The sequence below is a fragment of the Chionomys nivalis genome, chromosome 5, assembly GCF_950005125.1.
Source record: "Chionomys nivalis chromosome 5, mChiNiv1.1, whole genome shotgun sequence".
In the NCBI taxonomy this organism is placed as follows: Eukaryota; Metazoa; Chordata; class Mammalia; order Rodentia; family Cricetidae; genus Chionomys; species Chionomys nivalis.
Genome location: NC_080090.1, coordinates 22,597,644 through 22,669,732, shown reverse-complemented (window position 1 = coordinate 22,669,732; position 72,089 = coordinate 22,597,644). Strand labels below are relative to the sequence as shown.

Genomic DNA, 72,089 nt, shown 5'->3' with positions numbered 1-72,089 from the left:
TGTTGGGTTATAAGAAAACTCATAACCATGAGTCCGCAGGAGACGGTACCTGGAACTCAGGGTCAGCAGCTGATAGGTTCCTTATTGTTTCAGGACCGTCAGTAAATAAGAGAAGAATTTGAGGATGAGTCAATACGATGCCCAATCAGAGTTTATCTATTATTAATATTGGTTTTAATTTGTGCATGTGTGTTTATGTGAATGTGTGTGCGGATGTTCTTAGAGCCCAGAGGGTCCCTTGGAGCTGGAGTAACAGGGCTCCATGAGCTGCCTGGGTAAGTGGGCGCTGGGAACTGAACTCCAGGCCTCTGCAAGAGCAGCAAGTGTCCTTAACCACTGAGCAACTTCAAAGTATTCAGTGCTAAGTAACATTTGTGCCCTGTTTTAGAGTTTACAAACAGTTCCTTAAATTGAGCCTCAGCATAGTCGCTGGTGAGGCGGTTACCACCCTCACTTCACGATGCAGGATACAAAGCTTCCCCAAGAACAGTAAAGGGCTTGCTTTCCCAACCCACCTCCCTGTTACTGTCTCAGGCTGTTTCTTGTTCCTTGGGCTTATTCTGAGTATGGATTTGCCTGCATTGCTGCTTAGATGCTTGCATTGGATCTGAGACTTAATTTGTTTATTACCCGAAGGGTGGGTGGGTCCTTAGTAAGGGCCAGGCCTTAACATGCTCTACTCTGCTCTCTGGACAGAAGAGATTTTAAGGATCTTTGGCCGAGAAAACTTAGTATAAAAATGGAAAACAAATCTATCTGATGCATTGAGATTTTCTTCAGGAAGAGTGACAAGCATTTCTGGGATGCTTAAGGACTCTTCCTGTCCAATTCTTGGGTTCCCTGGTGTATCCTTGTAGGTGAGCCTGGCATTTTCCTGAGGTGCTCTTCACTCTGCTTACCCTTACAGAACAGTTATTCCTGGGAGGTAGGGTAACAATTCAGCCCATACACTTAGCCAGAAGTGGATGTGATTGTCTTCCCAAACCAACCAGGCAGCAAGGGAAATAGAATCGGGAGGTGAATGAATTCTCACGGCAATTTTTGTTTTGGAGCAAAGAAATGTGCTTTATTTCCTCAATTTTCTGGGCATTTTTAATAATTTAGAACAATTAAGATTCCCCAGTTTTTGTCACAGACAACAAAGCAACCAACCATAGTGAGGTGGTATTGATATTAATAATTAAACATAGTTAATAATAAATGTGCTTAACAGAGACACGCACGATGTAACCCTTTTTTTTTGGCTTATTATACAGTCCTTATTCCTTTAGGTTTTATTTATTTATTTATTTTTGGTTTTTCGAGACAGGGTTTCTCTGTGGTTTTGGAGCCTGTCCTGGAACTAGTTCTTGTAGACCAGGCTGGTCTCGAACTCACAGAGATCCGCCTGCTTCTGCCTCCCGAGTGCTGGGATTAAAGGCGTGCGCCACTACCGCCCGGCCTCCTTTAGGTTTTAAAAGTATTTTATATGGTAGAACAACCACATCGTTTTATAAAGTTCTATAAAGGAGAACGATCTAAAAACAGATGACAGTACTTCATGAGAAAGCATTGAACATTCATATTCATCAGACCAGCTGGTGATCCCCCTAATAAGACACTGTGGTACATGTCTGGTGGTGTCCTTGTCAGCTTGTCATACGAAGCAGTCTGCAAAGAGAAACCATTGAAAAAACTCCTGTATAAGATTGGCCTTTAGGCACGTCAGTTTCTTGATTGACGACCAATGTGGGGGGGTACTCCCCTGCAGGTGGTCCTGGGAAGAGAGCTTCGAGCAGACCACGGGCGTTTCTGGCTTTTGAGGTCCCCGCCCCAGAATTTCCTTTATTTCCTTTTTTTTAAAAATATTTATTTATTTATTATGTATACAATATTCTGTCTGTGTGTATGCCTGCAGGCCAGAAGAGGGCACCAGACATCATTACAGATGGTTGTGAGCCACCATGTGGTTTCTGGGAATTGAACTCAGGACCTTTGGAAGAGCAGGCAATGCTCTTAACCACTGAGCCATCTCTCTAGAATTTTCTATCACTTTTATGTTACCGGTGGTTTTTATGACTGGAGTATTTTCGCTTTGAGGAAACTGAGGTACTCAAAGGGACAGTGCCCTTGCTTAAGGAAAGGACTTGAGTGGTAGGGTATGTTCTATTGATGGTAATTTTACTCTTTTGGGTGTGTGTGTCTCTCGGGATCCTCCCACTACAGCTCCAAGGAAAACCTGTCTTCCCTGCACCTGGCACCACCAACTTTAACAACCCTGAAACAGTCTGATCTTGAACAGTATTGTTAGCCTTGCTAGTGCAAGGCCTCAAAAAATTAGTCTAAGACTCAGAGTTGTTCCTCTCCACGGAAATCTTTAGTAAAAGGCGAAAGATTTATACGATCTGAAGAGAAACCAGAGTATGTCCTAACTGCTTAGGTGTACAGTCCTCGGCCGACTGTACCTCCTAGTTCACCAATGGTAACTATTCTCCTCTAAAGACGGTGACTGTTTCATTCGTTTAGGGTAAAATTTTGAGATATCCATCAAATTAAGAAACTAGGATGAATAAAAATGAAAACAACAAAAAAGTACATTGTTCTTTTAAATGATGTAATTACCCGTGTACAGTGCATTGTGGGTATGCAAATATCGCCGACGGGCCGCGTGGCCTCCCTCGGTTTCCGGAAGTGCCTTGGATTTGTCCCCGTTGCCGCTAGGCGCTGGGCCGCCACCAGGGGTCAGAGCGAAAGCCAGATTTACAAGCGTCCAGACGTGTGACTGGCTTTGCTTGTGCGCTTTAACCAGCGCTGGTACGTAGAGGCAGAGGAAGGGGGAATCATTGAATTTGAGGCCTGTCTGGTCTACATAGCGAGTGCCAGGGTTACATGTGGGATAAAAACTAACATCAAAGTATGATTTTTCTGGGCAGAGCCCATTGTAGCGCGCGTGTCTAGGATGCAGGAGGGAATGGGTTCCATTCTCAGCCCGTCACATAAATACAAACAAAAAAAAGTTGAGAGCACCATCTTGTCTTTAAAGGCCGGGGTACAGCTCGGTGGGAGAGTGCCTGCCTGCCGTGCAGCAAGGAGGTGGTTTAATTCCATTGTAAAATCTTTCCAGCCTGGCGGGGGTGGCATATGCCCGACCTCTCAGCATTGGGAGGCCTGGGTTTTAGTAAGGTAAGATTTACCTAAAATAAAATCAAGTATCTTTTTTTTATTAATTTTTTTTTTTTGTTTTTTTTTTTTTTTTTGTTTGTTTTTCGAGACAGGGTTTCTCTGTGGTTTTGGAGTCTGTCCTGGAACTAGCTCTTGTAGACCAGGCTGGTCTCGAACTCACAGAGATCCGCCTGCCTCTGCCTCCCGAGTGCTGGGATTAAAGGCGTGCGCCACCACCGCCCGGCTCTTTTTTTTATTAATTAATTTATTTAATCATTAAAGATTTCTGCCTCTTCCCCGCCACCACCTTCCATCCCCCCCTCCCCCAATCAAGTCTTCCTCCCTCCTCAGCCCAAAGAGCAAGCAGGTTTCCCTGCCCTGTGGGAGGTCCAAGGACCACCCACCTCCATCCAGGTCTATTAAGGTAAGCATCCAAACTACCTGGGCTCCCACAAAGCCATTACATGCAATAGGATCAAGAACCCATTGCCGCCGGGCGGTGGTGGCGCACGCCTTTAATCCCAGCACTCGGGAGGCAGCGGCAGGCGGATCTCTGTGAGTTCGAGACCAGCCTGGTCTACAGAACTAGTTCCAGGATAGGCTCCAAAAAACTACAGAGAAACCCTGTCTCGAAAAACCAAAAAAAAAAAAAAAAAAAAAAAAAAAAGAACCCATTGCCATCGTTCTTCAGTTCTCAGTAGTCCTCATTGTCCGTTATGTTCAGCGAGACCGGTTTTGTCCCATGCTTTTTCAGACCCCGGCCAGCTGGCCTTGGTGAGTTCCCGATAGAACATCCCCATTGCCTCAGTGTGTGGGTGCACCCCTCGCGGTCCTGAGTTCCTTGCTCGTGCTCTCTCTCCTTCTGCTCCTTATAGTGCTTAAAGTTCTAGCAATAGCAATAAGACAACATAAGGGGATCAATGGGATCCATATTGGAAAGGAAGAAGTTAAGCTTTCATTATTTGCAGATGATATGATAGTATACATAAGCGACCCCAAAAACTCTACCAAAGAACTCCTACAGCTGATAAACACCTTTGGTAATGTGGCAGGTTACAAAATCAACTCCAAAAAATCAGTTGCCTTCCTATACACTAAGGATAAGGAAGCAGAGAGGGAAATCAGAGAAGCATCACCTTTCACGATAGCCACAAATAGCATAAAATATCTTGGGGTAACTCTGACCAAGGAAGTGAAAGATCTATTTGGCAAGAACTTTAAGTCTTTGAAGAAAGAAATTGAAGAGGACACCAGAAAATGGAAGGACCTCCCTTGCTCTTGGATTGATTGGGAGGATCAACATAGTAAAAATGGCAATTCTACCAAAAGCAATCTATAGATTCAATGCAATCCCCATCAAAATCCCATCAAAATTCTTCACAGATCTGGAGAAGACAATAATCAACTTTATATGGAAAAACAAAAAACCCAGGATAGCCAAAACAATCTTATACAATAAAGGATTGTCTGGAGGCATTACCATCCCTGACTTCAAACTCTATTACAGAGCTACCGTATTGAAAACAGCTTGGGGCCGGGCGGTGGTGGCGCACGCCTTTAATCCCAGCACTTGGGAGGCAGAGGCAGGCGGATCTCTGTGAGTTCGAGACCAGCCTGGTCTACAGAGCTAGTTCCAGGAAAGGCTCTGAAGCTACAGAGAAACCCTGTCTCGAAAAACCAAAAAAAAAAAAAAAAGAAAACAGCTTGGTACTGGCATAAAAACAGAGAAGTCGACCAATGGAATCGAATAGAAGACCCTGACTTTAGCCCACCTATGAACACCTGATTTTCGATAAAGGAGCTAAAAGTATACAATGGAAAAAAGAGAGCATCAAGTATCATTTTTAAGGATTATTTAATAACACGGAAAAGTGTTCCACTGTTTTGTGAAAGTAAACAAGCAACCTAGGACTTAATAAATCCGTGTTTATTTCCGGTATTGGGCTTGAACGTTGGCAATGACACCCTCTACCCCCCAGCTATACCTCACCTCTACTATGACTGGAGAATAGTAAAACGTTCTTAGTTTATGAGACGGATCGGGAAATCACTAGGTCCGAGAGGGTATGGAACTCAGGGTGAGCCTCCTGCCTTGGCCTCTTTCCAATGCTGGAATTACAGGTGTGAGCCACTCTTCTCGCTTCTTACAGCCTGGTGATCGAGGATCACCTAAACTCTGTCGGTGCTGGGAATAGAGTCCCGCGCCACAGTGCTCAGCCCCACTGATTCTCTGAAGACAAAACAAAGCAAGTTCTTCTGCAGTAAAAATTCAGGGAAGAGTAGGAAGGAAACATAAAGAGATTTTACATAATAAAAAATTAATATGCATATGTAAATGTGGTGTCAATGCTTGAATTGGTCCTAAAGAGGAATGCGTTCAGACTAACAGTGTTGACACATGCCTGACTCTAGGATGCTGAGGCAGGAGGGCCGCTGTGAGTTCACTGTCATTCTGAATTACACAGGAAGGTTGAGGGCAGACTGAGCTAGAGGCTGAAACCTTGTCTCAAATAGCAAAGATAGAGCTGGATAGGTGGTTCAGAGGCCAAGGGCACAGACTGCTCTTGCAGACGGCTGCAGTTAGGTGCCCAGAATTAATATCGGGTAGCCCACAACTGCCTGGAACTCCTTTACCTGGGTTCACCGCTGGGAATATTTTGCTGTATTAGTTTTTCCCCCCCTCTCCATTCACTGACACACACACACTTTTTAAAATCAATGGAGGGACGTTAATCCTGGCCCTTCACCTTAAATAATTGTGTTTTCTAAGGATAGGATCGCCCGCACACATTGATCGCTACAGAACAACCTCACATCATGAACGTCAACGTAATTGGTACTTTCCTAGGGTGGCTCACCAGCCTGGGGATCAGGCAGGGTTGGCATCGGTTGAAATCCCTCTGGCTTTCATTCTCTCCTATTGTAAGGAGGCTTCTGGCCCCCTTTGAAGTCCCCAGTCCCCAGGGGATATCTAGTGTGGGTGACAAACAGGGACTCTGTTCTTCTCGTGTGCCAGCTGCGATGAGTGATCTTTATTGACACTTGAGAGGATTGAAAGTCATCCAGGAGGCACTTTTATCACTCACCCCCTTTTATCAGTCGCTCGCCACTTTGTAGCACGAACAATGAAAACCCTGAAAACCCAGAGACAGATACTGGGGTTGAAGCGGAAGATCAGAAAAGCAAAGCAGCCAGCCACTAGCTCCTACCTCTACCTTCCTCGGGGTGGTCCTGCCTCCACGGATCCTCAGACGGAGACTGAAAGTGAGACCTGCTCCTCCCGTTTTATATTCCTCTCTAGTGCTGGGTTTAAAGGCATGTGCCACCACTGCCCGGCCTCTATGGCTAACTAGTGTGGCTGCTGGGATTAAAGGTGTAAGCCACCACTCCCTGGCCTATAGTGGCTTAGCTTTGCACTCTGATCTCCAGGCAAGCTTTATTTATTAAAACACAAATAAAATTTCACTCTACCCTTTGCCTTACAGCACGCATTCCAGCCTTGTAAAAGACTGGCCTGCAGTTCCCATTGGTCTGGGTTATGCTCTCCTATCTTCATGTCATCTTGGGTGTTTTCTCCTTTTCTGGAGTCTTCTATCTTATCTTCCTCCTGACTTGTAGACAGCTACTTATTGTCCACTCAGTGCCAACTTTCTCCAGCAGCTGCTCTTCTCTGTACCTACGATGGGCCTGTCCCCACTCGCCCTCAGGTAGTGTCCTTTCTAGTCTGTGATCTCTTGAAGGAATGTGTCAAATCGTCTCTGTATGCCCAAGGTCTAGGTAGTTCATATTAAGGATATAAAGTTACTTGACTGGGAGATTTCAAGTGCTCAGCCTGTTTTTTTTATAGTTGTTGATTTTTTTTTTTTTTTTTTTTTTTTGGTCACGATCGCACTCTGTAGACCACGCTGGCCTTGGGCTCGCAGCAGGCCTCTTACCTCAGCAAGTGTGGCAGCTGCCACAGGCATGAGCCACCACACCAGCACATCCTGCTTTGTTCGATTTTATTGTGAGCCTCAGATGGTCCTCTCATCTGCACCTCAGGGTTTGATGGGAAGGTGTGGTTAAAGCCAAGTAGCATGACTAACTTCTTTTGTCCAGAGCACCCATTTCCCCCTACGCAAAGGGATACTTGTGATCAATATTGTGTTATCTGAGCCTAATCTGTCTTAATTTTATGGTGGACTTCAAAGAACCTGCCTTTCTTTTTAATATTTATTTTTATTTTATGTGCATTGATGTTTTACCTGCTTGTATGTCTATGTGAAATTGTTGGATTCCCTAGAACCGGAGTTACAGACAGTTGTGAGCCGCCATGTCACTGCTGGGAATTGAACCCAGGTTCTCTGGAAGAACAGTCAAATATCTCATCATGATGAAACTTCGGCTCTCTACTAGGCCTGTGCTTAATAATTCAAATTCTTACCCTCAATTCTTGGAGCAATCAATTTTATTACCACAATTATTAACATAAAACCACCTGCTAAAGTGTTCTTAATTGCTGAGCCATCTGTCTAGCCCCCAGTTGCCTTTCTTTCTTACCGACTTTATTTACATTATACATTTGGGAAATGAGGCATTATGGGCTATTCTGGAAGATTTTAGGGTCGGTTGTGTTTCTTTTCCACCACCTCCATGTTCCCTGTTGTTTCCCTGTGTTTTAGTTACTCTTTACGTCACTGGAACAATATAAGGGAGAGGATCTTTTGATATCACCAACAGGTGGCCTGGGACAAGCTACAGACTGAGTGCATCATGTGTAAAATGAGGGCAATAGGTACCGTGTCAGTCACCGGGACTCCTGAATACATAGGGCTTGATGTAGACAGGCAATGCCATGTTGCAACATGACTCATTTTGGTTTTGTTCGAGACAAATTCTCATTATGTAGCCCTGACTCTTCTCAAACTCACAGAAATCCTCCTACCTCTGAGTGCTGGGATTAAAAGCCTGTGCCACTATGTCCTACCCCCAATTATCTGTCTGTCTATCTATCTATCTGTCTATCTATCTATCTATCTATCTATCTATCTATCTATCTATCTATCTACCTACCTACCTACCTACCTACCTATCCATCTATCTTGAGACAGGGCATTGCTATGTGGCCCAGCTCAGTGGTCAAGACCACTGGCTGCTCTTCCAGAACACCAGGATTCAACTCTCAGCACTTACATGGTATTTCACAACTGTCTGTAACTCCAGTTCCAGGAGTTTTGTTGCCTTCTTCTGGCCCCCTTGAGCATCTACCACACATGTCGTAGACACACATTCATGTAGGTAAAATATTTATACAAATAACAAAACAGCAGCAAATCTCATGGTAAGATCTAGTAACTTTCCTTTAAATTCTATCAGTTCTTTTAATGCTGTTTTACTTTACTTTTGTTGTATGTGTATAGTGTGTTTATTCATGACTGTGTGTGCACAGGAGGTGTGTGTGTGTCTGTGTGTGTGTGGGGGGCTGGAGGTCGTTCTGAGTGTCTTCCTCTTTTGTTCTTCATATTGTATTTTGAGATGGAGTCACTAATTGACGATGGCCCTAACAGATCGACTAGAGTGACTGGCCAGCATGTTTTGGGAATTTGCCAGTCTCTACCTCCTCCCTCCTCCATTGCTAGGGTTACAGATGCTCAACCATGCTGGGCAGGGATCTCAACGCTGGTCCTTATGCTGTGTATCCACCAAACCATCCTCCATTTGTAATTCTTTTAAAACACCAGGCATCTGTACACTATGGAGCTGTTGCTATTTCTTGTTATTTCTCTTATTTTTGTCACATTGCTTTTTTCTACTAACGCCCTAGAGCACTGGTGACTAAATGCTTACCTTAGTCCATTTAGGCGCTTTCTCTTTATTTTTATAATTTCTTTAGTTGGTTATTTGGGAATCTCACATTGTTCATTTCAGTCTGCTCCTCCTCACCTTGACCTTCCTCCCCTCACAAAAGAATGGAAAAAGAAAAAAAAATAGAGAAAACAAAGCAAAAAATGTCCTCTCTGTGTTGATCATATACTATTTGGAGTATGGTCAAAGTCTTAGTGGCCATCCCTCCAAGGAAAGGTGTATCTTTGTCTGTAGCTCCCATCAGAAGCCTTCTACTGTGGAAAGCCATGTGGGGCTGTTGAGGGGTGGGGCTCACTCTTCTGCGCTCAGGCCACCACCTGGTGAGGGGACCATTTATACTTTTTTTGTTTTTAAAGACATGCGCCACCACTGCCTGGCTTTATTTATTATGTATATAATATTCTGTCTGTGTATATGCCTGCAGGCCAGAAGAGGGCACCGGACCTTGTTACAGACGGTTGTGAGCCACCATGTAGTTGCTGGGAATTGAACTCAGGACCTTTGGAATAGCAGGCAATGCTCTTAACCACTGAGTCATCTCTCCAGCCCCCATTTATACTTTTTTAACAAATTATGTCTCACTGTCCTGGAGACTGAGACATCCAAGATGAAAGCACTGCAGATTTGGATTCTGATGGTCTTTCTTATCCACAACTCTTGTCTCAACGTTGCTTCATATGCCTCATGAAGTATCTCTTTGGGACCTCTTTTAAAAGTGCATAGATCAAGCAGCGGGTGGTGGTGGTGGGAGATGGGGATTGGGGGTGGGGAGGCTGGTGGTGGTGGTTCAAGGCCAGCCTGGTATACAAGAGCTAGTTCCAGGACAATTAGGACTGTTATACAGAGAAACCCTGTCTCGAAAAACAAAAAAACAAACAAAAAACCCAAAACAAACAAACAAACAAACAAACAAGTGCATGGATCCCATTTAGGGGGCCTTCCTATTATGACTTGTCTGTAGAGAGTTACTCCCTGAAAATGCTCTCACATGGTGCTGGGTTTCAACATATGGGTTTTGTGGGGGGACAGAAACAGTCAGAACACAGCAGACCTGGACATTGGACATGAATGTGTGACTTCCAGGGAAGATTTGAACAAATGTCTATTCATCCCAGGTAGGACATTGGTGATGAGTCAAAGATGATTCCATCCAAGTCCAGTTCAGTGAGTAAATGAGTTTATTGGAGTCTTTTCCAGGAGTATGGGTGAAGAATTACTTATAGGAGTGGAGATAACTCAGAAATGCACCTGTATCTCACCAAAGCTGCATGCCTCCATGGTTGACAGCTCATAAACTTGCCTCTCAGGGGATTCCTGCATGACTAGGAAGCAGATTAGCTCGCCAGAAAGTATCTCTTCCTAGAAAAGTTGTTGGTTTTTTTTTTTTTTTTTTTTTGATAGGGTCTGTCTGCATAGCTCTGACTGTCCTGGAGCTCACTGCTGTTCTCTGCCTCTCGAGTTCTGGGATTAGAGCCAAGTGCCACCACTACCTAGCTGCCAGAAATTCTTTTACAACTTTTATAAGCTTGGAGATAGACTTTTCTTTTTGATTTTTATTGAGCTCTACATTTTTCTCTGCTCCCCTCCCCGCCTCTCCCCTCCCCTTCAATGCTCTCTCAAGGTCCCCATGCTCCCAATTTACTCAGGAGGTCTTGTCTTTTTCTGCTTCCCATGTGGAGATAGACGTTTTGAATGTGTAATTTTCAGGACCTTTCTGAATCTTGTAAGTTGTGCCTCCTTCTTTGTCCTTCTGTTTCTTTTACTTCCAGAGTCTTAAGAGCCACCCTCATCTTTCCAGGAAGGAATATTTCAGTTTAGAGTAAATAGCTCCAGCTTGTGAGTAGATAAATAAATATACATAAGGAAATATACAGACACAATTTAAGACATAAGGGCTACAGAGGTGGCTCAGTAGTTAAGAGCAGTAGTGCTCTTGCAGAGGACCTAAGTATGGTTCCCAACACCCACGTTGGGCAACTCACAACTGCTTGTTGCTCTAGATCCAGGGACTTCAATTCCCTCTTCTGGATTCCACGGACACTTGCACTCACCTGCACACATTCCCATACCCACCACATACATATACTTTAGAGAGGCATAAGACGGTGATTGTTATTGTGGGCTGAATTATGGTCTCTAAGAAGATACGTTGTAGTCCTCATCAAAAGAATGCAATGGTGCTCTTTTATTTAAAAACAAAATAAATTTGAAGGTGTAATTTTTTTTTTTTAAAAAAGTTATTCTAGATTAGGGTGAGTTTTGATTCCAACATGATTCATATCATTTGAAGAAAAGCAGAAGAAACGCAGAGACCCACGGCAGGAGGATGGTCACATGGCTGGTCCAGGGAACGAATCTCATCAGGTTGGTCATCAGACTCCCCAGGCCACTGTTCTCCCTGCTGCCATTGCTGCACCAGCTCCCTGACTTTGTAAATTAGCTATTTTTGTGTAACTGTGACCCGAATTGTTGTGGAATATTCCTTTACACTGTGCAAAGGTATGTCATTGTGATTAATTTAGTAAAAATTTAAACACCCAATAGGTAGGCAGGATTGCAGGGAGGCAGAAAGAATGCTGGGAAAAAGACAGAGTCATGGGGAGACACCAGGAATTGCAGAACACAGGATGGGTAACACAGAGATGAGGCAATAAAGCCATGAGGCAGAAAGTAAATGACTAGAAACGGGTTAGTAGTTATAAGAGCTAGTTAGAAACAAGCCTAAGCTATTGACTGAGCTTTCATAATTAATAATAAGTCTCTGTATCATTATCGGGGAACTGAAGGTTGCCAAGAAGTCTGACAACAGCAAATACTTTCCGGAACAATTAAGAGAGGAAGGATTGTTTGGTTCGTGGCCCTGGAAGGGTAGTCAGTGTTTTCTTGGCTGTGTGTGCTTGAGCGGATCTTCCCATTCAGGAACACTTGGTAGTTTCCAACTCATGAGGTGTAGGGAGCAGAGACTGAGACGGGAACCTGGGACAAGGTGTAACCTTCAAAGGCATGCCTTCAGAACCTATTTTCTTTAACTAGACCCCACTTCCCAAAAATTTCAGAACCACCCCAAATAGTGTCACCATCTTGGGACCAAGCACTCAACACATTAAACTGTATTGGACCTTTCATATTCAAACTGTAAATTTGCCTCTCTAGATCAAGGGTCAGAATTCTGGTCTACAACATCCAATTGGTAAACTTAGGCCATTTGTATGTATTATGGGCTGCTGGATGGGTATGAGGAAGAACTTGGCTCCTCCAGCTTCAGCAGACCTAACGCTCTCTTCTGGCCTCCTCGGTCATCTGAACGTGTGAGGCACATATGCACACACACAAAATAACAAAAGCAAGTCTTGAAAAAAATGAAAATCTTCTGGGCGGTGATGGCGCACACCTTTAATCCCAGCACTTGGGAGGCAGAGGCAGGCGGATCTCTGAGTTCCAGGCCAGCCTGGTCTACATGAGCAAGTTCCAAGACAGGCTCCAAAGTTACAGAGAAACCCTATCTTAAAAAAACCAAAAGGGGGGGGGGGGCTGGAGAGATGGCTCAGTGGTTAAGAGCATTGCCTGCTCTTCCAAAGGTCCTGAGTTCAATTCCCAGCAACCACATGGTGGCTCACAACCATCTGTAATGAGGTCTGGTGCCCTCTTCTGGCCTGCAGGCATACATGTAGACAGAATATTGTATACATAATAAATAAATAAATAAATAAATAAATATTAAAAAAAAAAAACCCAAAAGAGGCAGTTCTCGCCGGAGCTTGGGGAAGGAAGTGTCCGTGTCGGCCTCGGAGGGACGCGCTCGCGCCAGGCAGGTAGACGCCGCGCCACCGTCAGCGATGGGCAAGGGAGACGCCAACAAGCCGCGGGGCAAGATGTCCTCGTACGCCTCCTTCATGCAGATGTGCCGCGAGGAGCACAAGAAGAAGCACCCCGACTTGTCGGTCAGCTTCGCCGAGTTCTCCAAGGAGTTCTCCAAGAAGTGCTCCGAGAGACGGAAGACCATGTCTGCAAAGGAAAAATCGAAGTTCGAAGATTTGGCCAAGAGCGACAAAGCTCGCTATGACAGGGAGATGAAGAATTACGTTCCTCCTAAAGGTGATAAGAAAGGAAAGAAAAAGGATCCTAATGCTCCAAAAAGACCACTGTCTGCCTTCTTCCTGTTTTGCTCTGAACATCGCCCAAAGATCAAAAGTGAACACCCAGGCCTGTCTATTGGAGATACTGCAAAAAAATTGGGCGAGATATGGTCTGAACAGTCTGCCAAAGATAAACAACCCTATGAGCAGAAGGCAGCTAAACTAAAGGAGAAATATGGAAAGGACATTGCCGCATACCGTGCCAAGGGCAAAAGCGAAGTAGGAAAGAAGGGTCCTGGTAGGCCAACAGGCTCAAAGAAGAAGAATGAACCAGAAGATGAGAAGAGGAGGAGGAAGAAGAAGATGAAGATGATGAGGAAGAAGATGAGGATGAAGAATAAATAGCTGTCCTAAAATGTGTGGAGTGTATGTGCTCAGGCAACTTATTTGCTAAGAATGTGAAATTCAAGTGCAGCTCAACATTAGCTTCAGTATAAAAACTGTACAGATTTTTGTATAGCTGATGAGATTCTTTGTAGAGAAAATACTTTTTAAAAAAGGGAGTTTGTAGCTTTTTGGGGGGCTACAACATACAGTTAGATTTAAAGCTTTTGATTTTGAATGTTCCTAAATATTTAATGGTTTCTTTAATTTCTTATGGTAGCACAGCAAACATACATAGGAATTTGTATTACCAGTAAATTTTTTTAGGATGTTGCATTTTCTCTTGTTATTTTTTAAAAAAATTTGTAATAAAATAATGTATATTAAAAAAAAAACCAAAAGAGAGAAAAAAAAGAAAGAAAAATAAAATAAAACATGCCGATCAATGATCAGAATGAACATAGGAGGAATATTGTTTTGTGGCAGTAAAGTCAACATGGAAATCAGTTATATCTAATTAGTACCAGACCCTGGATTTGAGCTCTATATTCAGGCTTGAAGGAAAATCTTTTTTTTTTAAATTTATTTATTTATTATATATATAGTATTCTGCCTGCATGTATCCCTGTGGGCCAGAAGACGGCACCAGACCTCATTATAGATGGTTGTGAGCCACCATGTGGTTGCTGGGAATTGAACTCAGGACCTCTGGAAGAGCAGCCAGTGCTCTTATCCTCTGAGCCATCTCTCCAGCCCCAGAAAATCTTTTTTCCCCCATTATAGCAGCTCTCTGCTGATGTCAGAATTACCAGACTCGAAGTCTAAGGCTTCATTGTGAACTGCACCGTTGCTTTATGTCCTGTGCAGGACGAGCTGCAAACTGATACACTGCTGAATGCACACGAGTCATCACTAGAGACAGTCAAGTGCTAAGTCTGGGGTTACAGGAAGTGTACATTTTATTTGAACACTGGTCTTAGACCCAGAGGTAGTTTTCTTTTGTTAGTTTATGCAGCTGTGAAATTTTACAAAGAAAATATTGGCTTAACAAGTACTGTTTCATACAAGTTTCCTAGGAATTGCCAAAGGAGCCGCTGGGTGGTGGTGGCACACGCCTTTAATCCCAGCACTTGGGAGGCAGAGGCAGGTGGATCTGTGAGTTTGAGGCCAGCCTAGTCTACAAGAGCTGGTTCCAGGACAGGCTCTGAAACTACATCGAAACCCTGTCTCAAAAAAACAAAACAAAACAAAACAAAAAAAACAAAAAAAAAAAAGAAAGAAAAAAAAGAAAAAAAAAAGAAAAAAAAAAAAGAAAAGATAACCATGTACACAATAATGAAGCAACACCTGGGAGGAGGAAAATGGTGGAATGGCACTGGAGGAGGAGTGATGGAGCAGGTAACAGAGCACCAGAGGATGTGTGTATTGTGATTGGACATGCCGTCTGGGGACCAGCACCACTTGAGGATGAGGTCTTCTGAGGTGATACTTCCCTTCCGAAGTTGCTGCCCGTCTATCCTAGCGCTCCACTGAGCTTGGGGGTCCTTTTCTGCTAGGAGAAAAACAAACAAACGTTATTTTTAATTGTTTGTCTCCTCTGCAGTGGGGAAGAAGGTGAGGGGCAGGAGTTGTGCACCAACACCCAGAACTCTGGGGTGTCTCCAGCTGGGGTTTCAGGGTATAGAGGCAGGGGTGTCTTTTAGCTTTAGCGGCAAGAGAGCGTCAGGGATCAGGCCCCGATGTGGCACCAGAGAAGCACCTCTGAGCATGTGCGCCTGAGTGAGGCAGAGCTCAGAGGAAAGCCATAGACAGGTGCTGATAGGATGGAGGGGAGAGCGGCGGTGGAAATGGTTATTCTGCAGGCTGAGTGCTATGTTCTTCTTGGGCAAACACTGCTTATGAAGGGTGCCGTGGCACTTAGACCCTGAGTTTTCCCTGAGGTGGACTGCAGGTTACTCGGGTCTTCACCCGGGGGTTCATGCTCCAGGGGCTGCTGCAGGATCGTTAGAATTCTGGGTCTTGCAGATAGAAAGTAGGCTGCTTATTGTCTCAGGGCAAAGTGGTAGTAAATGCAGTGTGAGAACAGAGATAATATTGTTATTTGATATATCCGGAAGGGTGATATATCACTCACTCAAAAATGGACTCATGGAGGCTGGAGAGACGCCTCATTTGATAAAGGGCTTGCTGCTCATGTATTGAGTTTGGATTCTCAGCACCCATACAAAAAGCTGGGCACAGTGGCATGCTCCTGTCATCCCAGGCATAGGAGGCAGAGATAGGCAGACTCCTGGGGCTTGCCAGATTGGCTCTAGTCTAGCCACATTGGTTCAATGAGAGATTCTGTCTCAAAAAATATGTGGAAAATGATTGAAGAAGATACCTAATGTCACTTAGCCTTTGATCACTTAATGCACACATACATATGCACACATGAATAAGAAGATACAACACATATACAATCCATTAACAAAGAGTTTGAACTTTTGTTCATTAAAAACCTAACATAATATGGGAACTTTCAAAACCCAATGCATTTATAAAAAAATATTCAACATGGCCTAGAGAGATGACTCAGTGGTTAAAAATGGCTACTGCTCTTCCAGAAGACTGGAATTCAGTTCCCAGAACCCCCGGGTGGTGGCCCACAACTGCCTGTATCTCTATATCCAAGGGATGTGACACCCTCTTCTGGAATCTGAGGGTGTTCACTTCCTCTTCTGCTAGTCAATGTAACACTGGAGGTGATACCTTGTAGAACACAAGAAAAAGAAAAAGGCATAGGGATTGGTAAGGAAAGAACAATAGTTAATGTTTTCAGATGACATAATTGTTACGTAGGAAATCTGAAATAATTCACAGATCAATGAATAAGAGATATAAAGTCTACATGAAAACCAGCATGATTCTCCATGTGCAATCAAACAATATGAAATTGAAATTTAAAAAGGAAATATCTACAACATAAAAAATGTCAAGTAGCTAACAATCATTCAGGAGACAGAGGCATCCTTTACCATCCTTTGCCATCACACAAGAAAGAATTTCAGTGCTGTGCAGCTAAATAGAATGTAGTTATATATATTGAAGATTTATTTCTAAGTATATGTATATGCGTGTCTCTATGTGTGTGCAGGGGCCTAAACCAACAACAAAAAACCCAAACTAAACTACAAACACACACCAACAAAGGCATGTAGTATGGGAACAAGGAACCGATCACTGTTGGTCTGGTGTTTACCCTAGAGGGAGGGCGGGCTTTGTAATGGGGAAGGAATGTATTTGATGCTTCTGAAGTGCAGATAAGATTTTATTTCTTCACCTGGCTAGTAATCCACCAATATTTGCTTTTCTATAATTCATTAATCTCTGTATCCATCTGTACCCTCTCTCTATACATGTGTGTGTATTTGTTGAACAATTAAGTGTATATTTTAAAAACAGTAAAACATAACAAGTCACCTGGGGATACAGATGCTGGGATGGATTGAGGTGGTGTGGGAGGGAAGGGCTTTCTTCACAAGATTCACCCTCAGGGCACACACATGCTTCCAAATCTCCCCGCCACCTAGCACACTTTGAACTGGAGGGACCACTGATGGTAAACTGAAGACCACTCAGAGCAGAGCCCAGCAAAAGCAAGCTTCCTTTTTTTGTTTATATCCCCATTCCCCATCCCCCCCCCTCCCCACAGGATTGGGATCAAATCCAGGACTCTAGTTCTCTCGTATTCTTGCCCTCATGCTCTCACCTGCCCACATTTTCAGCTCGCCCCTCCACACAATGGACTCAGACTCTGTCCAGCTTAGTCTGCAGTATAAGCAGAAGGGTCAGCTGGAGCAACTTCTTCCCCCGGCCTTGCTCTCATCCCCACCTTCCGTCCCATCGTCGCCAACAGTAGATACAACACACTGGTTGGTTCCACAGTTACAGAATTAATGCTTCTGATTCTATTCTGCTGTCGCATAAGGAAATCCACCTATCAGGGAAGTTGATCTAAATGACACGCGAGTCCCAAAGGGAGCAAGAGAAAGACTGGAGAGAGCAGTGTGGCTGTTCTATGACTTATGTACCAGCTAAGGATGAGATGTATAATGACACTAAATATGTCAAATATCACCAAACACATCTAGGAATCAGCTTTTTCTTTCTTTTTTTCTTTTCAAGATAGGGTTTCTCTGTGTAACAGTCCTGACTGTCCTGGAACTTACTTTGTAGACCAGACTGGCCTTGAACTCTCAGAGATTCACCTGCCTCTGCCTCCTGAAGGCTGGGACTAAAGGCGTGTGCCACACTGTCTGGCAGGAATTGATTTTTTTTTTTAATATTTATTTATTTATTGTGTATACAATATTCTGTCTGTGCATATGCCTGCTGGCCAGAAGAGGGCACCAGACCTCATTACAGATGGTTGTGAGCCACCATGTGGTTTCTGGGAATTGAACTCAGGACCTTTGGAAGAGCAGGCAATGCTCTTAACCTCTGAGCCATCTCTCCAGCCCCTTTTTTTGGTTTTTCGAGACAGCGTTTCTCTGTGGTTTTGGAGCCTGTCCTGGAACTAGCTCTTGTAGACCAGGCTGGTCTCGAACTCACAGAGATCCACCTGCCTCTGCCTCCCAAGTGCTGGGATTAAAGGCGTGCGCCACCACCGCCCGGCAGGAATTGATTTTTAAAAATACTAAAGTGTATATTTTCTTTGTGTGTGTATATGCAATTTTTTTGAGTCAAGGTCTCATGTTTCCCAGTCTGGCCTCAAACTATTTTCTTTCTTTCTTTCTTTCTTTCTTTCTTTCTTTCTTTCTTTCTTTCTTTCTTTCTTTCTTTCTTTCTTTCTTTCCCCTTCCTTCCTTCCTTCCTTCCTTCCTTCCTTCCTTCCTTCCTTCCTTCCTTCCTTCCTTCCTTCCTTCCCTCCCTCCCTCCCTCCCTCCCTCCCTCCTCTTTCTTTCTTTCTTTCTTTCTTTCTTTCTTTCTTTCTTTCTTTCTTTCTTTCTTTCTTTCTTTTGAATTTTTCGAGACAGGGTTTCTCCGTAGCTTTTTGGTTCCTGTCCTGGAACTAGCTCTTCTAGACCAGGCTGGCCTCGAACTCACAGAGATCTGCCTGCCTCTGCCTCCCGAGTGCTGGGATTAAAGGTGTGCGCCACCACCGCTCAGCTTCTCTTTGTTTTTTTTTAAGACAGCATTTCTCTGTGTAGCCCTGCTGTCCCAGAATTCTTTCTGTAGACTAGTCTGGCCTATAACCTATAACCTATAACCACCACTTTACTAACTCAGAGATCCACTTCTCTTTGCCTTCCCAGTGCTGGGATCAAAAGTGTGTGCCACCACACTGGCCCTTTTTTTGTATCTTTAAAATTACTTTTTGGAATTTTCATACAGTATATTTTGATATATTTTTCCCCTCTCCCAAACTTTCCCATATCCTCCCCAATTCCTTACTCATTCAACTTCATGCTCTTTCTCTTTCTCACCAAAACACAACACAACACGAAACAAAATCCTCCCAACAGGGGGCTTGAGAGATGGCTCAGAGGTTAAGAGCACTGGCTGCTCTTCCAGAGGTCCTGAGTTCAATTCCCAGCAACCACATGGTGGCTCACAACCATTTGTAACGAGATCTGGTGCCCTCTTCTGGCGTGCAAGCATACATGGGGGCAGAATGTTGTATACATAATAAATAAATCTTTAAAAAAAAAAACAAAAAACAAAAAACAAAATCCTCCCAACAATAAAACAGCAACAAAAGCAGAGCTGGGTATGATCTAAAAACCTCCTCCTTGAGGATTAGCTTTCATGGAACCAGAAGGCACCATGCAAACTTCCAAAGGAGGGAAGCAATCAACAGTTCTACTCACCTATGATGCCTGTGAGCCACAACAATTACTAGTTTGGTTCAATAGCCCTACGGGTGTGATAGTGGCGCATATACCTTGGCAGTAGCCAACAGCTCTCTAATGGAACTAATACCTGCTCAACAAGAGGGAAATCATGCCTGGTACTGGAAACCTAACCAACTATCCAGGGCTAGAGAATTCATGGCTCTTGAAAGAGAACCTACAGCCACCCCTGTACTAAAGCAGCACAAACCCTGACTTCCTTCTAAATATTTGTCCTTATATTCACAGATAAATGTAGTTCTCATTCCTTGTCAAGAACACTTCTCTTTCCAATGGACAGAGATCTCTGCAGAAGACCACAACCAGTCAAAATGCAGGGTTGTAGAGTCCAGTCCCCACTGACACACCACCCACACAACTCCTGCCGCTAAGTAAGGCTCAGTGTTCATTGTGGAAGAGGGAGTGGAAATATTGCAAGAGTCAAAAGAGAGAACTAGAGAAATGGTTCAGTGGTTAAGGGCGTTGACTGCTCTTCCACAGGACTCTGGTTCAATCCCCAGCACCCACATAGCAGCTCACAACCATCTGTAACTCTAGTTCCAGGGGTTATGACATCTTCTGAATTCTGCAGGCACTGCATGTATAAGCCACACAACTATACATGCAGGCGAAACAGTCACACACATGAAAAGAAAAAAGAGTCAAGGGAACAGGGAGATTGCTGTGAGACTGTCTTCTAGAAGCATCAGAAGCTACATCCATGAGGTCTTACCAACATGGCTGCCTAAGCAGGACCCCAACAAGGCGGACACCAATAGACATGCTAATGTAGAGGGAGAAAGCTCAGGAGGCCTCAGCCCTAGACAGAGGACTAGAGGCAACTAAGGACAGCAGAGCTGGAGAAACAGTCTTCTCTAGGGAAGAGAACACCAATTGGCTATGCAACACCAAATGATCAGTCCTGAAAACATGTAGATACAAGAAACGCTATACAGACTGAACCAGCTGTAATTACGTATTTGGGGATACGTGCAAACACACACACACACACACACACACACACACACACACGTAACAGCAACTAAAGAAAAAGAGCTGGGCACTGGCCGTGCACACCTTTAATCCCAGCACTCAGGAGGCAGAGGCAGGTGGCCTTCTATGAGTTTGAGGCCCAGTCTGGTCTACAAAGCAAGTTCCAAGACAGTGTCTCTGTTTAACAGGGAAACCTGTCTTGAAAAAAAAGGAAAAAGAGACCCTGAATTGAGAGAGAGAGAGAGAGAGAGAGAGAGAGAGAGAGAGAGAGAGACTGGGTGGAGTGCACAGGATGGTTCTAAGGGAGGAAAAATAAAACCCAACCCAAACCAAAAATGATGAAGATTAGCAAATTGTGATGAAATAAGTGCACGCAAAACCATGGAGTCGGTTTTGTGCAGGAGGCTGTGCTGAAGTGTGGCTGATGTCAGAGTCATTCCGTCCCGAGGGTACTGATGCCAGCCTCTCCTGATGTGTTTTAATTGCCAATAGCTTCTTGGCTAGCAGTGAGATTTATTTAAACTTGTCCACTTCTGTTTGTCTATGATGAGATTTTCCCCCGCTCAAGACAGAGTTTCTCTGTGTAGCCCTAGCTGTCCTGGAACTCACTGTGTAGATCAGGCTGGCCTTCCACTCCACAGAGATCTGAGATCCACTGAACTCTGCCTCCTGAATGCTGGGATTAAAGGCGTGAGTCACCACTGTGTGGCCAATTAATTTTGTATGTCATTAATCTTATTTAAGCAAAATATTTGTACTTATTCTGAAATTTATTCTTTTACAAGGTTGTTATTTACACCCCCCCCCCCCCCCTTTTTCCTAGCCAGCATTTATAGCACAGACCTAAAATTCCAGCACTTGGCAGGTAGAGGCAGGAGGATCTGGAGTCCAAGGTAATTTTCAGCCGTATGTGAGTCTGAATCAGGTTGGGCTAATGAGACCTTGTCTCAAAAATCACCACCACCGCTGCAACCACTGACTCCGCTGGCAAAAATTTCCCTTTCCTATGAATGATGATTATGGTAGATGTTAGAATTCTTTTAAGAAAAATATTAATTTACAGGAAACATGCGGACTGAAAAACAAACCCAACATCACTTTTTTGAATCTGAGAATGATACTAGCAAACCACATTTAGTATTTGTCCTCGAGAGCCTGCTAATCTCAGAATTACCCTACAATAAGCAGATGCTATATCTACACTGGGCAGCCTGCCAGAAGGTGAGCTTATGCCCCATTGGGCTTTCCCCATAAAAGGACCAGAACCTCACACGTGCAGAAGCCTCAGAAGAGAAAGCTCTGTGTCTTGACTCGGCAACTCTTAGCTCCCACCAGGTAAAGAGGGAAGGTGGTTGCTGTTTCTGGAGCAGCGGGAGAAAGGATTTTGGCTCAGATCGCTGTTAGGGCCAAACGTGTTGAGCTAAATAAAGGGAAGGGGCCTTTGAGTAACTGAAGGACTAGATAGGAGCTGAGACTGGGGTAAGGGGAAAAAGATGGTCTGGATAGAGAGTGACCATCATCTTGCCCTTCTCTAGATGACCATGACCCAACTCGGCTTCCTGCTATTTATGATCATGGCCACCAGAGGGTGCACTGCCGGTGAGTCTTGCTACAGGGAAGGGCGCTTCTGCAGATCTCCTTTACCTTTAAAGGGAATCAGCGCTAGACTAGGTTGCTGCCAGGACCTAGGTCTTTGAGGGCCAGAGATCGTGCTTCTTTTGTTGTTTTTTGTTTTTCGAAACAGGGTCTGTCTGTGTAGCCCTGGCTGTCCTGGAACTTGCTCTGTAGACCAAGCTGGCCTCAAACTGAGAGATCTACCTGCTTCTGCCTCCTAAGTGCTGGGATTAAAGATGTGTGTGACCACAGCTCCATTGTTCATGTCTTTTTTTTTTTTAAATAACATTTTGAAATGAAATATAATTGTATCTTTTTCCCATTTCTTTTTTCCTTCCAACCTTTCCCAATTATCTCCCACCCCCACTCTCTACCAAAGTAAAGGTCTCTTTTCCTTTAGTGGTGGATTCCTGGACATGTCAATACAACCTAGTCCACCCCCCATAGAGATGATGCCTGTGAGATGTAGGCTGGGTGCTGATTGCCTCCTGAAGGAATTGGTGTGTGGCAGTGAGATTGTTGAGACAGGTCCTGGTCCAGATCCTGTACTTGTGTGTAGCTCCAGGGGACTGGACTTCTGCAAGAGCTGAGTCCCACCCTACTCACTCCCTGTACTTAGGATCTTTGCTTTAGAGTTTCAACGCCAAGGGCATGTTCTGGTCTGGTTCGTGACCAGAGAATGTTTTCTTCAGTTCTGCTCTCTGTAAGCACTCAATGGTATTTTAAGTGTATAATTCCTCTCACTGCTTTTTTAGTATCTTTAAGGAAAAGGGCAAGTCCCTACATGCCATCTTACATGATCTCTACATGATAGTCTTTGTCAGACTGATATGAGGCAGTAAGGAACTGTGGCTCAGACACAGTAAATACAATCCAAAAATACTTGACTTGCACCCATGGAGCTACTTACACCTGAGCAGCTCTGAACCTAATATTCTCATTTGTTTCCACTCTTCTAGGTTCTCAGAGGACTTTGCAGAGTTGAGGTCAATTTGCAAGGCTTTTTATTCCATGCTCTCTTGGTCAACCCTCTGCACTGTCGACCTCACGACCCATGCTCCAGGCACATTAGGCTCCCTGCATTTCCTCTACCTGCAAAGCTGGACTTCACTTTATTCTTCCTTTTCAGGACTTTGGACACAAAGTTCTCCAACACCTTCAAATCTCTTGTCTTTCTTCCTAGTTAGAAATGTTGTTGATTCTCAGAGGCAGGCTTTGAGAAGTCATGGAATGAGTTTAGGGTGAATGACATGGGAGACTGGGTGTCTCATGAGTGTGAAACTCTTCATCTTCTCTAGTTAAAGAGAACCTGGACACCAACAGCCAGGCCAATCCTGTGTCTTCCTCTCTGTTCAGAAGCTGCAAGGAAATCAAGCAGAAGGTCACTGGGGCACGAGGTGAGTGATGAACATTTAAAGAGCACACTGTGATCCTAACACTTGGGAGCCTACGGCAGAGGATTGAAATCTCCAAGTCACCTGGGAAGACCCTGTCTCAGAAATGCAAACACACAACCCAGCTAGGAAATCAGGCTGTTGTCCCATGGAATAGCCTTTCTTTTTTGATATAGAAAATGTGATAAAATGTACATGATGGATAAAAAAATCCACTTAACCAATTTTGAGGGTTTTCAGAGTCAAGAATAACTTTCATAATGGAATGAATCACCACTATCCATCTCCAGAAAGTTTTCATTCACTGAACAGAAATTCTGTAGTCACCAAGTAACAAATTCCTGTATTTCCTGTGAGCTGCTGTTTTGTTTCTTACTTCTATGAATCCGACAATTCTTGTTACCTTATCTGAGTAATCTATCTTATTTCATCAGCATGCTTCACGGCTCACATGTGTTGTAGAAGAGTTAATTTATTTTAAAAATATTTAGCATTATTATGATGATGATATAGATGTACACGCCTTTGTGTGGGACTGTGTATATGTATGCTCAGGTACATGCAGATTCCAGAAGGGACCATTTAGTCCTCTGGAGCTGGAGTAATAATCACTTGTACATTGCCAAGTGTGAGTATTGGGCACCTGACTCAAGTCCTCTGCTAGAGCAGTACTTGCTCTTAACCTTGGAGCCATTTCTCCAGCCCACTTTACTCTTTTTGATCTATTGGATATATAGGAATGTACACAATATATAGTCTGCATACTAGACAACACAGTATATTGCTTATTCCTTTTTCTGCAGAGAAACACTTGGCTTGTTTCTGCCTTCCAGTTCTTGTGACCTGAGCTGTCACAAATATGAATGTCCATATCTGAGTCTCTGTTCCCAGTTCTTTGGTTATCTACGAAGTGGAGTTGCTAAGTCCTTTGATAATACTATGGTTAACTTTAGGAGAAAAATCCCTGTCAGTTTGCGTAATTCCGTGTTCTGCCTCAGTCACAGAAGCATGGCGTTCTGAACTCAGGTAGATCTCCAGGGATTAGCCATGTTTGTAGTTCCTAGAGCCATTCTGTTTCCGGAGCAGAGATGGACAATGAGCCTGCACGCAGGACTGTGGACTGCTTCTCTCTACAGATGGCCTCTACTTCCTCCGCACAAAGAATGGTGTCATCTACCAGACCTTCTGTGACATGACCACTGCTGGTGGTGGCTGGACCCTGGTGGCCAGTGTGCACGAGAACAACATGGCTGGGAAGTGCACGGTGGGCGATCGCTGGTCCAGTCAGCAAGGCAGCAGAGCAGACTACCCAGAGGGGGATGGCAACTGGGCCAACTACAACACCTTTGGGACTGCAGAGGGGGCCACAAGTGATGACTACAAGGTAGGTGCACTCTGTAGTCACTTGGGGAAGCGTGAGGATGCGAGTGTAGCTCAAGGATGCCCTGGAGAGGGTGGGAAGAAGTGAAAAGAGCTTACCTTGAATCTCAGCATCCTTCCAAGTAAGGTTTTTGGTAAGTAGGTGGTGGTGATGGGACCATTGTCCTTGGAAATAATGACATCTGAACATGGCTGACCCTCTGTCCACCTGGAGCCCAGAGATACCAGCTGTGCTGGACACTGTGCATGCGGGTCTTCTGCTTAGTAAAATCTCCTGATCTGGTCAGGCTCAGTGTTGGTTGCTTTCCAGAACCCTGGCTACTTCGACATCCAGGCTGAGAACCTGGGGATCTGGCATGTGCCCAACAATAGCCCCCTGGAAGATTGGAGGAACAGCTCCCTGCTGAGGTACCGCACCTTCACTGGCTTCCTGCCATACATGGGCCATAATTTGTTTGGCCTGTACCAGGTACTGGAGACTACTGGGTGAGGCTGTTTTTCGTGGGTGTGAAGAGACAGGCAGGTGTTTGAGATTGGGGGGAGTTGTATTCAGTGTTTCCCTAGTTTTAAGTGTAATGAGCCAAGTGAGACAAGGGATAGGGGTATGTGGAAAAGAGAATAGATGAGAGGAGAAGAGAGAAGAGGAGAGGAGAGAAGAGAGAGAGGTCCAGGGTGTCGGAGAGACAGACCAAGGAAAGGATTCTTTTTTATCTGACTAGTTTGGAAAAAAATCTTATTTCCTGGAGACATGCTGTACTTTTCCATGCAGGGCAGTATTTCTGTGAGTATGCTGCCGTCCTTACCCAGTGACTTCTTTTTTTTCTTGTAGATGTTCCCGGTGAAATATGGAATAGGGAGGTGTTGGACTGACAATGGTCCATCGTTACCTGTGCTCTATGATTTCGGTGATGCTCAGAAGACAGCCTCTTATTACTCCCCCAGTGGCCAGAGTGAGTCTCTAATGCCCCTCTGAATCCTCTGCAGGACACGTGATAAACTCAGTTATGATAAGCAGCAGTCATAGAGTCATTTACCATCCACCACAGCCTGCTTCTCTTCTGTGAATATCTGTGTTTCACTTCATTCAGTTGATTGCCCTTGGGCTCTCAACTATCACCAACCCATTTTACAGATTAGGAGAATGGAGCACTGAAGGTCTAGGAACTTGCCTGAGATCATAGGGTATGAAGAAGAGAGTTAGCATTTGTACTGGGGATACATGGTTCCAGAATCTACTCTTAGCAATCCCATTATCAGCCAGAAGTTTCTTAGGAATAAACCAGGTCCATGTGCAAGGACCAGAACAACAGAAAAAGGTGGGGTAGAAGAACAAAGAAAATGGAGTTTTATGTCTGCTGTGAGGGGTGACTATTGTGTTATTTAATATAAATCCAAGGCTGGCACATACCCTTCAAAGCGGTTGGACCTGTGCTGTGTATTTTCAAGCTCCTGTTATTTGTTCTTGGCATATAAAAGTTTAAAAATTAAAGGGAAGAAGAAAAATGTGGTAGGACCAGAGCCAACATACTTGCTAACTGCTGTGATAGTCCACTGGAGGTTGTCGGTGTGATCTTCCTGGGTTACTAAGTTTCCTCATAAAAGCCTTGAGCAGACTCTTGAACTCTGGGATTTGGAAAAGACTCCTGTTAGCGACATTTGTGGCTAGGATGTTTTAGCCATTGGTCATGGGAGTGACAGACTACACCCAGTGTTTCTGATGTGTTGAACTAGAATCTGCACCTGACACTGACAATCTCTACATTGACCTCAAGACAAATTTTTCTAGAATTTTCTTTGAATGCTCTTTTTCTACTTTTTCTTTTCAGGAGAATTCATTGCAGGATTTGTTCAGTTCAGAGTGTTCAATAATGAGAGAGCAGCCAATGCCTTGTGTGCTGGCATGAGGGTCACTGGATGTAATACTGAAATTGTGAGTCCTTTAAAATACATTTTAAAAAATTTAAATTATGTATATACCCCTGTCCTTGTGTGTAGGTTGTGTATGTGAGCACAGATACTCTGGGAACCCAGAAGAGGGTGTTAGATTTCCTGGAAACGGAGTTACATATGGTTGTGACATACCTGACATGGATACTTGGGAACTGAACTTGGATCCTTCTGCAAAAGCAGCAAGTGTTCTGAACTGAGTCTTTCTAGGGACCAAGTTGGCCTGTGAATAAGACTGAGGTTTTCAGTGTGTGTTGAGCATGGGAGACTGTCATGGTAGTATGAGCATGTGTGTGGGAGTGTGACCTTTCCTTGTACTTGGCTTGTTCTCAGGGATAAGAACTTCTGTCTACATACAAATATCCTCTCTCATTGAAGACCAAAGTCAATGTTACAACTTCTAATGCACTGTTGCCGTTTGCTTAGCTATTAGGATAAAACACTCAGTTACTTGAATTCAGGGTGACACTTATATTCAGGAAGTCCTGTGAAAACCTTTGGGGCCTGAGACTGTTATAGAGTCACCAGGTGTTGCCATTCTCTACTGAGGGTTTAGCTTTGAGAGTGAAATACATTCTTTCAGGATTTGTACAGTTGCTTATTTTATAAAAAGATTATGTAGAAGAGTTTTGGACATCTGGTAGACCTCACCCAGGCTCTTCTCCTCCCTATCACAGGCACTTTCTCTGGTTAAAGGTTAGCATGTAGACTGACTGTGAGGTCAGGCACACCCAATTTCACTGCAGCTACCCGATGTTCTTTAAGCCTGGGATCATTAGACATTTCTGTTTATTTGTCTGTTTTTCTAGTTTGTGGCAAAAGGCAGAATGGGGTGGGAATTGCCAAGAATAACAGATTCTCTTGGAACCCAGACCTCCTCAAAGTAACAGTCTCAGAAAAGGGTCCTCAGCTCCTGACAGGTGACCCCTTTTCCGTTTTCATTCCTTGGTCATCAGAGCGTCCATTCTCCTGACAGGATGAGGAAGCTTTGCTGACAAGGAGCCTCCCTGACTGAGATGGAGAGAGATGAATATGGAGATAAGGAAAGGGAAGGTTTCTTTGTGAAAACCTGCTTCCTAGTCACCTTTCAGTCATGTCTGAAGAATATGAAATGTAGAGTTAACAGGTGCCAGTGTGTTATCCTTACTGTTTAGTATAACTCACTTTGGGGACCTATATTGTAATGGTACAGGAGATATGAAATGCAATGTACTTTGCTAGCACTTAATACATTAGACCTTCACACAAATGTGTAATTGTTATTTAATGTGTTTGAAGTATAATTGAAATATAAACTAAGGAGCTTAGGTATGGCTTAGTGGTAAAACATTTGCCTAACATGCAGAAGGCCCTAGGATTTGGTTCCTAGTGTCATAAAACAAAAGAAAGCAAAACACAAAACAAAACAAATAAAAATTAACTAGGGGCTGCAATAAGCACTGGAAAGGCAGAGTACAGACTGTAGGAAAGGATTTTTGCTTTTGAGACAGGTCTCATTTATCTTCATTTAGTTCTAAACTCACTACGTAGGGAGGGTGACCTTGAACTTCTGATCCTCTTGCCTTGCCTTTAGCTTTACAGTGCTAGGATCACAGGCATGTGACATCACACCTAGTTTATAGGAAAGGTAGTTTTTGAGTTGAGTCTTGGGAGATGGATAGAAGCTTATGGTGCAGACCAATTTAGGGTGAATGAATAATGTATTCAAGTTTACCAGTGTATCAGGTAGCATGTGCTATGAGGGAGAGCAAGCTGTGTTTTAGTTTTGTGTACAGATGAATGTAGGGTATAGGCAAGAGCTGATTTAGGAAGTGTTAACAGGAACTGGATCAGGATGAAACTTTTACATTATTCTAGTGAGTTTGTACTGTATGCAAATGATGGGAGCCATCAACACGTTTTGAAGGGGAAGACTAACTTTGTCATCTTGGTGTGTTCAGGTGACACTGATAGCACAGTGCCAGGTCTAGGCACAAAGAAAGGTGTTTTCCATGGTCCAAATGAAAGCGTGAAGTAGGGCAGTACCCATGTATGGGGCCAATGAACACGATGATTTAAAAAAAAAAAAATATATATATATATATATATATATATATATATATATATATATATATATATATATATATATTCTGTTTGCATATATGTCTGAAGGCCAGAAGAGGGCACCAGACCTCATTACAGATGGTTGTGAGCCACCATGTGGTTGCTGGGAATTGAACTCAGGACCTTTGGAAGAGCAGGCGATGCTCTTAACTGCTGAGCCATCTCTCCAGCCCCCCAATAACATAAACTTATATATTAATAGGATGTATTGTGATGGTTCAATGCACGACTAAATCATGCAATGTTTAAATCAGGTTAAACCTGTCTCCTCAAACATGTGTTTCTTATGATGGAAACATTCCAATTGCTTTCCTCTAGGTTTTCAACTCTGCAGCATGCTATCATTGCCTGAAGATGTCTTTCTCCACAATAGCATACTAGTTCTTGTTCCTATGTAACTGTTATTTTGTGCCCATCCAACCCCTTTACTTCCCTGGTTTTTAAGATGGTGTGGCAAAACATATTACGCTACTTTGGAAGTTAAGACATGGAAGTATCAAGTTCAAAGCCAATGAACTGCGTTTATTAAGTCCCAGTGTCTGAATGAAGACCAGGTTTGGAGTTAAGGAGGGATTTGCACTCACACTGCTTCATGTTTTGGTCAGTGATGGATTGTTTACATGACAGTATTTTCATGTGGTAGTACTGCCTAGAAGCGTCATAGTGACTCCAGATTGTCTGAGGACACCCTGTGATGTCCACACCATGGCAGAACAAGCAAGGAATTTATCACAATAAATCCCTATTGTTAAGTGGCTGATGGCGGTAATTAACTCTGCTTTTTCTTGTGGAGCTTGAAATGCCTGGAGTGATTTGAGTGACAGGTGGATTTAAGATCTTTAGCTCAAGAAACATCTGGACTGGAGATAGACAGTTTGAACCGTCAGTTGGCGAACTGAAGACAGAGGGGTGGCACAAGCTACAGGGGACTGGAAAATGTGTCCTCTCTGGGAAGTAGCACTTAAGGAATTCATAAAGGAAAAAATCTAGCCAGGGAACCTAAGTACAAAGGTGCAGAGAAGCTGATGAAAAGGTAGGAAGAGACAGTGATGCCACTAAAGCCAATGGAAGGAGGTTTTATGGATCAAACAAAGTGATACTGTACACAGAGAGTCTGAGAGGGACAAAGAGTCCACTAATTTGGGTATTAGGGTGTCTCTGGACTCATCACCTGTATTAGTCAGCCATTTGCCTCTGTGATTAACACCCAAGAGAAACTGCTTAAAGGGGAAAGTCTTATTTAGTTTTGTGCTTTCAGAAATTTTAGCCTGTGGTTAGTTGGCTCCATTGTTAGATCCGTGGTGAGGCAGAAACATTCTACTGGAAAGGCACATCAGAGCAGTGTGGCTTACTGAATGGCAACCAGAAAACCGAAAAACATCATTAAAGGCCAGGGCAAGTCACCTTCAAAAACTTGCTTCTTTGTGGCTGAAAAGATGGAGTAGTGGCTAAAAGCACTTGGGATGCAAGTCTGGTGACCTTGAGTTCTTATCTCTAGAACCCATACAACAGCTGCACACAGGTGTCTGCCATTTCAGTGTGCCCTACAGAGGAATGGGAGACAGAGAGGCAGGGGACCCTCCAGAACATCTTAGGTCAGCTAACATGGCTAACACAGTGGTGAAGAGAACCTGTCTCAGACAATGTGGAGAGGCAAGGACCAACATCTGGAGATAATCCTGCAACTTCTGCTTTCACATAGGTGCAATGCAGGTGCATGCACCACCCCTGAAACACACACCACACTTCTTCTCCAGCAATCTATTTCCTCTGATCAGACCTCACCCCCATCCCCAGCTTCACCACCTCCCAAGAGTCAGTTCAAAATAGTGACTCTATTAATTAACTGATGAAGGCAGGATCCTCCTATTCAAGCATTCCACAAAGTCCTGTCTCTGAATGTTACTTACACTGGGGACCAGGTCTTCAGTGCATATCATCTTTGGGGGGACATTTCATATCCAGACCATTTCACCAGCTGACCTCTCCTTGCTATTTCGTCTCCACCCTTTTTTCAGCACTGCATTGGTGGAGGAGGATTCTTCCCGGAAGGTAACCCTCGGCAGTGTGGAGACTTCTCTGCATTTGATTGGAATGGATACGGAACTCACACTGGGGGCAGCAGTAGCCGTGCGATAACTGAAGCAGCTGTGCTTCTGTTCTATCGTTGAGAACTTTGTGGTGTGGGACCCAGACATCTTCTCCAATCTGCGGACTCGCATGCATGGTGAAAAACCTATCTAGTTACTAGAATGCTAATGGAACAGAAAAGGAGAATAAACCATATTCATTGCAGGCTTGGTGTCTTCGTGAATCCTTTTTGTGTAGGAGTGGGAAATTTCAAAAGAATCTCTGCTGCCGTGCTTGGTTGTTCTTCAGATATCAGGACTATGATACTGCAATGCTCTTTAAAAAATTTATGCTTCTCTCATATATTATATCCTGACAGCAGCCTTCTGCCTTTTCTTCTCCCAGTCCCTCACTTAATCCCCTGTCCCCAAGATCCACTCTTCCTTCATTTCCCTTCAGAAAGTGGCAGGCTTCCGATGGTTATTGACCAAACATAGCATAACAAGTTACAATAAGACTGGGCACATCCCCTCAGAGTGGACGAGGCAACCCAGTAGGAGCAAAATGTTGTGGAATATTCCTTTATACTGTGTGAAAATATGTTACTGTGATTGGTTTAATAAAAAGATAAGTGACCAAGGCAGGAGGTATAGCAGGGATTTCTTGACCAAAAGAGCTCTGGGAAGAAGCTGGATGAGGCAACCCAGTAGGAGGAAAAGTGTCCCAGGAGCAGGCAAAAGAGTCAGAAACAACCTCCACTCCCCTGTTAGTAGTCCCACAAGAAGACCAAGCCGCAAAACTTTAACATAATGCAGAGTACCTAGGTCAGACCCATGCAGAATCCCCAGTTGTTAGTTCAGTCTCTGTGAGCCCCTATGAGTGCTGGTTAGTTGATCCTTTGGGTTGTGCTCTTGTGGTATCCTTGATCCCTCTCGCTCCTGCAATCCATGCTTCCCATCTAGCACAGGATTCCTCAAGCTCCACCTAATGTTTATCTGTGGGTCCCTGCATCTGCTTCCATCAGTTGCTGGATGATTATTATTTTAGGCTCCAGTCTACAAGTATAACAGAATATCATTAGGAATCATTCCATTGACTCTTTTACCCAGTCACATTTGGTTCTATCCTGGGTATATGGGTTATCCAGCCTCTGGTTCTCTCTTGTGGTCTGGTTCTCTCTTGTGGTCTGGTTCCCTCTTGTGGTCTGGGTTTCAAGTTAGTACAGTCATTGGTTGGCCATTCCCAAAAGTTCTATACCACTTTTATCCCAGCACATCTTATAGGCAGGAAAAATTGTAGGTCAAAGGTTTTGTAGCTAGGTTGGTGCCCTAATCTTTCTACTGGATGATTTGCCTGGTTACGGAAGATAACAAGTTCAGGATCTTTATTACCCATTACTAGGTGTCTTTACTAGGGCTACTGTCTTAGAGTTTCAATTGCTGTGAAGACCATGCCCCGTTGTGTTGTGTGATATTTTGTTTGTGTTCTGACAAATAAAGCTTTCCTGGAGATCAGAGGTCACAGCTAGCCACTACTTAACCATAGAGGTCTCAAGGTCTGTACAGAGAGGAGACAGGAAGTGACAATATGGGACAGAAACAGGAAGGGCTAAGGCAGGTTGTACCTTTTTGGTAAGAGTATTCTGAGAGCAGTCAGCCTCACACTTCATCATCATCTTCACTATCATTGTCAGCAGATTTTGTGAGACAATTGGGAATTCTTAAAGGGGGGAAATTAGTTAAAAAAAGAGACAGAGTTTTTTTCCTCATGTTAAAAAACATGGGAGACACTATTACAATGGAGGGAATTAGTTCTCTGTATGGTTACAAAATGGATGATTTAAAAATGGAACAATTAAATGAAGGGATAATCAACTGGGATTGATATAATGTTAATTATCATTTCAATTATTCTTATTTTATTCCTAAAATGTTGGTTTGTGTGAGCACCAAGATACAAGTATCAGAAAAACGTATTAAAACAGGTCATAAAGATATTCACACCCAGACAGAGAAATTTAAAGGAGAACCAATCTCAGCATTGCATTGTAAGGTTAGTGAGGAACAACCCAAGTTTTCAAACAACCATTTATCCAGTCACCTTACAGAAACTGCCAGGTACAGAAAATGACAGGTATCCATCCCTAAGGCTATTCAAGAGCTGACTGGAGTCTTGTAGAAATGTTAGATTTAAGGAAGTGATAGTTTCATATGGTATGCATTCACCTTTTTGTGAGGCGGATGTTAAACTCATCGTCAACCATTAGCAGAATTATACCGCAAGACTGGAGAAACTTGGGTACAGCAATATTGGAGCCAGGTCTTCAGTTGCAGTGGAAAGCCTGGTTAAAAGATGAGGCTAGGACAATTGAACAATGAAGTAGGGCTAAAGGTATTGAAATCTCCCAAGATCTACTTCTTGGAGAGGGTGATTATGCTGATGTACAAAGACAGTCTATGTATGATGATCATACATTGGCTTTACGTTATGCAGCAACTTTGAATGCTTGGGATAGAATTGAAGAAGCAGAAAGAGAATTAAGAGAATTGAGTCATTTACAAAAGTTATATAGGGCCCAAAAGAAACTTTCACTGATTTTTTTTATATTTATTTATTTATTATGTATACAATGTTCTGTGTGTATGCCTACAGGCCAGAAGAGGGCACCAGACCTCATTACAGATGGTTGTGAGCCACCATGTGGTTGCTGGGAATTGAACTCAGGACCTTTGGAAGAGCAGGCAATGCTCTTAACCGCTGAGCCATCTCTCCAGCCCCCATGATTTTTCTTTTGTACAAAGACTGACTTTAGCTGTAAATAGAATGACACCAAATACAGAAGCTACACAAATAATAATTGAGTTTTTTGTTTTCGCAAATGCTAATTCACAATGCAAAAGGGTAATTAGCCTTTAAAGGCAAGATTAGCATCCATATAGGATTGGATCTGAGATACAGTCAATTTTGAATCTCATAGCCATGATGATGCTGCTTGGATAGAAGAGTTTATTTCAGGAGGCTTAAAGAAAAATCAAAATACCAAGTGTTTTAATTGTGGTAAACAAGGTCACCTAAAAAAGATCGTAGGCAGGGTATTCATAGAAACAATGTTTCTTCTAAGTATAATCCAAACAGAATGCTCCTCCCTTCTGGAGTATACAGAAAGCTTGGCAAAGACCAACACTGGACCAATGAATATAGATCAATAAGGGACAGACAAGATAACTCTTTGACATTGGAAACTGCCTTGGGGTCCTCTTGTAGGCCCCCATGTCAAATTTGGTTCAGTCATTCCCTGTCACCATGGGGGAAACTTCTTTCCAGAGCAATTAAATGACCTAAGGCCTACTTTAAAAAATCATACTGCTCTGGATGGTAGAAAGCTTTAGAAGGTAAAACAAAAATTTCAGGAGAAACTGTAAAGCAAATGTTTTGACAACCTTTTTTTTTAAAAAGATCAAATACCAAAGTTAAAAATATGAATAAATGATATTGTAATTCAAAGTCTTGTAGACACAGGTGTGGATGTGACAATAATTGCATCAGAATCTTGGCATCCAAATTGGTCTCTTCAGGAGGTAAATATTCAGCTTTTAGGGATCGGAACTATATCTCAGGTAAAACAAAGCTTGAGGTTGGTTGACTATGTAGGGCCAGAAGAACAGAGAGGAAAATTAAAACCATATGTAGCTAACATAGCAATGAATTTATGGGGATGTGATTTGTTACAGCAATGGACTGCCCAGATTAACATTCCTCCAATCTCATAAACAAACCAGAAGCTAACGTATGTCTCTGGGAAAAAGATTAAAAGGTATTATAAAGAACAGTCACTGACCATTCAGGTCGAAAAGAACAGGGCACAACAGCTGTTGATCTTTCCAAGGTACCAACAGCCCTACCTTTAAAATGGTTGACAAATAAATCTGTATGAGTTGAGAATGACCTTTGATATCATAGATATTATAGGCTTTAGAACAGATTCTAAATCTGTTCAGAATATTGAAGAATATTGAATATTAAAGAATCCACTAGCCCTTGGAGTTCTCCTGTATTTGTTGTTAAAGAGAAATCTGGTAAATGGAGAATGCTAACAGATTTGAGAGCTATAAATGAAATAATTCAACTTATGGGCTCTCTACAGCCTGGAATTCGTTTGCCCTCTCTATTATCTAAAGGTTGGTCTATTATAGTTATTGATTTAAAAGATTGTTTCTTCACTATACTTTTACAAGAAAATGATAAATAAAAATTGCCTTTCTAGTGCCTACTTATAATAATTCTTAACTGTTAAGAGATATCAATGGGAGAATTATCCACAGGGAATGTTAAACAGCCCCACCCTGTGCCAATATTTTGTACAACATCTATTGGAAATAATTTGTGTACAGTTTCCTCAATCTATAATTTACCATTATATGGACAATATTCTCTCAGCTGATTCCAGTGTAGATATTTTAGAAAGAATGTTTGAAGAAATAAAGTTTTACCTCACTGCGGATTACAAATTGCTCCTGAAAAAGTACCAAGAAGAGATTCTTTTAATTACTTAGCATACAAAATAGGTCTACAAAAATTCACCCCAAAAGGTGCAAATCAGGAGATCAATTGTAGACTCTTAAGGACTTTCAAAAATTACTGGGAGACATTACCTATCTATGGCCCACTAATGGAATAACAACTCAAGAACTGAGTAATTTGTTTCAAACTTTGAAAGAGGAAGAGGACTTAAATAGCCAAGAGAATTAACAGTAAAACTGAGAGAGAATTGGTTTTGGTGGAAAAAAAATTACAGGATGCACATGTGTGTCATTTGGACCCAGAGATTGATTGCATTCTGGTTATTTTACCTTCTACACATTTCCATACAGGGATTTTAAAGCAGAGGGAAGATATTATCTTAGAATGAAGATTTTACCACATAAACAGAGGGAAAAAATTAAAAACTTCAGTGGAAAAGGTCTCTGAGTTGATTCTAAAAGGAAAATTGAGACTTCATCAATTGACAGGAATGGACCCAACAGAGATTATAATACCTTGTACTAATGCTGAAATCTCCTCCTTATGGGCAGAAAATGATTATTGGTAAAGAACTTGCAGTAACTTTTCAGGAGAGATTAACAACACATATTCCAAAAGTAAGAGAATTCAATTCATAAAAAGAACCAATTGGGTGCTTTCTCACATTGTGTTGGGAACATCAATTTCTGGAGCCCCTGCATTCTATACTGATGCAAATAAATTAGAAAAGGCAGGTTATAAATCAGAAAGTTTAAATAAAGTGGCTCAAAGCCCTTATAATTTTGTGCAAAAGTCAGAATTATCTGCCATCCTCGTGGTATTAATGGATTTTACAGAACTTCTTAATATAGTTATGGACTCTCAATATCCAGAAAGAGTTGTTTTACATATTGAAACCACTGATCTAATTCCTGATGATTCAGAATTAACTTTGTTATTTAAACAATTGCAGTAAATAGTTAGGAGTAGGAATCATCCCATTTATATAACACACTTCAGACCCCATATGGGTCTGGTGGGACCTCTAGCACAAGGTAATGATAAAATTGAACAGTTATTAATAGGAAATGTGCTGGAGGCCTTAGAATTTCATAAAAATAACCATGTCAATAACAAAGATTTGAAAGAAGGTTTTTTTCTATCACTTGACAACAAACCAAGGAAATTATGTTCTTTTGGGACTTGTTCTTTATTCTACCAAACTCCATTACCTGCAAGAAGTAACACAAAGGGGACTCAAGATAGACGTTGTTCCATTTTGCAGAATTTGGAAAATTAAAATGTACATTATACCATGGGTATGTATTCAGGATTTCAAAGGGCAACTGCTTTGAGTTCTGGAAAGGCTAATTCTGTAACCACACATTTGTTAGAAGTTATGGCTATCATGGGTATACTTGTACACATTAAGACTGACAATGCTCCAGCATATGTCTCTAGAAAAATGAAATAGTATTTTGCATATTACAGTATAAAGTATATTACAGGTATACCACACAATCCTACAGGGCAAGTACTTATAGAAAGATCAAGTTGAACTCCAAAAGATTTGCTTAGTAAACAGAAAGGAGTAAGAAAGACCCCAAGAAATAGACTGTATAATGCTTTATTAACTTAAATTTTCTAAATGCTAATGAGAAAGGAACGATAGCTTTGGAACATTGGATAATATAAAAACTACTGAATTAGATCAATCTGTATACTTTAAAGTATACCCCAGAATGGAAACCAGGACATGTGTTATGTCAGGGAAGGAGTTTTGCTTTTGCTTACACAGGAAAAAAAAAAGCTATGGATGCTATAAAATTGATAAAGGTTAGATTTAAACAAGAGAGACCTCTTAATTAGAAGAGGTAATAGTTAATCAAACAGCATGACCTTTTAATCTAAACTGACTTATATGATTAGCAAATGCTTTTAATTTGATCATACCATGTGGAGAAAAAGGACAAATCTTTTTATTTATTTATTTATTTATTTATTTATTTATTTATTATGTATACAATATTCTGTCTGTGTATCTGCAGACCAGAAGAGGGCAGCAGACCTCATTACAGATGGTTGTGAGCCAGCATGTGGTTGCTGGGAATTGAACTCATGACCTTTGGAAGAGCAGGCAATGCTCTTAACCACTGAGCCATCTCTCCAGCCCCCAAAAGAACAAATCTTCAGGAGAAGATGTTCCTAGAAAAAAAGTAAGTTGGCTTATGGGTATATCACATTTCCAGCAGAATAAAATTTATAAATCTTTCTAAATATTTGTTTCTGCTGTTTTCTACATACATGTAATACAAATGGGATTTTTGTAGCCCTAGTCCAATTAAAAATTAAAGCTGACTTTAAAGCTGGAGTGTGACTCCTCTAAACCCAAGCATTCTTGTTAAAGAAAATCCAAAATCTCTGTCTCATATCAGAAGAGCCACCAGATATGGGACAGAAGAAAAACCAAAATTAGGGACTATTCTATTGTCAGTAATCTTGAAATACTTTGGTTTTATTTTGACTCTTTAAAACTTTTCTTAGGTTATAAATATTATCTCAAAATTTATAAGATTAACATATATACTTTAAACTTTTTGTCATGATATTAATGATCATATAGAAAACTAGCTCTAGAAAAAAAAGCCTCATCTAGCTTCCTGTACATGATTTCAGGTTTGGATCTCTCTATCAGGTAACTGATACTCCGGATGTACGTAATTGGTATTCTGGATGGATGTACATAACAAATTACAGTCCTTTAACCTCTTTGAGATCTGCTGCGTATGACATTTAAAATGTTTAAGTTTTCTGCAGTGAGCCATGACCATGCCTAACAGTGACCTTTGAGGTCTCCAAAAGGAGAATGGGATCCCACAAAGACAATTCCAGTGGGACTGTGGTAATGCCACTAAACTGACAAACACCACTGAAAGATTGGCCTTGAGCAATCTACTACAAACTGTTCAGGACAATTTCAAAGTGGCTAACTGAGATGGTCCAACCTCACAGACTACTCTAGCCACAACTTCAGGTAGCTATTACAATCAAACTTGTAGTCATGTTAGGTATGTTTCCAAGGTCAAACAGAGATATATTTTAGATAGACAGATTATCTTCAGACACTTTAGAGAGCTACAGAATATGGCACTTAAGATGTTTTAATAACATAGGCTCTTTTTTTTTTATGACATTGAGACATGTCTGCTCCTAGAAGCACCAATCAGCTTCAGAGAAGATGATGGGCATTGAAGAAACTCCATATGGAGTTTACTTTCTTTGTGGTAAAAGTTAGTCACTGGGCAAGAAAGTGCACTTGCCTCAACTGCTCTGCAGTTTCTGACCTCTCCTCTGGCAGTGGCCCAGCCACTCAGGCCACTGCCTGGAGGGAATTCTGTTTCCAAAGGCACCTGGTGTAGGAGGGTCTTCTTTCTATGTGTTACTTTCATTGGTCAAATAAAGAAACTGTCTTGGCCTTTTGATAGGACAGCAGCTTAGATAGGCGGAGTAGACCAAACAGGATGCTAGAAAAAAGAAAGCAGAGTCAGGCAGACGCCATGGCTCTTCTCTCTGAGATGGATGCTGGTTAGACTCAAGCCAGTAAGCCACAGTAAAGTGGCAATACACATTAATGGAAATGGATTAATTAAGATGTGAGAGTTAGCCAAGAAGAGGCTAGACATAATGGGCCAGGCAGTGTTTAAATGAATACAGTTTCAGTGTAATTATTTTGGGTATAAAGCTAGCTGGGAGCTGGGTGGTGGGAACACAGCCCGCCACATCCCTTTTACAACAGGCACCATTTATATCACTGCTGCCAACTACAACTTTTACTTAAATCTCTATCATTCTATTATTAATAAGACCTGGGAGTCCAAGGCTGGGGTGAAAACTTGCTAGCTCAGAGAGGTTGAGTTGCAACTAACTTAACTCTCTTTGCTGGCATCTCTGAAGAAGCAAGTCTTTTTTCTCTGCCAAAACAAAACAAAACAAAAATCCATTGTATACAAAGTCCCTCCCTACTGCTTCCTGTTCACCTCTCTAACATCCTTCAGACACCCTATGATTCTTTATGGTTACTTTCTGTCAACTAGTTGCTAGCTTAACCTCCTGACCTAAGGTTGACTTTTATTTAATTAATGTAAACTGAGGGTTCACAGTGTGATTGACTATCCCACAAAAATGACCATGGCAGCTCTTATAAAGGAAAATATTTAAATGGGTAGTTGTTTATATTTTCAGAGGTTTAGTCCATTATCATCATGGTCAGGAGCATGGCAATGTGTAGGTGGACATGTCACTGGAGAAGTAACTGAGAACTCTATATCTTGCAGGCAGCAGAAAGTGGGTTAACTGCCACATGAATGAAGACTGGGAGAGAGATCCCAAAGCCTGTCTGCACAGTGACACACTTCCTCCAAAAGACACACCTAATAGTGTCACTCCCTTTAGGGACCATTTTCTTTCAAACCACCACAGACATTACTGTAGATTCCAAGGAGTTTCCATTGCACTAGGTTTCTACCTCACCTGAGAGGGCCCCAATTCCAGTCATCTCTCCCAGTACTCTCCTTCTACCCTTCAACCTGATCATCTGTTCCCACCGCTAGTCCACTCTTGAAATCAATTCTTTTCATTTTTCTGAGACAGTGTTTCTCTGTGTAATGCCCCAGCTTTCTTGGAATTCTCTTTATAGACTAGGCTGGTCTCAAACTCACAGAAACCCACCTGCCTTTGCCTCCTGAGTGCTGGGATTAAAGGTATGGGCTCCCATATCTGGATACACAAAATCTGTTCTATTTCCCCTTTCCAAAGAGATCCATGTGTCCATTTGAGCTCTACTTGTTACTTAGCCTCTCTTGGGCTATGGATTGTGTGTGATTATCCTTTACTTTACAGCTAATATCCACCTATAAGTGAGTGCATACCATGTTTGCCTTTCTGGGTCTGGGTTATCTCTCTCAGGATTATTTTTTTCTAGTTCTGTTATTTTGTCTGCAAATTTCATAATTTTTTAAACAATTGACTAATATTCCATTGTATAAATATCCTGCATTTTATCTATCCATTCTTTGTTTGAGGTATATTTATGTTCTTCCCAGTTTCTGTCTATTATGAATAAAGCTGCTATGAAAACAGTTGAGCAAGTGTTCTTGTGGTAGGATGGAGCATCCTTTGGGTACATGCCCAGGAGTGTTATAGCTGGGTCTTGAGGTAGGTGGATCCCCAATAGACTGGAGAAGTCACCATAATTGGTTTCCAAAGTGACTACACGTTTTCACTCCCACCCATCAGCAATGGAGGAGTTTTCCTCTTGCTTCACAACCTTGCAAGCATAGCTGTCCCTTGTGCTTTTGATCTTAGCCATTCTGATAGGTGTAAAATGGACCTAAGTCATCTTGATTTCCATTTCTCTGATAGCTAAGGATGCTTAACATTTCTTAAAGTGTTTCTCAGTCATTTGAGATTCCTCTGTTTAGAATTCTCTGTTTAGATCTGTACCCCATTTTTAAATGGGATCATTTAGTTTGTTGATGTCTAGCTTCTTGAGTTCTTTATATATTTTGGATATTAGTCCTCTGTCAGATGTGGAGCTGGTGAAAATCAGCCCATTCTGTAGGCTGATGTTTTGTCCTATTGAACATCATCTTTTGCCTCACAGAAGCTTTTCAGTTTTCTGAAGTCCCTTAGTGGCTGCACTGTTGGTTTTCTGTTCAGGAAGTTGTCTTTTGCCAATGTGTTAAAGGCTATTCCCCACTTTCTCTTCTATTAAGTTCTGTGTATCTGGTTTTATGTTGAGGTCTTTGATCCACTTGGATTTGAGTTTCGTGCAGGGTGTTAGATATGGATCCATCTGCATTCTTCTACATGCTGACATCCAGTTAGACCAGCATCATTTGTTGAAGATGCTTTCTTTTTCCCTTTTTATATTTCTGGATTCTTTATCAAAATTCAGATGTACACAGGTGTGTAGATTTATATCTGGATCTTTGGTACAATTCTATGTCTGTTTTTATCAACATGTCTGTTCTTATGCCAATATCATGTGGTTTTTATTACTATGGCTCTGGAGTACAGTTTGAAATCAGGGATGGTGATATCTCTGGAAGTTCTTTTATTGTAGAGGACTGTTTTAGCTATCTTGTATTTTTGTTTTCCCATATGAAACTGAGTATTGTGTTGGAATTTGATGGAGATGGTTGATTCTGTAGATTGCTTTGGTAAGATGGCCTCTGCTTTTGGAGTGCTGATATTAAAGGCATACACTACTATTCCTGGCTCTAAGTTTTAAAGCTTAGCTGAGTGGGATCTTTCTCTGATGTTATCACATTCTTTATTACATTTCTTAATCCATTTATCTTTTTGAACACAGGGCTTAGCTCCATCTCACTTCCTGGTGCTCCATTCTCCTCAAATTGTATATTTTGTGTTTTTCTTTGTTCAGTCTTTTTATTATAAATTTGTATAAGAGAAACCAGTAATAGCCACACAACAGATTCAATACTAGGTTGTTTTGAGATTTCCTCTGCCATCAGATATAATCCAAATCTCTTCACTTTTGCCTCAGACTCTTTGAACAAGGGCAAAAAACAGCCACATTTAATGGGATGGCTTGCATTTTCAGAGGTTTAATCATGGTGTGGCAAGGTGATATGCAGGCAGATGTGGTGCTGGAGAAGGAGCTGAGTGTTCTACATCTTGACCTGCAGGCAATAGGAAGTGGTCTGAATCACTGGGCATGGGTTGAGCATATACGAGGCCTTAAAAGCCCACCTCCACAGTGACACACTTCCTCCAACAAGGCCATGTCTACTCCAACAAAGTCATGCTTTCTAATAGTGCCACTTCCTATAAGCTGAAGGGGGCCAATTACATTGAAACTACCTCAGTGCTGATTTCTGAGATCTTCTTTGTAGGAAGAATGTCCCCCCCCCCCCCGGTTTCTGTTTCTTCTTTGGTATTCTGGTCTTTGTGGTCTGTACTTCTGGCAGCTGGTGTGAACTCTGTTCAAGCAGGGAGGTTTTTGTCTGAGTTGGGGATTGGACTCCTGGAAGCTAGTATGGCCTTTGGTCCAGTAGGGGTTGGTATTCTTCTGAATGGTGTGGCCCACACCTGAGCAGCAGTGTGTCAGTAGCTTGGGTCTTTTGTATTTCATCTGAGGCTGCATGTGGGGGTTCCGAGGGTAGGAGAGCTTCATACATGTTCTTCTGATTGGCCTGGTCTGTACCTGAGCAGCTGGTATCTGCTCAAGGTAGGTGTGGGGGCAGGAAGTGGGATGGGAAGGGATGTGAGCAGGGTGGGATCTGAACCAAGGGCATGAACGCAAGGGCATATGGACCTCTCACCTCTTCCTCTGAGTGATGCAACCTCCAGCCATACTCTCTTTGGTAGCTCCTCAAACACCCTGAGGGATACAGGACAGGGAGTAGGCATGTTACCTCACAATTTTCTTGCTTCCTTTTTAAAGATTAAAATAAAAAATATGTAAAAGAATTATGTATATATGTGTTTCTGTGTGGTAATATGTACCATATTGTGTGCAGGTGCCTGCTGAGTCCAGATTAGGCCATTGGATTCCCTAGAACTGGGGCTATAGGGGGTTGTGAGCTGCCTGAAGTGAGTGCTTGTGAGTGCTGGTAACTATACTTGGGTCCTTTGGAAAAAAAATGTCCTTGTAACTGCTGAGTCATCTCCCTATTCCATTTCCATCCTCTTCTTACTCTTCTTTCTCCTCACCTCCTTTTTTTTTTTTTTCTGACAGAGTCTTATGTGTATGAAATTGATCTTAAACTGCTCTTGCAGAAAACATAGGTTTGGTTTCCAGCACCCTCATAGCTCACAACTATCTATAATTCCAGTTCCAGGGGATTTGATGCCCTCTTCTGGCCTCATTGAGCACTGCACACACATGGTGCATGTATACATGTAGGCAAAATATATTAATATGTTTAGTACATATTAAAAAGAATGTTGGGACAGGGAAGAGTATTTATCTCATCTGAACTAGATTTTTTACATCCTGGATGACAAATTGCTAGTGGTCTCTCTACTTGTTTTCATTTTCTCTTGTTTCCTTTTCTATCCGTAATAACCCTATTTTTGATAGCTGTTCTTTCCTGAATTTTCCTTCCATCTTGGACTCATTCTTTGTTCTAACCATGCGGGGCCAGAAAGATGGCTCATCTGGTAGGGGTGCTGGCCAGTAAGCCCAGTGACTTGAGTTTGATTCTCAGGATCCACAGGGTAGAAGGAGAAAACTGAGTTATAAAATTGTCCTCTGGCCTCCATGGCATAACAGCTTGTGTGACCCTGTGACCCTCGCCCACAGAGTGAAACAGACATACTGAAATGCATACACACACACACACACACACACACACACACACACGCAGTCCTGATATCCCAAGACAATCATACAGGGCAGCAGAAACCCTTTTGAAATCTCCCACCCTTACACCAAAAAAAAAAAAAAAAAAAAAAAAAATTATGAAGACACCCAAGCCTGCAATGAACATTGTTTATTTTTCTTTCCTGTGTCATTAGCATTCTAGTTACTAGTTTTTCCCAGCACATGTGAATTCATAGACTGGAGAAGTGTGGATCCCACACCACAAAGTTCTCAACGATAGAACAGAAGTACAGCTGCTTCAGTTATCTCCCGGCTATTGCTGAACCCATTGTGAGTTCCGTATCCATTCCAATCAAATGAAGAGAAGTCGCCACACTGCACGGGGTTACCTTCTGGGAAGAATCCTCCTCCACCAATGCAGTGCTGAAAAACAAGGAGGAGGAAGTAGCAATGAGAGTTCAAATGGTGTTATGGTTTGGATATAAAGTGACCTCCCAAAGGTGTTATGTCCCCACGACCTCTTCTCCAGTGTAAGTAACATTCAGAGGCAGGACTTTTGGGGAAGGCTTGAATATGACAACCCTGCTTACATCAATTGGCTACTCACTGATGGATTTACAATTTTGAGCTGACTATTGGGAGGTGGTGAAACTGGGGATAGGAGTGGGGTGTCTGGTTAGAGGAAACAGATCACTGAAGATGACAGTGGCATGTTTTGAAGGGTATTTTGCCCTGACCTTTCCTGGTCTTTCTTGGCTCCTTGTTGCTATGCAGTGACCCAAATTGCTCTGATATGTCTTTCCTGCATAATATTCCTGCACCACTATGGATTTAAAATCAACAGAGCCAAATGACAATGGGTTAAAATCTCAGAAACCATGAAATTAATAAAGCCCTTTATTAATCAGGTTTACTGTGTTTGTTGCTGTAATGAAGCAACATGATTAAAGCAACTTGGGGAAAAACTGTATTTGGCTTATAGTTTCACATCACTGTTCGTCAGTGAAGGAAGTCAGGGCAAGAATTCAAACCATGTTGGGACCTGGAAGCAGGAACGGATACTGAGGCCATGGAGAAGTACAACTTTCTGTCTTGCTCCTCATGGTTTGTTGAGACTGTTTTCTTCCAGAACTCAGAACCATCAGCTGGGGGTGGCACCACCCACAATGGGGGGGACCCTTCTTCATCAATCAGCAATTAAGAAAATGCTTCATAGTCTTGCCTACAGGCTGATCTTACAGAGGCATTTTCTCAGTTGAGGTTCCCTCATCTCAGATGACTATAGCTTGTGTCAAGTTGTCATAAAACTAGCTAGCACACCCTTCTTTCTATATTTAATTTCTCACACATATTTATCACAGTGGCAAAAAACTAACAAAGTTGATGAACCGAGAGACAACTGATTTTTTTTTTTTTTTTTTTTGGTTTTTTTCGAGACAGGGTTTCTCTGTAGCTTTGGAGCCTGTCCTGGAACTCCCTTTGTAGACCAGGCTGGCCTCGAACTCACAGAGATCCGCCTGCCTCTGCCTCCCGAGTGCTGGGATTAAAGGTGTGCGCCACCACCGCCCGGCTCTGAGAGACAACTGAACAGCCAACTTCAGTGCGACTCTTTTTCCCTTCTCAGACTTTCCACTGGTAGTATCATTCTATTTGATCCGTAAAGGCCCCTTCCATTGACTTTAGTGGCACCACTGTCTCTTCCCACCTTTCCTTCAACTTCTCTAAATCTTTGTCCTCAGGTTTCCTGGATAGAGTTTTCGTTCATGAATCCATTAAATGCTACTTCCCAGAGGGGACACATTACAGCTCTCTTGTACTTTGTGCTACCCTTTTAGTGTTAGTTATGAACAATTCACTAATGGCCTAAGATCCCTAGCTCTAATCTAAATATTTCTTATACTTAAAACTTAAATTTGGACTGCCACTTATAATCACTCTTAGGGCCTTTACACACACACCACATGGCAACAACAAAACAAAACAAAACAAAACAAAACAGCAACAACCCAGTTACTTACAGCTACATATAACTTATAAACGGGGATTAGTTCATTGACAAGTTTGTCATTGTGGACATCATAGGTTGTACTTACAGAAGCTAGAATGACTATGATGTTAGTAGGCAATACAAATCCTTTGGGACCCCCATTATATTCAAAGTCCATCACTGATCAAAGCATGTAACACTGGGGCCAGAGAGAAAGCTCTGTGGTTAAGAGTACTTGCTGCTTTTACAGAGGACTAGGCTTGTGTTCCAGAACCCATATGGGGCTCACAATTGTTGTAATTTCAGTTCCAGGGCATAGAATGCCCTCTCTTGGCTCAAGGGCACCAAGAACTCAACCAATATATAAACATTTATGTAGACAAAACACTCATACACAGCAAATTAAATAAATACATCTGAAACAAGACGAAATAAAACCCCTTCCAAACAAGCTAGTAACATGAAGGCTGGAGAGGTAACCCCAGGTTACGATATCTTACTACTCTATCAGAGAACCACAGTTCAGATCCCAGCATCCATATCAGTTCCCAGTATCTAATCAAAAGATTTCCCAATCCCAACTTTCCAGTACCCAATTGGATTTCCAGGGATCCAATGTCCCCTTTTGACTGCTGTGATCACTTGAATACACATGCGCACACATACAAGCAACATCAAACAAATGTTTTTAAAAATCCAGCATCATATAAGTATATATCCACCCTTGATCCCAAACATATTCAGCATCTAGACATCTTGGCTTACTATTTGATGTTCACCTACTCAAATGAAAACCATGAAATTATTCAAAATGTCTGTTGTAAAATATTCTTTTACGCTGTGTGAAGATGTGTTGCTGTGATTGGTTTAATAAAAAGCTAAATGGGCAATGTCTAGGCAGAAGGTATATGTGGGACTTCTGGACAGGGTGAGTTCTGGGAAGAAGAAAGGCAATTATCAGTCAGAGGTGGAAGAAGCAGGATAGGCATAATGGAGATGAGGTAACAAACAAGAACATAATTAAAAAATATGAGTAAATTTAAGTTATAAGAGCTAGTTAGGCGGGCTGGAGAGATGGCTCAGAGGTTAAGAGCATTGCCTGCTCTTCCAAAGGTCCTGAGTTCATTTCCCAGCAACCACATGGTGGCTCACAACTATCTGTAATAGGGTCTTCTGCACTGAAGGCATACACACAGACAGAATATTGTATACATAATAAATAAATATTTTTTTTTAAAAAAGAGCTAGTTAGAAACAAGCCTAAACTAAGGCCAAGCTTTCATAATTAATAAGAACTCTCTATGTCATCGTTTGAGAGTGGGCTGATGGAACAGAAAAATACTCATTATAAGTATCTTCACTTCCCATTATCTGTGTTCAACTATTAATAAATTTAAATTCTTTGGAACTCATTTATTCCCATCCCCCCCAAATTTTCATCACATCAGGCTATAATTTGGACCTTTGAAGCCAATAGTTAGTTCCTTATGCTTAGTTTTCCCTCCATTAGAATCGGTCACCTCTAGGCTTCCAGTGTCATCTTTAAAAGATAAAGAATGCTCACATTAATTGCATCTGCCTGTTAAAACATTGCAGTGGTGTTCATCACTTATACAGTCCGAAGACCAGTGGTCTGATGTAAAAATTGTTTCCTGATCTAGTCCATGTTAACATTTCCAAAATTAGCACTTCCTGTATTCCATATCCATGTTACTTAACAAAATTGAAAATAGCTTGGTACTCCTTCAACACCAGATATTCTCCCTATTTAATCATTCCACATCACAGTCCCAAGGTCCTCCTTGATAGCAAAGCTGCCTCATCACTACCAGGTGAATGTAAGCTACTGACTGAGAAATAAGTGGACACTGAAATCCTCAGAATCATCTGCCAGGAGCTGATGACCCTTTTCTCAGACTGTTATTTTACAGATGTATCAATCCCAAAAGAACATGCCAACTTTTTTTTTTTTTGAAACAGGGTCTTACTATGAAACTCTGGTTGATCTGGAACTCACTATTTAGACCAGGATGGCCTCAAACTCACCACCCAAGTGCGGGGATTAAATATATGCATTACAATGATTTCCAGAACATGCTACTTGTTACAGCTTTCACTCTGGCAATAAAATGACTCTATTCTCAACCTTTTTGAAAAAGTATCAAAAGAGCAAAACAAAACAATTTGAGTCTAATGATCCCAGGCTCAGTGGGACATCAATTTGCTGCAATGGAGCAGAGTCCACCTGCCTTGGCACTTAGTTGACATGCCAACATCCAACAAGAGAAATTCCCTGTGATTGGAAGAGAATCACCTGAGAGGTCTACCAGATGTTCAGGACTCTCATAGTAACCCCTTGACACAATGACACCTGTACAAACCTTGGAGATGGATAGAAAAAATTATTTTTTTCACTATGAAAGCTACATCCCAGGTAGTGAATGACAATACCCAGTGACTCTTTAACAATCTCGGCCCCAAAGGTTTGCACAAGACTTCCTGAATACAAGTGTCACCCTCATTCCTGGTGACTGAGTGTTTTATCCTAAAAGCTAAGCAAACAGCAGCAGTGCAATAGAAGTTTGTAATGTTGACCATGGTTTTCAACAACACAGGATTTCTGTATCTAGACAGAACTTCTGATCCCTGAGACATAGCAAGGCACAGGGAAAGGTCACACTCTCATACATGTACACACACTAGCATGGCAGTCTCCTATATTCAATAAACACACTTGCTACCTCAGTCTTACTCATGAGCCTCTTTGGTCACTACACAGACTCACATGCTCAGTGTTACATCCAGTGACCTTAATCCCAGCACACAAGGCGTTGGCTGCTCTTTCGGAATTAAACACTCTGAATTGGATGTATCCTGCAGTGAATTCATCTGAAAACAAGAGACAGGAAACAACATTCAAGGAAAATGCTAGAAATAGTTGTCAGCCTGAAGTTTGGTGTTAAAGGTTCAGGATATACAGTCTGAAATATCAGACCGTTGGGGGTATTACATCTATTTCCATCCACAGACACCAGGAGCTGGTCCTTGTTAAAAGGTCCCCATCTGCCAGAGCTTGGATGGAGCAATTTCTGATACGGCAAGGTGTCTACTGAATCTCTCCCAGGTCACAACAGTAAGCAAGTGCATTCATTCAGGTTCTGTTCGTATTTACCTTGCTAAGTTTTCTTTAAACCTTACATCCCAAGCATAAATAAGAAGAGCATTGAATTATACAGCACAAGCTTAGCATTTATAAAGAGTATATGCCACATTTGCAGTTATATCAAACAACATGGCAGATATCCCTCACAACTGAAAGAAAACCATATTTTCCTGTTGTTCAGCTTTGTGCACACGGAAACTGGTTTGTTCCTAAAAAACTTTTGACTGATAATGATGTTGCAAAGAGTAGATTTTGGAACCATTCATCCCTGGTGCAAATGCTGACTCTCCTACTTATGCCCTGTGCTCATAGACAAGTTTTTGGACTTCAGTGCTCCAGTCTCCTAAGCTGAAAAACGAGTTAGTGATAGTTGAGAAGCCAAGGGAAATCAATTGAGCGAAGTAACACAAAACAGAAGCATTCACAGAAGAGAAGCAGGCTGTGGTGGATGGTAAATGGCTGCTGCTTATCATAACTGAGTTTATCACTTGTCCTGCAGAGGGTTCAGAGGTGCATTAGAGACTCACTCTTGCCATTGGGGGAGTAATAAGAGGCTGTCTTCTGTGCATCACCAAAGTCATAGCGCACAGGTAATGCTGGGCCATTGTCAGTCCAACACTTCCCTAGTCCATATTTCACTGGGTAAATCTACAAGGAAGAAAAAAAGGAGTCACTGCATAAGGCAGCACTGGCAATCCTATAAACACTGCCCTGGACAGAGAAGCCCTGCGTGTGTTCAGTAATGAGACTGTTTCTAAACCAGTCAGATAAAAAAGAATCCTTTCCTTTGTCTGTGTCTCTCTGACATCTCAGACACCTCGTCTCCCCTTCTCTTCCCTCCCCTCCCTTCTCCTCTCCTCTTTTCTACATAAGTGTATTGAGCCTTGTCTTCCTTGGCTCAATACACTTAGAATTAGGGAAAGATGTAACACAACCAATCCAATCTTAAACACATGTCTCTCTCTCCACACCCAGTAGTCTCCAGTACCTGGTACAGGCCAAAAAGATTATGGCCCAGGAGCGGAAGGGAACCAGTAAAAGTGCGGTACCGCAACAGGGAGCTGTTCCTCCAATTATCCAGGGGGCTATTGTTGGGCACATGCCAGATCCCCAGGTTCTCAGCCTGGATGTCGAAGTAGCCAGGGTTCTGGAAAGCAACCGACACTGAGCCTGACCAGACAGAAGATTTTACTAAGCAGAAGACCCGCATGCACAGTGTCCAGCACAGCTGGTATCTCTGGGCTCCAGGTGGACAGGGGGTCAGCCATGTTCAGATGTCCTTATTTCCAAGGACAATGGTCCCATCACCACCACCTACTTACCGAAAACCCTACTTGGAAGGATGCTGAGATTCAAGATAAGCACTTTTCACTTCTTCAGCCCTGTGTTGAAGGACAACCTTCCCACCCTCTCCAGGGCATCCTTGAGCTACACTCGCATCCTCACGCTTTCCCAAGTGACTACAGAGTGTACCTACTTTGTAGTCATCACTTGTGGCCCCCTCTGCAGTCCCAAAGGTGTTGTAGTTGGCCCAGTTGCCATCCCCCTCTGGGTAGTCTGCTCTGTTGCCTTGCTGACTGGACCAGCGATCGCCCACCGTGCACTTCCCAGCCATGTTGTTCTCGTGCACACTGGCCACCAGGGTCCAGCCACCACCAGCAGTGGTCATGTCACAGAAGGTCTGGTAGATGACACCATTCTTCGTGTGGAGGAAGTAGAGGCCATCTGTAGAGAGAAGCAGTCCACAGTCCTGCGTGCAGGCTCATTGTCCATTTCTGCTCCGGAAACAGAATGGCTCTAGGAACTGTAAACAAAGCTAAGCCTCATACCCTGAGTGTCCTAATGTGTTTGTCCCTGGGGATCTGCCTGAGTTCAGAAAGCCATGCTTCTGTGACTGAGGTTTAAGATGGAATTACCCAAATTGTTAGTGATGTCTCTTTTCTAAAGTTAAACACAGTATTATCAAGGACTTAGCAACTCCCCTCGGTAAGTCGGTAGATATCCACAGAACTGGGAACAGGGACTCAGATATGGACATTCATGTTTGTTACAGCCCTGGTCACAAGAACTGAAAGAATTCATCAAAAAGAGTGAAGTGGGCTGGAGAAACGGCTCCATGGTTAAGAGCAAGTACTGCTGTAGCTGAGGACTTGAGTCAGGCTCCCAGCACTCACACTTGGCAGTGTACAAGAGCCTGTCACTCCAGCTCCAGGGTGGATGGATGGCCTGTTCCGGACTCTGCATGTACCTGCACACACATACACACATTCTCCCACACAGACATGTGTATCTACACACACTAATAATAATCTATCTTTTAAAAATAAATGAACTCTTCTACAGCACATATGAGCTGTGAAGCATGTTAATGAAATAAATCTTACTCAGATGATGTAACAAGAATTGTCAGGTTCATAGACGTAGGAAACAGACAGCAGCTCACAGGGAATAGAGGAATTTATTATTTTGTAGCTACAGATTTTTTTTAAGGAATGAAAAGTTTCTGGATATGGATAGTGGTGATCCCTATCATTTTGAAAGTTGCTCTTGACTAAATTTCCTCAATATTAGTTAAGTAAATTTTTATCCATTATGTACATTCTATGAAATTTTCTTTTCTTTTTTTCCCCTTGAGATGGGTCTCTCTGTGACATCACCGCCCAGCTCTATCACATGTTCTATATCAAAAAGAAAAGCTGTTTCATGGGACAAAAGCCTGATTTCCTAGCTGAGTTATGTGTCTGCATTTCTGAGACTGGGTCTCCCCAGGCTGGCTTGGATCTTTCAATCCTCTGCCATAGGCTCCCAAGTGTTAGGATCACAGTGTGCTCATTAAATATTCATCACTCACCTCATGCCCTAGTGACCTCCTGCTTGATTTCCTTGCAGCTTCTGAACAGAGAGGAAGACACAGGATTGGCCCGGCTGTTGGTGTCCAGGTTCTCTTTAACTAGAGAAGATGCAGAGTTTCACACTCATGGGACACTCAGCCTCCCCTATTATTCATCCTAAACTCATTCCATGACTCCTCAAAGCCTTCCTTTGAGAATCAACAAGATTTGTAACTAGGAATAAAGACAAGAGATTTGAAGGTGTGGAGAAGTTTGTGTCCAAAGTCCTGAAAAGGAAGAATAAAGTGAAGTCCAGCTTTGCAGGTAGAGGAAATGCAGGGACTGAGCTGTATGACCCATGCCTTTAATCTCAGAACTCCAGAGTCAAAATCATTATTATTATTATTTTTTAAAAAGGCATCATCTGCTGAGCTGTGGTGACCCATGCCTTTAATCCCAGCACTCCAGAGACAGAGGCAAGGAGATCTCTGAGTTTAGGCCAGCCTGGTCTACAGATCAAGTTCCAGGTCAGTTAGGCTACACAGAGAAACCCTGTCTCCAAAAGCAATAAACAGACAACATCAAGAAAAGCATGATCTTTGGCCCTCAGAAACCAAGTTCCTGGAAGTAACCCACTCTAGAGATGACTCTCTTTAAAGCTAGAGGTGACCAGAGGAATCTGGGGTCCTGTATCAAGACTCACCAGGGTACCCTCTGGTGGCCACGACAATAAACAGCAGGAAGCCGAGTTGGGTCATGATCATCTAGGGAAAAGCAAGAAGAAGGTCACTCTCTATCCAGACCATCTTTTTCCCCATCCCTGTCTCAGCTCCTATCTAGTCCTCGTCAAAGGCTCCTTCCTCTCCTTTAAACTCCTTGTATCTCTGGGCCCTAAAGCTGACCTGAGCCAGAGTCCACTTTCCTTCTTTCAGCGACAGCAACTACCTACCCCTCCGTACCTGGCCAGACACTCAGAGTTGCCCACTGAGTGAGATGAGCCCCTCTCTCTCTGCAGAGTGTCTAGTGTGGTCCAGGTGAGGCTCTTGTCCTTTTATGGGAAGAGCCTGGTTGGAATAGCCCAGACTTTGCCAGGCTCCCCCTTTTCTGGCAGGATGCCACTGCATCAACTTTTTTTATTGCAGGAAAGTTCTTTTATAGTGATGACTCATGGGATTCAAAGGCTCAAAAAAGACAAACATTAACTGTCATGCCCTAGTACTATTACTAGGTTTGATGATTTCATCCATCTGTGTATTTTCAAAGAGGAAATAGATGAGACTTGCAACATTTGACATCTGTTTGGATTTTCTTGTTTGAGTCTTTCTTGCAACATAATACTTAAAAACTCCAAATATTTATAATTATGCTCATTTCATAGGAGAAGAAAACTTTTTTTTGGGGGGGGAGGAGTTTCAATGTATAAAAGAGTAAATTTCATGTAGCCCAGGCTGGCCTCAAACTCACTGTTTAGGCGAAGATGTCCTTGAGCTCCCGATTCTCTTCATCCTACCTCCCAAGTGCTGGGATTAGAGACACACACCATCAAATCTGACTATTAAAAAAAGGAAAGTTAGGGGGCTGGAGAGATGGCTCAGTGGTTAAGAGCATTGCCTGCTCTTCCAAAGGTCCTGAGTTCAATTCCCAGCAACCACATGGTGGCTCACAACCATCTGTATTGAGGTCCGGTGCCCTCTTCTGGCCTTCAGGTATACACACAGACAGAATATTGTATGCATAATAAATAAATAAATATTTGAAAAAAAAGAGGACAGTTTAACATCAAAATAGTAAATGATCATTTAAGAGTAAATGTAAACCTTTACTCTGCATGAATTGAGTTTTATACAGCCTTCAATATTTTGTCCTTGATTTTCTCCTAGTTACCACATACTAGTGAAATTATCTAATAAATTGAATTTGGGATTAAGTCATAGGAATCCCCTCTGAAGATGTACAAGCTTCCTCTATCCCTACCTTTTGTCTTTCTCCAGGTCTCAGATTCCACTTTGGGCTATAATGGAGTGAATTACCTTTTCCTCAGGAACGAAGCCTCCCCAGTCTTATGTACAAAGCTTTATTATAATACTGATAACAGTATAGTCCTTTGGGAGTCATCGTTTGGTTAAGCTTTTATTTTGTATCTTTGTGTGTTTGAAGGACTGATTTATAGAATACAATTCAGAATTATTGAAAGAATAGAATAAAACAGAGGCATGTAGCTCAGCTGGTAGAATGTTTGCCTTGTATACATGAGCTATAGGTTCAATCCTTAGCGTCATGTAAACTAGGTATGATGGGGCATGCCTGAAATTCCTACCCTTGGGAAGTAGGAGTAGGAGGATCACAAGTTTGGGACTATCCTCTGCTACATAGCCAGGTTGGAGGATAGCCTGTGGTATATAAGATGCTGTGAAACAAAACAAAACAAAGGAAAGCAAAAGAACTGTTCATGCACAAAGAAACTCTATATGCCTTTTAATGAATAAATACAAGGCCATCTTTGTCTACATAATGACTTGGAAGCCACCTTGTCTGTACTTTATTTCATTGGTTTCTAGATGGCTGCTGTGAGGACCACAGAGTCTCTGACTAATCACCTTTCTATCTGAGGGAATAAAACTTAATTCTGGGGCCGGCGAAAAAGGGAAATATGTACACACACACATACACACATACACACATACACACTCTCCAGGGTCTGTCTATCATCTTTTTTATCTTCTCTTTATTTTTTTAAACACTTTTAAAAATATTCCCCACACCAAGTTCATCACAAAGAGGATTTTCTGCATAACCTAAAGTTACAGAATTACTTCATTTTCATCATAAAAATGTATTTTTCTGGGATAAGTCAATCCCAATACATTTTTTAAACCATATCTTTACGAATTTTCCGGGAAACCCACACTTAAACATTTACCTTTTAGGCTTTTCACTGACTAGGACCTTTTCATTTATAACCATTTACAAAGGCAGTAGTTTTTATAATTGCCCCCAAAACAGGTTATTTGTTTCACTTTTCATATTTTATAGTACTGTACAATTATCATAATTTATCATCTATTTCTTTGTTTTCTAGTCACAAGAAATCAAGTTTTTTAAAATATTTATTTATTTATTTATTATGTATACAATATTCTGTCTGTGTGTATGCCTGCAGGCCAGTAGAGGGCACCAGACCCCATTACAGATGGTTGTGAGCCACCATGTGGTTGCTGGGAATTGAACTCAGGACCTTTGGAAGAGCAGGCAATGCTCTTAACCTCTGAGCCATCTCTCCAGCCCCCAAGAAATCAAGTTTTTTTTTATTTTAATTATTTATTTGACTTTACATTTTTTTTATTTCTTTATTTTTTTTATTCTTTTTTAATTAAAATTTTCAACTGCTCCCCGTTTCCCATTTCCCTCCCCCTCCTCCCACATATTGCCCACTCCCCCCGCTCCCCTCCCCCTATCCCCACTCCTCTTCTCCTCCCCCCAGTCCATTCCCCCTCCCTCTCGATACTGAAGAGCAGTCCAAATTCCCTGCCCTACAGGAAGACCAAGGTCCTCCCACTTCTATCTAGGTCCAGGAAGGTGAGCATCTAAACAGGCTAAGCTCCCACAAAGCCAGTTCATGTATTAGGATCGAAACCTAGTGCCATTGTCCTTGGCTTCTCATCAGCCCTCATTGTCCGCCATGTTCAGAGAGTCCAGGTTCAACCCATGCTTATTCAGTCCCAGTCCAGCTGGCCTTGGAGAGCTCCCAATAGATCAGTTCCACTGTCACAGTGGGTGGGTGCACGCCTCGTGGTCCTGATTTCCTTGCTCATGTTCTCCCTCCTTCTGCTCCTCATTTGGACCTTAAGAGCTCAGACCGTTGCTCCAAATTGGGTCTCTGTCTCTCTCTCGATCCATCGCCAGATGAAAGTTCCCGTGCCATTCTCCTTGGCCTCTCATCAGCTCTCATTGTCCGCCACATTCAGAGAGTCCGGTTTTATCCCATGTTTTTTCAGTAGCAGTCCAGCTGGCCTTGGTGAGCTCCCAATAGATCGGCCCCACTGTCTCAGTGGTTGGGTGCACCCCTCATGGTCCTGACTTCCTTGTTCATGTTCTCTCTCCTTTTGCTCCTCATTATAACCCTGGGAGCTCAGTCCGGTGCTCCAGTGTGGGTCTCTGTCTCTATCTCCATCCATCGCTAGATGAAGGTTCTATGGCGATATGCAAGATATTCATCAGTATGATTATAGGATAGGTTCATTTCAGGTTCCCTATCCTCAGGTGCCCCAATGAACTAACTGGGGACATTGCCCTGGGCATCTGGTAGCCATTCCAAGTTCAAGTCTCTTGCCAACCCTTAGGTGGCTCCCTTAACTAAGGTATGAGTTTCCTTGCTCCCCAATCCAACCTTCCTTTAACCCCAATCACCCCGATTCCCCCAGTTCCCCTCATCCTCTCAGAAATCAAGTTTTTAAAGCTTTGTTTTAGCTCTGATTCACACTGAAACCTATGAACACATTTCCTAATATCAAAAAGCTCTTGAACTAACTCATGGGATTCCATTGTTTTCCTAATAATTAACCTAAACCATAGTCTATATGGCTACACTTCCGTGTTCCTGTTTTCTATTCTTTGTAGCCCCTGATTTATCAGGGGTAGAGATAACACTGTTACTTATACTAATTTTCTCACCAAACTAGCCTCTATCATAATCATAATACATTTGTTAAAAACCCTCAATCATCAAATTTCTATTTAAACCAACACTAATGTTGTATAGAATCATTACTCCAATTAAACGGTACAGCTGAAGAAGAAATCTTTATAATAATCCACAGGTAAAAATTTCCAGTAGAGTGGGATATTTCCACGAAATAATCACACTACCTTAAAGGCAGTGGGAATCCTCCCCCCCACACCCATTCACACCACGCCAGATACCAGAGAAAAATGGCAGCAGCAAACATGTAAAGACACAGCAGTAGCAACAGACATTCTGAAGCTGAAGCCCTTGGGGTCTTTCCTATCCAAGATTTACCCATCATGTTCTTGCATGGTAGTGAGCCAAACTCCCGAAGATCAATTGCTACCTCTACTCCTCTGACATCGTCACCTCTAGATGTATCTTTTTTTCTTTTTTAATTCTTCTCTCACACCATACATTCCAACAGTAGTCTCCACTCCTCCACCGCTCGCAACCTACACTCTCCACACCCCCTCCCCTTCTCCCCCAGATCATCCTCTTCCATTCCCTTTTTATTATGCTGTATTCAGTTGATATCCTTGGGAGGCCTGCTCTTTTTCTATTTTGGACCTCTTTGATGTCATAATTTACCTCATACTTACTGGTACATAAATTATAGAACAGCCTACAACTTTTTAGATATTTAAGAGTCTAAGAAAATCTAGGCCATTTGAAGGATATCACCTTCCTAATGACCAACATGTAGCTCCTACTGCCTATTATATCTGTTTTTCACGTGTCCTCATCTGAACCTCACAGTCCCTGACACTTGTGTTCAAGTCTGGGTGTATTCAGTGGTGACTAATAGAAATGCCACCTCCAAGTAGCTTTAAAATGTGCAAGCACAGGGCCTGCATGGTTCTGCACCAGGTCCTCTGTGTATGTGCTATGCTGTTACTTGGTGTTTTTGTGGGACTCCTTATAGTGGGAGTAGGGGATGTCTTTGACTTTTTTTTTTGCCTATTCTTTGGATTCTTATTGGGTTCTTTTGTCCAGGCTCAATAGAAGGGCTTTGCCTAGTCTTATTGTATCTCCTCTTGTTTTTCTGCCATCTTTTGGAAGTCTGCTCTTTTCTGAGGAAGAAATGGGTGTGTGGATTTGGGGGAGTATGGAAGTGGGGAGAGGTGGGAGGAGTTGAGGTGGGAAAAACCATGGTTGTGATTGTGTTATATAAGAGAATAATCTATTATTCTCAATAAAAATTAAAAAATATAAATCTAAAAAGTCCATGACCAGATGGTTTCAGCTCAGAATTCTACAAGATTTTCAAAGAACTAGTACAATACTCCTCAAATTGTTCCACACAATAGAAACAGAAGGAACATTGCCAAACTCTTTATGAGGCTACAGTTACCCTGATACCCAAACCACAGAAAGACATTACTAAGAAAGAGAATTACAGACCAATTTCACTTATGAACATTGATGCAGAAATACTAAATAAAATACTGCAAATCGGACCCAAGAACACATCAGAACCATCATCCACCATGAACAAGTCGGCTTCATCCCACAGATGCAGGGATGGTTCAACATATGAAAATCTGTCAACATAATCCACCATATAAACAAACTGAAAAATAAAAACTACATGATCATCTCATAAGATGCTGAAAAATCTTTTGACAAAATACAGCATACCTTCATGATAAAGGTCTTGGAGAGAAGAGGGATACAAGGAACATACTTAAGCATAATTATACAGCAAGCCAACAACCAACATCAAACTAAATGGAGAGAAACTCCCAGTGATTCAACTGAAATCAGGAAGAAGAGAAGGTTGTCCACTCTCTCCATATCTATTCAATATAGGTCTTGAGGTCCTAGCTAGAGCAATAAAACACCTAAAGGAGATCAAGGAGATACAAATTGGAAAAGAAGTCAAACTCTCACTGCTTGCTGATGATATAATAGTTTACATAAGTGATCCCAAAAATTCTACCAAGGAACTGCTACAACTCATAAACACTTTCAGCAATGTAGCAGGATACAAGATTAACTAAAAAAATATCAGTAGCCTTCCTGTACACAGATGATAGAAGATCTGGGGAAGAAATCAGAGAATCAACACCCTTCACAACAGCCACAAATAGCATAAAATATCTTGGAGTAACTCTAATCAAACAAGTAGAAGACTTGTATGACAAAAACTTTAAATCTTTGAAGAAAGAAATTAAAGAAGACACCAGAAAGTGGAAAGATCTCCCATGCTCTTGGGTAGGCAGAATTAACACAGCAAAAATGGCAATCTTACCAAAAGCAATCCATAGATTCAACGCAATGCCCATCAAGATTCTAGCAAAATTCTTCAAAGTCCTCGAAAGAATGGTACTCAACTTCATATGGAAAAGCAAAAACCCAGGATAGCCAAAACAATCGTATACAATAAAAGAACTTCTGGAAACATCACAATCCCTGACTTTCAAACTCTACTACAGAGCTACAGTACTGAAAACAGCCTAGTATTGGCACAAGAATAGACAGGAGGACCAATGGAACCAAATTGAAGACCTGGATATCAACCCACACATCTTTGAATACCTGATCTTTGATAAAGAAGCAAAAGATATAAAATGGAAAAAAGAAAGCATATTTAACAAGTGGTGCTGACATAACTGGATATCAACATGTAGAAAAATGAAAATATACCCATATCTATTACCATGCACAAAAATCAAGTCCAAATAGGTCAAAGACCTCAACATAAAGCCAGCCGCACTGAACCTCATAGAAAAGAAAGTGGGAAGTACACTTGAATGCATTGGCACAAGGAACCACTTCCTAAATAGAACCCCAGCAGCACAGACACAGAGAAACAATTAATAAATGGGACCTCCTGAAACTGAAAAGATTCTGTAAAGCAAAAGACATGGTCAACAAGACAAAATGACAGCCTACAGAATGGGAAAATATCTTCACTAACCCCACATCAGACAGAGGTCTGATCTCCAAAATATACAAAGAACTCAAGAAATTGGACACCAAAAGATCACATAATTCAATAAAAAATGGAGTACCGACCTGAACTGAGAACTCTCAACAGAGGAATCTAAAATGGCTGAAAGACATTTAAGGAAATGTTCAACATCCTTAGTCATCAGAGAAATGCAAATCTAAACAACTCTGAGATTCCATCTTACACCTGTAAGAATGGCCAAGATCAAAAACACTGATGACAACGTATGCTGGAGAGTTTGTGGGGAAAAGGGAACACTTCTGCATTGCTGGTGGGAATGCAAGCTGGTACAACCCCTTTGGATGTCAGTGTGGTGATTTCTCAGAAAATTAGGTAACAACCTTCCTCAAGACCCAGTAATACCACTTTTGGGTATATATCCAAAGGATGTTCAATTGTTCCATAAGGACATGTGCTCAGCTATGTTCATAGCAGCTTTGTTTGTCATAGCTAGAACCTGGAAACAACCTAAATGCTCCTTGACCAAAGAATGGATAAGGAAAATGTGGTACATTTACCCAATGGAATACTACACAGCAGAAAAAAAATGACATTTTGAATTTTTCAGGAAAATGAATGGAGCTAGAAAACATTATTTTGAGTGAGGTAACCCAGTCACATAAAGACAATTATCACACGTATTCACTCATAGGTGGTTTTTAAACATAAGGCAAAGAAAGCCAGCCTACAAACCACAATCCCAGAAAACTTAGAAAACAATGAGGACACTAAGAGAGACTTACATAGATATAATCTACATGGGAAGTAGAAAGTAGAAAAAGACAAGATCTCTTGAGTAATTTGGGAGCATGGAGGGGTAAGGCTGAAGGGGGAGGGGAGAGGCAGGGAGTGGAACAGAGAAAAATGTAGAGCTCAATAAATATAAAAAAAGAATAAAGCCAGCAGGAAGAGAAAACATGAAGAGCCAAAGAGCGTCTTTACTTGGATTCCTGACCATTCTGATGCGGGGGCAGATAGGTTAGGAGAGGTTGTAAGAGGCTATATTTGGCCAAACTCACTGCAGTAATATTTGGTTCCTGATGTGAATGATGAAGAAGAAGATGCTGGTGAAGAGGAAGGCTTGGATGATGTTGATGAAGAAGAGGATGGGGATGAAGGGAAGAAGATAAAGATGATGATGAAGGGGAAGGAGAGGACGATGAAGGCAAGGGTGACTAGCACAGAAGACCGATAAGTTATAACCTGCCTTTTTATTTTCTTTTTCTGTTTAATTTTCTCCAGTCCTTGGGAGCAAGTTGCAGTTATTTCCCTCCCCTCCTCAAACCTTCTCTGCTCAGTTGTTCTGCTTTTGAGGTCTCTCTTCTCAACACCATGGCTCTCAACTTATTTTGGGGGAAAATACCTGAGCAAAATATAACAGGAAAAGAATCTACACTATACTGTTCTAAATTCATTTTTATCCTTTCTTGTCTCAAACTATGGATTCATCACCATCACCACCGTGCTCTGTGAGAAAAAAGAAAAGCCCTCTGGCCCCCTTGGCTCCACTGGAGGCTATTGGGTGCTGGGTCCTTGTGTAGTGCATAGAATTCTAGCTTCTATTTTCTTTCTCTGTATATTGGGCTCAGAGATTATATTGTGTCTCTATGTGAATACAGACAGTTAGCATTTACCAACATGTCTTTGTCTACTTTCTTTTGTTTAATAAAAATAACAGAAAGGAAAAAAGGAGAGTATATAAGGTCACCAAGGGTGGGTTTGAGGTGTCTGTGAGAGTAAGTGGGCATTGTGACAAGATGGCTTCTCCTTTGGCATATTTAATTGTGATGTTAAAGACATCCTTACAGTTTAAGATGATACTTCCAACATAAAATTCTCTCCTAATGATGACCTGAACCCTGTCACTCAATGGGAGAATCAGCAAACCTTGAAGGGTTTTATTTGGAGTTGACATTCTCTGTTGTAATTTTGAGTGTTTTCATTTTTAGTTTTTTGGTTTTCACTGTAAGGAAAAAGATGCTCATTGTAAATGTTAAAGTGTACAAGTTGCTTTGTTACAATGAAACCAATGTGTAAACAAGGGACAGGATGCTTTTCTGTCAGAACAGAGGCTCAACATAACCTCCATTTGACCTGCATAATGGCATCATGTCAAACTTTGTCTTCCTAACTTCATATTTTTTGATACGTGCTTTTCAGGAAGACCACAGGGCTATGCAGATTGAGTTAGAATGATGTGAATCATGTCTCCATAACTGAGTGATGTTGGTGCAGTTTGCTGTAATGGACTTGTACCCTTGATAAAGAAAAGAAAAAAAAAGCCAACAGAAAGTCTCTATTCACTGACTTCAGACTATCCAGGGCATCATGTAGCCCAAATTGTGTAGCCACAAGCCTTACTGTTCTTGACATTTTATGCACAAAAATCATACTCTGATTGACACAGGTCAGTTATTAAAAACAGCAATAAGCAAAGATACAAAGGTAAAAAGGCAAGGTTAATATATTTAGGGACTGTCCCAGAACTAGGAACTATAATGATTATGACTGTGTTTTCATTTTGGCAGGTGTAGGGGTCTATGTGACGGGCTCTTAGGTTCCAATGGTGCCTTGGTACATCTAACATGGCACCAGTTGTGCTAAGTTCTGAGAGTGCTACAATGGTTCCCAGATCACTCATTCGATGCATGATCAGTACACTCTTCCTCTGGTTCTCCATCTCTTCTGTCCCAGCGTCATTTCTCTGCTCTCTGAGCATCAATGCTGTCTGCACTTTCCCGCAGTGGAATGGAGTCCTTCCTCCCAGGTGTGGTTTCATCCTTGTACATAGTGTTATCTCAGTGTGATAACAAGGCTGCTGCGTTGTTTACATGGCTCCTTTGGCAGTTACTATGAAACTTTCATCAGACTGTATTTGTTAAGCCAATATTTTCTTTGTGAATTTACAGAGCTCCATAAGTTCTAACAAAAGAGAGTAGTACTACATCTGGGTTTAAGACCAGTGTTCAAATTAAGTGTATACTTTCTGTATCACTAGACTTAGCACTTACTGTCTCTAATGATGGTAACAGTTTGTGTTCATACAGTGCCATATTTTTGTTTGGGATTCATCCTAGGCAGTGCAGTTGTTGATCAACATGTCTTTGATTCCATGAGAAGTGCTCATTGTTACATCAGCAGCAAGTTGCTACAATGGGAAAAAGAACTTCCTAGAAGCCTGAGACTTAGCTCAAATCCAGGCTCTGATACTACCTAGATACAACTGATTTTCATGTTAGCTTTGAATCCAATAAAATGTTCCTTTCATTTATTCTGATAATTGATCTGCAGCTATAGTTTAGATTTTCTTTCTAACCATTTTATCACCTGGAGAAAACAACTCATTTCTTCTTCCGTTTCATCTCTCTGAACTTCAGTATTCACACCAAACATTTATAACAAACCCTACCTGTTATAAGGAGAGAGCCGCTTGTTTGTCCTGGCTGCCCGGCTAGCTTAGCACCAAATAACCATGCAGAAATTATTTTAATTAAATCACTGCTTGGCCCATTAGCTCTAGCCTCCAATTGCCTAACTATCACAACTTGATTTAACCCATTTCTATTAATCTGTATATCACCATGAGGTCGTGGCCTATCAGCAAATTCTCAGCACATCTAACTCTGGTGGTGTGTTCATGGCGTCTCTCTCCCACTCTGCCCTTCTTCCTAGCATTCAGTTCTGTCTTCCCTGCCTACCTAAGTTCTGCCCTATTAACAGGCCCAAAGTAGTTTCTTTATTCATTAACCAATACAAGCAACACATGGTGGACCTCCTACACCATGAGTCACAGTGTTGGATAAATGTACATAGGCTTGGGAGAGAGAAGAAAAAGAGTATAGAGAGTCATAAAATAAAGTTTACAAAGGGTAAAGTGTTTAAAGAGATAGAGTACAGATAGTCATAGATAAAGAGAGTAAAGAAAATAAGCCACATTAAAATGAAAAATTCATAGAGAGCCTGGATTCTATATATTAGTGTGCTTTCTTTGAATTTTTTGTCTGTGAAGACAAATGTAGAGAGACATTTCATTATATGGACTGCTAAGCTAAACCAGCATGTAAATTGTAAAGGCATCTTGACTTCAAAATTTGGGTCTAAGGACATGCTGCTTGGGAAAAGAAGTTTTTCTTTTGTTTTCACAGAAGATGAGAACCTGTGGATTGCTTCCAGGTGAATATGGTTTCATGGGCCAAGGCCTTCTGAAAGTTTGTTGTGAACACTCTCAAAAAATTACTTCGTCCAACTGCAGACTGAGGTGAACCTAGCACACAGGACACACCATGAAAGATCTGATTAACAGCATCCCCAACAGCAGGAAGCAGTATAGACAAAACTACGCCCATATTCCCAAATATTGTTTATAAATTTTCTTTTACATTTAAAGATATGATATAGATATGAATAATTTGCATTGGTATGGATCTTGGTTTATTGCTACCAATTTAAAGGTCAATTTTGTTATATGTATATGTATTTCTGATCTTGATTAAGGTATTGTGATTATGTAGTTCATTAAAAATGTAATGTATAATTAAGAAAATAGGTTAATAGATAATCATCTGTAATAGTCAAGATTGTAGTCATGTTAGTTAGATTTTCTAGATGTATAGAGATATATTTTAGTTAGTTAGGTATTCTTCAAATCTTTCAGAGACCTTCAGAATATGGCATTTAAATGTTTTACAAATTTAGGACTTTTCATGACAATGAGACATATCTGCTCCTGGCAGCACCAATCTACTTCAAGAGGAAGGCAGGCATTGAAGAGTCTCCTTATGGAGTTGGTTAGCAATTTGGGAAAGAAACTGCTCTTGCCTGGACATGCAGTACTCACAGAGAGATGACTGCTGAACTTGCTTAAAGGTGAGAAGGTCCTTCGGGGTTCCTGCTTATTGAAAGAGTCTGGGAGATATTCTGCAGGACACAGAAGAAAGTGATTGAATTGTCTTTGAAATTTCCTGCTTCATGGAAATGTCTGCTGGATACTATGGGCCTGTAGGCTGAAGATGGATGCCCCAATGGTACAGAGGAACTTTGGATAACTGTCCAGGAAGCAAGATGTCTCTGTCGATTCTAGAGTTTTGGAAGTTGCTTACAATGCACTTCCAGTTTACATAGGTAATATTATATCCTTCTGGATTCTTTGATGGAGTTGCAAAATTTGTAGTTATAGTTTTCCTTAGTTATGATAAAAGATAAAGTAGATATAAATATTGTAACTGTAATTTTTGCTTGATAACTGTTTTGTTATATTATTTTGGCTATGTTAATTTTTAAAAAATATTTATTTATTTATTTATTTATTTATTTATTACGTATATACTATTCTGTCTGTGTGTATGCCTGAAGGCCAGAAGAGGGCACCAGACCCCATTAGATGGTTGTGAGCCACCATGTGGTTGCTGGGAATTGAACTCAGGACCTATGGAAGAGCAAGCAATGCTCTTAACCTCGGAGCCATCTCTCAGCCCCCTGGCTATGTTAATGTTAAAACCTTCCTGTTTGTTTAAACAGAAAAGCAGAAATGGTGTAGAAGATCCTTCTTTCTATGTGTTACTTGTATTGGTTAATGAATAAAGAAACTGCTTTGGGCATGTTAATAGGACAGAACTTAGGTAGGCAGGGAAGACAGAACTGAATGCTGGAAAGAAGGGCCGAATGGGAGAGAGATGCCATGGACACTGCTGGAAATAGAGATGCTGAGTCTTTGCTGGGAGGCCATGACCTCATCGTGATACACAGATTAATAGAAATGGGTTAAATCAAGTTGTGAGAGTTAGGCAATAAGAGGCTAGAGCTAATGGGCCAAGCAGTGATTTAATTAATACAGTTTCTGTGTTGTTACTTCTGGCTAAGCTAGCTGGGCAGCCAGGACAAACACCTACCTCAAGGGGCTGCTGTGAGAAGTGAAAGGAAAAGGCCAAATAGAGAATGGATGCAGACACGGGGGAAGTATTACACCTTTCTTCCTTTGTAGAAATATTTCTTGTGCTTCCTAGTCTTGAGGTAGGCAGAGACACAGATACTGGCAAACTAAAGGGATGATTCTTACTCATACCCTTCTGGCAATCCGTAATACTGGCAGATAGCCTGGATATGGCCCATTAGATGCTGTAGCACTGAATTCTGACTCTTGATGTGGAGAAACAAAACGTTATGCTTTGAATATGGAATGTCTACTCCCAGCTTGTGTGTTGAATACTTGGCACCCAGTTGATGCCACAGAGGTAAGAGGCATTGGATTCCCTGGAACTAGAGTTATAGGTCATGAGTCACCTGAAAAGATTGCTGGGACTCAAACTTGAGTCCTCTGGAAGAACAGTACATGCCCTTAAACACTAAGTCATTTCTCCAGTGGGATGCCATGAGAATAATGGCATATGCCAGATGTCTGTCTAGGGTAAGCAAGGAGTCAAGCCAAATCACCTTCAGTGAGGTGCTCCTGGCAGCCTTCTCTGGATTAGAGGCCCCCCCCTCTGTGCTTCCCTAGCACCATGAGATAGGCTTTCCTAGAACCTGTCCCTTTTGCACTGGAAAAGCCTGCAGTTTTAGAACGTGGCTCGTCTGTCTTCTTTTTCACAGCTTGACAGTCCTTTTTGAGCTAGATCCTGGACTCAGTGCTGGGGAGCATATGAAAGACAGACATGTTCTGCCGCTGGTCTGCACATTCCCAGTCAACAGTGCCTGGCACAAGGGAACAGGGTCACACACAAGGGACTGTTGGTTTATCTTTGGCACAGTGGTTGTGCCTTAGTCTACTGCTATTTCAGCCAGCAATTGTGACTCTGCAGTTCCTGGCCTGCTTTTCTGGTGGCTGCCCACCCACTGTTCCCACAGGCACCGGCGCTGTTGCTGCCACTAAAGGTAGCTTTAACTAAATCTCCATCATTCTATTTATAAATAATTCTCGAGAATCAAAGGCTGGGGTGAAACTTGCTAGCTCAGAGAGGTTGAGTAGCAACTAGCAAACCTTTTCTTCTTGCTGGTGTCTCCCCCAAAAGCATGTCTTTCTCGTCTGCCGAAACAAAAAAAGCTGCCACTCAGAACCCTTCCTCCTTCTCCCAGTGCATCTCTCTGTCTGTCCCAGGTGCCCTCCGATGCCCTATGATTACTTTGTGTCAACTGTTAGCTGTTATCTCAGCCTCCTGACCCAAGGTTAATTTATTTAATTAACACAAATGCTAACCTGAGGTTCACAGAGTCATTGAATATTCCCCAACAAGGGACTGCCAACAGATAAAACTCATTCAGATTTATTTTCGCTTTCTCTAATTGGGAGAAAGGTGTGTGAGAATAACGAGGAACCAAGAAAATCCATATAGTTTGAGTAATTTTTACACTTATTTATACACGCTTGTGTGTGTGAATGTGTGTGACTGTGTGTGTGTGTGTTTGTGTGATGTGTAAGCTGTTATGCCATGGAGGCCAGAGGACAATTTTGAAACTCAGTTTTCTCCTACCATGTGGATCCTGAGAATCAAACTCAAGTCACTGGGCTCACTGGCCAGCATCCCTACCAGACTGGCCCTACATGACGAAGAATGAGGCCAAGATATAAAAGTCAGGAAAGAACAGCTAGCAAACCTACGTTATTAAGTATAGAAAAGGAAACAAGAAAAAAATAAAGAAGAGCACAGAGCCTACTAGCAATTTCTCATTCAGGACCTAAGAAATCCAGTTTAAACAAGATAAGAACTCTTCTCTGCCCAAACATTCTTTATACTATGTGTGACTGTTTTGTTTGTATTTATACTTTCAACATGTATGTGCAGTGCCAAGGAGGCCAGTAGAGGGCATCAAATCCCCTGGAACTGGAGTTACAGACAGTTGTGAGCTATGAGGATGCTTTGTCTTCTGCACAAAGAGTATAAGGTAAATTTAGGACACATAGACTCTGTCAGAAAAAAAGAAGGAGGGGTGAGGAGAAAGAGGAGTAAGGGGAGAATGAGGATGGAAAGGGAACAGAGAGGTGGCTTAGCAGTTACAAGGACCCAAGGGCAGTGACCAGCATTCACTTCAGGCAGCTCACAACCTCCTATAGCTCCAGTTCTAGGGAATCTAATGACCTCATCTGGACTCAGCAGGCACCTGCACACAATATGGTACATATTGCCACACAGAAACACATACATACATAATTCTTCTACACACAATTTTTAATTTTAGTCTTTAAAAACAAAACAAGGAGGGGGCTGGAGAGATGGCTCAGTGGTTAAGAGCATTGCCTGTTCTTCCAAAGGTTCTGAGTTCAATTCCCGGCAACCACATGGTGGCTCACAACCATCTGTAATGAGGGCTGGTGCCCTCTTCTGTCCTGCAGACATACACACAGACAGAATATGTATACACAATAAATAAATAAAATATTAAAAAAACAAAAAAAACAAAAAAAACAAAACAAGGAAATAGTGGGGGTAAAGAGCCTCCTCCATGCCCTGTGTCCCTCAGGATACTTGAAAGGTTCTATTTGAAGAAATATTGCTGGTGGCCAAGCCAGAACAAGAACAGGTAAGAGGCCCACCTGCTCTTGGAACCCTCTCACACCCTCGGTTCAATCAGCTTGATTGTTATAGATGACTAAGTATTAAGCTGTATTTCTTTATTTTCGTAAATAGTTTTCAAGGACAAAAACTTTACATTACATTTATAATGAGCTGCATAGGTACAATACATTAAACAAGAGTAGAAACTTATGTAAAGTATACCAAAATAACCTTGAAGTTGTATCAGTGTACAAAAATCCATACCACTGTGAAATGTTTGAGACTAGTAGCTGTTTTTTCAGCTGAAAAGTAGATTCAATAATTCAATAATTCTATCCTTTTATCCTATCATTTCTATATCCTCCTTTTTTTTTCTTTTCAGAATGTAATCCCTGAATCTAATCTCCTTTGTTCAGTTTTTTTGCTGACCAATACCAATAACAACTTGTAGCTAACTCCCTAAATGATGACAAATATCTAAAACCCACGGAGTGACCAAAGCCACCCACTCCGCCTCTTAGGAGTGTGAATGTCATGTTCTCTGACTTCCTTATGTTGTCTGGGGGCAATGGCATCTCTAAGGGACCTTTTGAAAATTGGGATAATGGACAAAAACTGGGAGAGCTAGCTGTTGTCTAGTCTCGGTGTGATGGGAAAATGTAGGGCTTATCTGAAGTCTGGTTGAAGTAGTCTGTGAGGCTGGACTGCCTCAGCCAGCAGCCTTGAAGCTGTTCTGGATGTAGAACTCTGAGGAAACCGCAACAGAGGCACCCTGAGAGGCTGGATTACCTGAGCCACCCGTTTTCATTGGTGTCTGGTGTCCTCGTTCTGAAAACACACAAATTTTTAAAGGTAACTTGCATATCTGTATTAACACAAGCCTGGAATGTGTGGTGTGCACAGATCAGTTAAAAATGATTTTCTTTATTCTATATTTGAGAAGGTAAAAGGGATCTGTCAACTTTATAAGACCACCTGGACTGCATAACCAAAGTGTAATACAAGTCTTTATCCATGGCATATGAAAGGATAGCATGTAATAATAAGTCATGAGGCCTCTGTAGCTAACAAGATTTATCATGTCTCATCTCATCTCTGAGAAGTTCCCATGCAGAGTGATGAGCTTACACATCACCTGTCCTGTAGTCTTTCTTGGCTTCCTCTCTCACATCTGTAGCCACGATACTCGGTAGTCTTCCCCTGGTCAAATATGATTTCTATTAACCTGGAAGGAATTCACAATCTTTTGTGTCCTATGGAAACAAAAGCATAATCTCTTTCCCTAATGTAAGACTTATTTTAACTTCCATCTTAAAGTTAAGGCATTTCTAAAATATATAGGTTGGTTTATTTCAGCAATACTTTCCATAATCCAATGTTTTTCAGCAGCTGTTGTCTGTTCATTAACATTCAAAAAATTCAAAATTAGCAATGCACCACATAAGGTTCAAAGTCCTTATGTTATAATATTTCCCATTCTTTTTTTTTTTTTCTTAAATGGCTTCTTTTTTGTTTATTTTACTTCTCTCTTTAAAGGCTTTTTTATTTTCACAATTTACTTTTTTCTACGGGTGTCTATATTTTATTTTTCTGTCTGGACTTTGCTTTACTAGGCACCTGCATCATTCTGTGGCCTCATGAGTCAAATCTTAGAACCACCATACAGCTTAGCTCATGGTGTGCTGGTGGTTGAATCCCACAGGTAGCTGCTGGGAGACACAAGGCAGCCCAAATGAGAGACTGTGCCGCTAGGAAGCTGTGTTTGCTCTGTTTTTTTTTTTTTTTTTTGTATTATTTAAACAGATTTTTCTTTGTGCTGCCAACTTTCAAAAATGACACAAAGACTTCTTATTAATGATAAAAGTTTGACCTTAGCTTAGGCTTGTTACTCTAAGTTTTATAACTTAAGTTAACCCATTTGTTGCGAATTAGGTATGTACGATAAATAACCAGGCCAGCTCAAGAATAACAGTTATATTTTAATGGTTAAAAAGGGGAAACTCACGCTACAAGAGTGGGAGGTCCGACGTCCTATCTGTTTGGTGGGCACCGCGCAGAGAGGGAGCGCACCTGGATCTCCTGGTTTTTCTACCTGGCCCCAGGTAGCCACACCCTAACTAGATGTAATTGGTTGATAGAGTTTCCCCATCATCTTGCCCTTTTGTCTAAACAAGATCGATCCAAACCCAATACAACTATATACAATAGGAACAGATACCAAATATAAAATTACAAACAATAAACAATATTAAGCAAGGAATGCATAACAAAAGTTTTACTAAACATTCTATTTCAAGGAGTCTAACTACTGCATTGAAATTAAGCTTGGCTAAATCATGAGGAAGGTAACTACAATTATCTAATCTTCAACTCCATCAAAGATCTGAGAAGGGAAGCAATATTACTTGAGTAAACAGGAAGTGCAATTGAGAAACTTCCAAATTGTGCAACAAATGACAGGGACAACTGACTACCTGGGCAATCACCCAAAGTCTCATTTGCAATGTTGAAGCAACCAACTCTGGTTAAGGCCTAATGTAACTGACATACCATTTTCAAAGGCAAGAAAGTTTTCAAAACTATCTGACCTTGTCATGGCAGGATATGACAGTCCCGTTTTATCCACTTATGGATATTCTGTATCTCTCTCAGTGGTTGAGGTATGGTCATTTCTTCACCCAAAGGCCAGTTCTGCCAAAAAGAAAGGCTCCACCATTCTCTCGGGAATAGATTAGTGTTGCCAGGAGCGATTGTGTCTCACTACCACGGAACTCTAAGTTAATTTAAAGGCCATTTTCTATAGCTCTTTGAAGAAGTTGAAGATTATCTATCTATGCTGAATATAATCTCTATGTATCTAAAGAACCTTATTGGCCTAATTATAAATATGACAAACATAGATGACTATTGATCTATAATTCTCAATACCTATCTAACTTAAAGACTAAGACAATAAACAACTGTACAATAAATGAGGACAATGACCTTCAAATGTAAACAATGTAGAAGTATCTTGATCAGAGGTAGTAATGTACACTACAATATGGTAAATATATATATCAATACATAAACAATGTTTTAAACAGAAGTAGAAGCATACATGCATACAATATTCAATAAATTTAACTTTGTATCAGCATACAAGAATCTATACTAATATAATTGTCTAAAAACAATAACTCACAAATACCAATCTATTATCCCATCATCCAATTATCCCTCTTTTTTTTTTTAAAAAAAAATCCCTAAGCCAACCTGAATTGACCCTATCCTATACTGATGAATATCTTGCATATCACCTTAGAACCTTCATCTGGCGATGGATCGAGGTAGAGACAGAGTCTCAATTTGGAGCAACGGTCTGAGCTCTTAAGGTCCAAATGAGGAGCAGAAGGAGGGAGAACATGAGCAAGGAAATCAGGACCACGAGGGATGCACCCACCCACTGTGACAGTGGAACTGATTTATTGGGAGCCCACCAAGGCCAGCTGGTCTGGGACTGAATAAGCATGGGTTGATTCTGGACTCTCTGAGCATGGCGGACAATGAAGGCAGATGAGAAGCCAAGGACAATGGCACTAGGTTTCGATCCTAATACATGAACTGGCTTTGTGGGAGCTTAGCCTGTTTAGATGCTCACCTTCCTGGACGTAGATAGAAGACCTTCGTCTTCCCGCAGGGCAGAGAATTTGGACTGCTCTTCAGTATCGAGAGGGAGGGGGAATGGACTGGGGGGAGGAGAAGAGGAGTGGGGATAGGAGGAGGGGAGCGGGGGGAGGGGGCAATATTTGGGAGGAGGGGAGGGAAATGGGAAACGGGGAGCAGGTGGAAATTTTAATTAAAAAAGAATAAAAAAAAATCCCTAAGCCTATAAAATTCCTCCCTCATCCCTCAACCGCATACCAATTATAATCAACCCCTAAATGATGTCCCTAAGCCTGAGGGCAAACTTTCCTGGGAGAGGGGACGTTGTCCTCTAAAATTGCTTCCAGCTGTCATCGGGGCGACGTTCTTCCTAAGGGATCCTGTGAAAGTAAAATGATGGCTAAATTCCAGGATTAATGTCTGGTAAAATTGCAAACAGTCTCTGAGTATTTTGTGGAGGTCTGGCCAGAACGTTGTAAAAGATGTGCACCATTTCACCTAACCACGTTGGAACTGTCTTGTGCAGCTGGCCTTGTAGTGCTATCACTATCATGACATCATATTAACCAGGTGGAGTTTTTATGGGGCCCCATCTTCTTCCTGGAAACTTCAAAGATTACTGCGGGAAA

The 72,089-nt window shown here is 41.8% G+C and overlaps 2 protein-coding genes, 1 non-coding gene and 1 pseudogene across 3 annotated transcripts; 2 read left to right on the top strand and 2 right to left on the bottom strand.

Annotated features, from left to right (window-relative positions):
* Nucleotides 1-2,288: 2,288 nt before the first annotated feature.
* On the bottom strand, nucleotides 2,289-2,404 carry LOC130875266 (U5 spliceosomal RNA). The gene has a single exon (XR_009057197.1). It is a non-coding gene; the product is annotated as a U5 spliceosomal RNA (small nuclear RNA).
* A 10,415-nt stretch (nucleotides 2,405-12,819) lies between these two features.
* LOC130874950 (high mobility group protein B2-like) lies at nucleotides 12,820-13,462 on the top strand (annotated as a pseudogene).
* An 8,375-nt stretch (nucleotides 13,463-21,837) lies between these two features.
* Nucleotides 21,838-30,920, top strand: LOC130874890 (intelectin-1a-like). Its single transcript, XM_057770451.1, has 7 exons — nucleotides 21,838-21,910; nucleotides 23,224-23,322; nucleotides 24,456-24,703; nucleotides 25,010-25,168; nucleotides 25,529-25,649; nucleotides 26,526-26,629; nucleotides 30,768-30,920. The coding sequence occupies exons 1-7, from the start codon at nucleotides 21,847-21,849 to the stop codon at nucleotides 30,918-30,920; spliced, it is 948 nt and encodes a 315-aa protein (XP_057626434.1). The 5' UTR covers nucleotides 21,838-21,846.
* Nucleotides 30,921-43,939: 13,019 nt separating this feature from the next.
* Nucleotides 43,940-52,408, bottom strand: LOC130874857 (intelectin-1a-like). The gene is given in 7 exon segments (XM_057770390.1): nucleotides 43,940-44,092; nucleotides 48,442-48,545; nucleotides 49,347-49,467; nucleotides 49,808-49,966; nucleotides 50,297-50,544; nucleotides 51,671-51,769; nucleotides 52,354-52,408. Coding segments are annotated over 7 exon segments (939 nt in total).
* Nucleotides 52,409-72,089: the final 19,681 nt, after the last annotated feature.

Excerpts from the sequence above, each read along its gene's own strand:
- LOC130874890 (XM_057770451.1), top strand. The coding sequence starts at position 21,847 with ATGACCATGACCCAACTCGGCTTCCTGCTATTTATGATCATGGCCACC. Across the intron at positions 23,323-24,455 it reads GAAGGTCACTGGGGCACGAG|ATGGCCTCTACTTCCTCCGC; the intron begins GTGAGTGATGAA and ends TTCTCTCTACAG. Across the intron at positions 25,650-26,525 it reads TTACTCCCCCAGTGGCCAGA|GAGAATTCATTGCAGGATTT; the intron begins GTGAGTCTCTAA and ends TTTTCTTTTCAG.